The following is a 51,367-nucleotide window of genomic DNA, read 5'->3' on the forward strand; positions in this document are numbered from 1 at the left end:
TCTGTCAATGCTGTGCATGCTTTTCCAACTCCATGCTTACAACTTCTTGAGGAAAATAACCTAAGCAAACCAGAGGAATTGTGTCCCATGAACAGCACTAAAATTGCATAACAATTCTAAACATAAAACATGACTGGATGATATGGCACAACCATGCTTAAATTTACAAAAAGGTACAAAACCTCTTCCTTCACTGCCATCCTAGATCTGTAAATTACAAAGATCAAGTGGATGAAGATTTCAGTACTGACTGACATATGCATGTGAAAGCGTCTTCAAAAACACGTCTGCCAGCTGCCAAAATAATCCTGACTGCACCTCAGAGCACTGTTCACTATATCATTGCATTAATATGCATCATGCATTTGCAAACTTACCTACATCACAGTCATCTATATTAAGCCATTCAGCCCTTCAGAGGAGACCCAGTAGTAAAATTGAGTACTAGAGAGCAGGTGCTGCAACTGACATTACATGAAAAAACATCAACAGATTGTGCTAGTGACCTAAAAAAAAGGAAAGGAAAAAGCAGGACAGCAGTGACAAAGAAATGTTGATTCACTGGCAGAAATTAGGAAAATAAATACTACCAAAGCAAAGCTTTTTTCAGCAACTTCATTTTACTTTCAATAATGTTTTAAGAGTCACTTAACACCTGTAGAATTCCATTCAGTCATGACAGAGCATGTTTAATTTTAACCCTTGTGAGTTTACAGCACAAGAAGGTAAGCTGCAAGTATTTTAAGAATTTTCTTCGTAACAGTTGAGTAGACTAATTCTCTTTAACAAGATTTATTGAAAGAGGACATTTTGCTTCACCATTTCAGCAGAAATATAGCATCTATATACATAATTATAAAAAGCAAGTCAGACTTTTACATAGATCATCGTCCCTGCACATTACCCTGACTGTTAGAAGAAAAATCCCCATTATTGGTCAAAACTATACAGAGCGAACACCTAAGAAAAAAGTCTTTTTTTATTCTATGACACTGTGTTAATACAATAAATATACAAAACTTTTGAACTACCCAGACATGCAACAGAGGGACAGAAGAAGTGCATTTGTACAGAACCATGACATTCACCAGGATGGCAGAACATTGTTAATAATTTACAAAATATACAAACATCTTCAGATAAATAAAAACAACTCCTAACTTACAAATCAAAGACTACTGACATTCCAGTGTTTAAACTTCATACCTTGTACTCTGTTTGTCACAATACTACAAAAAGACAACTCAAGTGGGCGCCATACTCTGATTAATAAGAGAGCATAAAATCTAATTTTTGTTAGGTACAAAATATTTTTGACAAATTTCAGCCTTCTGTTGTCAAAGCTAAACAAACTTTTCCCTCCCTTTTGGGCCGCAAAGTGTCACAGATTTCTGATTTAAGGAATTCACATGTGACACAACCCTGAATTTCACTCAGAAGGCTTAAATCTGTACATTCAACCCATGATACTACAAATCAACAATTCTTAAACACAGAACACTACAATATGTTTTCTCAAAGAACCTTCAAACACTTGAGAAAAAAAATCTACCTGTCAAATTCAGGTTTTATTTCTAATGTGTTTGGTGTTTTTTTCCAGTAATCTATGCTATTATCTTCAACAATATAATCTTCAACTTCAGTTAAATTGAAAGGATGATGTCCCTAGGATTCCAATCCAAGAGATACCAAAAGAATTCCCTAAATTTAGATTTAAAAGTAATCCACAGCAGAGTTCCTAGATACAACCCTCAAGTTAAGTTTAAAATATGAAAAGAACAATCTTGATATATAGCTTCTAGAATGATGGTCCCCCTATCTCAGCAGAAAACAGTTACTTTCATCTGGAAAGCTTTAAAAACATTCCATGGAAATTTAAGTTCAATGTTAGCATGTCCACTATTATGACATTTTAACAGCCTTGTTAGATAGAACATTTAAGCAAGTATATTCATTAATGTGAACTTCAGCATAGGTGAAACTATGACGTTTTTTCAAATTCAAGTGTGGTTTAAAGAAATTAGTAAATTAAAGGAGACTAATAGGAGAAATCATGCTAACAGTATATTACTGGTTCAAGGATTAAGCTAGGGAAGTATGTTTTTAAATGAGCTTCTGTTATTATGAATACAGTGTATTGAAACAGAATACAGTGTATTGAAATTCAGTCCACTTTCAGAATGTAGAGGGACCTCAGAACTTTATGCTTTGTTATGATTCACCTTAAGAGCTGAATTAATTTCAGACATGGTGTGTACTTACACAGGCTGTGGGATGTCACCTTGCCATTTTCTGGAAGATTTTGAAAAACTGTGTAAGTATTGTATGTAAGTCTCATGAGGCAATCCAAAAATGTAAGGTCTTCAAAGCAGAGAAACTCATACTATACCAAGTTCTGATGATATTATATTCTAGAATATTGTGATGGTATGTACCATTTTGGATTGTTAGTTTCACAGCATGAATCTAATCTCTTAGGCCTCCAATTCAATGAGTTAAAATTTAACTTTATTAAAGATAAACATCTCACCCTTTGTCGAATCAAAATAGTTTAGAAGCTTTTTTCCTATATCTTAAATCACATCACAGAGATGGCTGAGTTAATATTAAAATTCATTCAAATATCCATTAAATGCCATTGCTTCAAGAGCCTGGTTTTAGACAATATTCCTGTTAAAAAATTAAATATTGTATATATAGTGTTTTGGACAGGCAGTAAACAGAGTGACTGTCCAGGCAAGAGATTTAGTACCACTGGTAAATATAAATCTATACTTGAAAAAAACCCAACAAAACTAACTAAAAAAATCCAAAATAAAACAAAAATACCACTGCACATAGAAGAGGGACAGGGGATATGTGAATACTGAAGTTAAAATTAGCAAATATATAATCATTTAGCTCTGTGATTTAAATCACCAGTTAACTTCCTTAAACTGAATTATTCTATTACAGAGAATGTTTATGCCCCATAGTAATTTCTCACAGGTAGAGAATACTCCATGGAAATACATACAAATAAATGCTATAAAGTGGCGCAGGTAATTCATGGACCAAAACACTACTTAAACAAGATCAGTAACTCAACAGTATTCATGCAAACTTACAGGTTTATATCAAAAGACTTACCTAATAAAAAGAAAACAAAACCAAACAAGAAAATAATTTATACTCTCTGCCTTACTTCTATTTGACCCCCAGCAGCTGCTGAAAGTGCAAAAACAGTAGTCAAACCTAACTATATCTCTCAGTCACTTCTTACTGACCACTTATTACCCCTTCTTATGGTAGAAATAGGGAAATCAGTTTTTGCAAAGAAAAATAATTCATTCTAACTGCTTTCCTGTACTTAAAAAAAAAATACTGGAGTGAATTGCTAAAAAACCTTCCAGATTCTTACTACATTGATTTGATCATTATATACCAGAGTTCATTCTCAGGCCAATTCTTGAAATTATTTTTCCTCCATAAAATATGTAAAGCTTTACATGGCAGAATTCAACATGTTAAAGAAGGGGAAAAAATTGTTTTCTTCTTAAAATAAATAAATTTATAATAAAATAAACCAACCATTTCCCATTTGACCCATGCAGAGCTGCAGAAGAAACAAACATGCTGCGTGAATTTGGATCTAGGCATTTAGGGAATACAGTAAGTGACTGGAAAATAAAGAACAGTTGAAGAGAACTGAGGTGACTTTGTTTCTCTACATCCGGTTACCCTTGAAGGCGTTCTGAGCTGCACTGGTGGCTGCTGTTGAGGCAGCGTTGGCCGCAGCAGTTTGTACAGTTTTGTTGGACATCACTCCGGTGGCAAACTCCTGCTGCGCCTTCTCAAAGCTCGCGCCAGTTGTGCGGTACAGCCCGTGCACCTACGGAGGGGAAAAGCACTGAGAAAACGGTGCCCCGCTTCCAATTTCTTAGTAGACCAACAGCAAAGTCTCAATGCAAAGTGGAGCTGTGAGGTGGGGAAATGTGATTTGTTCATGTGTTTGAGTGAATCCAGAGATGAGAACATGGAATTTTTTCCCACAAATCTTTCCTTTTGCACACACAATTTGACTGTGGGGGATACCTCTAATTATCTGCACGTTCAGAGGGGTCTCATCATGTTCACTAAAATGTGTGATGTATATTTGGTGAGTTTTTCTCTACAATAATATTTAGAAACATTTCAGTTACTCTGACTGGTTACAAAAGTAAGCTACACTCTGACTGAATATTAAAAGTTTCAAAATATCCTAATGACACAGACATTTGCAGAAATAGTGTGATCACCAATAGCTCTGCATAATAACCAGAGGAATGAACAATATGACTTTCAAACACTCTTAACAATATGGTGTATGACAAAATAAAAACCAACAAAAACAGACCAAATATCCTGATTAACTTTTAATTATCTGAGTATTAAATTTCAAATGCTGTTTGTGACTCAGTTAAGTCACAAAAAGTTTGAAAAGTTGTCAAATAATATTATGAAGACATTTTCAGTCCAGTGTAGCAGGAAAATTAACATTAACTTGTTTCTCTGTTATAAAAGTGACTATTTCTCATCCATAAAGATAAACCAAGTCATATATGAATATGCAGATTTTTGCAAAGAATCTGGATGCATACAGTAAGAAAAGTGTAAAACTTATTCCATCATATTTTTTTCTTGCTTGTTTCTTCTCATCTATAGAGTATTTCTACAGAAGACAAGAAAGGACATCTCCAGGCACACACACTTATAATTTCTAGTTTGACTGTGAACAGGTCAAAAGAATTTGTGTATGTGTAAAATCTTTAAACCTAACTGTAACTGAGTTGGAATTACTGGAATCCAGCCAGCACATTAGCATCAGAATTCAAAGTTACATTTATCTCAAAGACTTAATAGAGCATCAGTATCTATACTTAGATCTTCTGGGTGGAAATTCACCAGAAGTAACCATAGAGAAAGAGTTTATTTCCTTGAGTTTTCATTCTCCTACATCATTAGCTGGCAATAAAATATTAAAAAAAAAGAGATCCTTTTCTGAGATGCTGAGCATCTCTCTCTTCTATTGATTTCAATGGTAAGATTTGGTAAGAGCTGTAACATAGCAATCATTTCAGTCACACTTCTCTGCGCCTGATGGACAACCTGGCATCTACAGCTACATTCACAGTGTCTAGTGCTTTCACCTACTCCTTTGTGGTGGGGTTACCTCTCAGGTTCTCTAATTCAGAGCTATCCTTCCCCATCTGCAGAAAATACCTGCATCATACAAACAGCATTTTGTAACTCCACAACAGTATGAACAGAACTGTAAAATGTTAATAGGCAAGGCTCACCTTGAAGAATGTAATTTAATCCCCACTACTTTGTGAAAGAGTACCTCTCTCAGGACAGAAAGCAAAAACCAAATCAAACACAGGAAACAAGAGGGGAATAATATGTAACTTACCTTTTTAAACATAACTAGTGAGATAACAGCAGATGCTGTGAAAAGTGCAGCTATGATTATCATCATAATGCCAACAGGAATACTCTTATTAAGTCCAGTAAGAGATGAAATCCACCCACTGAAGGAAGGAAAAATAACAAATTTTACTAGTACAGCATATGAACCATTTAATCAAAGATACCCTCGCCAAAGAAAACTTCATAACCTCCTGGTTCTGAACCATTTTGACTATTTTTGAATAAAATTCATGGGAATCTTACATAAGCATATTCTGGTTCTATGATAAGCTTTTAAAATTTAATTTCCATTTTTTTCACAGAAAATGAAGTGAAACTGTATGAAAAATTGTTGTAAATATTATTCTCCTTGAGCAAAATCACAGCAAAATTAGAGTGCTGCCTCCCAACTTCTTGAGGTTGTTTTGTTATACGGTCATTTCAGATTGATTCAAGACTACATGAATTCATAGGTGAGAAAATATCCCCAAAAAGATAGTTTCTAACTTCTATAAAATACAGAATAGGAGACTACCACACATGCAGAGCTTCTATGTGAAGATTAATTTAATTGTATCCACACAGTGATGCTTTCTCAACTAGGTTAATTTAATTTTTTTAAGTAGAGAACATCAGATGAACCAGTGGGAAAAAAAACTGCTATGTAAGTATCTACTTCAAGCATTTCCCCATTGTTCAAAATTGAAATCCCAACAGATACTGTGGTAGTCAGTGTTTTCACATTTTATGTGTTCATGTTTTATGTGGTTTTACAATTGCTTAGTTACTTATCTAGTGTTAATTGGTTCAGTTGGTTCGTTCCATGTACCCCTATTCTTGTCCCTCACAGTTGGTTTCTCCCAAGTTGTTTACCCCAAAGTTTACCGCCTTTTGCCTGTCCCTCCACCTGCCAATCCCCCTGCTCCTCCCCAGTTGTCCATATATAGCTATGTCAATCCAAGTTGTACAACCCACCTCCCCAGTCAGTCTTTATCCCCCCACCCAGTTTTTCGGGAATGTTCCCTGTCAGTTACCCTATACCCCACAGAGGATTTGTCCCTGAGATCTTGTCCCTCCCTTGTTTATTTCCCATTGGTTGCTGTAAACCCTCCACTCCTCCCTAAGTTTTCCTCTATTGGTTGTTCCCAAACCACTCCTATACAGGCCTACACCCTTTATAAATTGCTACTGAATATTGTTTGGGTGGCACTTGTCCCTGACTCCCATCAGGAATAAAGTTTCCTTGGCTTGTCACACAAGTGTCCTCTCCCTCATTTCTTTGTTTGGGATCCTAGTCTCTCAGTCAGGCAGTTTTACCCACGCAGCTGCCTACACCACTACCAGCTGCTCTCATCTCAGACTCTGGAGTGGCCACTCTCGTGGCTCTCCCTGGCCACCAAAAGAGACCTGCTAGCCAGCGCCATCCCATCTCAGTGGCCGCAGCCTGAGAGCGACAGATACCAACAGTTTCAGACCTGAAAACTAAAAACGCAGGTTGCCTTATGAACAGCATTAAGATGAATAAGATTTTTCACATTATAAAAAAAAAAAAAAAAAAAAAAAAAAAAAAAATTATGTTAATCCAAACCTTAAAACTTTCCCCTACCTGCTTCACACTACTTTGATATCTGCTGCGTCCCACTGTAATATACCACTAAACCCCAAAATCTGAACTGTAATTAGGATTTTCTGATGATCTGGCTACTTTCAGTACTCCTTCCCCAAGTATGATTAAAAGCACACTTCCAGGTCTTGGATGAATACGCAATAGAGGATTCCAAAGAAAAAATAATAAAGCAGGATCTTTCCTCACAACAATTCTAAAGCAATACTGTTTTGTCTGCCTTGCATATATTGCGAGGTTTGCAGCAAAAAGCACTGATAGAGGGAAGTGTCATTACCCAGCTACAGCACTGCCACTCATGTCTCTTCATGTTACCAACTGGCTACTACAACCTTGCTTTTAATTAATTCCTTTAGTTCAAGGACAGTGACCGATTCCCCATAGTTTCTCCTTGTAAAATCTAAATATTAGTCCTCAAAGACTCAAATAAAAGGTAATATACATATAAGCTTCATGTAAAAGCTTATATATTTGCAAACATTTAATAGAAAGATCAGCTTATTACAGAATATGGATGTGACTCAAACAAATGCACTTTTCAAATATTATCCAAGATATACCACTGTATTCACCCAAATGTCTTGTTAAGTCGTTCTACAAATTTTAGCCATAAATTTCTCAATAAGTAGGAAGTATAGCAATATAATTAGAAATACCTAACAATACAAAAAATATGCAAACAATATATTATTGATATCTAAATTTTTCTTTCCTTTACCTTAAATACAGAACAAGTAATAACTCCTTATACCACCAAAATAGAGGAGGTAGTGTATGAAAGAGTAAGTTCAAAGTGGTTTAAATTGAAGGATAAAATTTTGACCAGCCTAGTAATAGAAGTATTCTGTTGGATACATTCATGTACATTCTGTTGTATTCTTTGGATACATTTCACTCACTTCTCCTAGTCAAGAGGACTCCAAAAAAGCTTTGAGAGTTAAATGTAACATGGCAGTGAACACAAAATTATTCCTTTGAAAACACAAGACCATATTGCAGTTGTTACTTCAAGTAAGAGTGTTTGTCTTACAGACAGTACAACACTATGGCAAACAGAGTACTCACCAGTTTCCCCATCTTTGAAACCCTGCAGCTTGAAGTACATGTACAGCAAACTGACAGATATATACAAAGAAGAACACAAAGAACCTGAATGAACTGTCACTCCTGAAAGAGGTGGGGGAAAAAAGATTAAAACAGCCAAAAAATTCATTATTTTTATTCATATTCTGTAGTACCAATCTAACTTTTTACTGTATTAACTACATGGTAAGTACTTTCACTTATGAAGTGACCTGAAGTACCAGCAATTCTGTGGTTTTTTAGAGTGTTTATTTACAAGAGCTGCTCTTTCTTCTTTAAGATAGTGATTTTGCCACCTGCATCTCTAAGAAAGGTGAGAATAGTTCTGTTCAGCCCAGAGCAGAGCCCTTCAACTAACCATTTAAGTTTGTATTCTGCTCCACTTTCAGAGTGAAGTTCAGAGTGATGGCAAGATGGGAAGAGAATATTTAACTTGTGAAAGGAACTAAGATCTCATATGGACATACTGAAACACATGGCACACCATAATACTGAAGCAGCTGTTACTTTAAAGTAAAATGTACAAAATGCATTTCCTGGTTAAATTACTAAAATGCCAGCCTTACAAAAACTTAAAATAAAACAAAAAACCAGCCAAATATAAATGTACAGGCAAATTTACAACGAAGATCCGACTTACTACTGTTAAAACTACTGACCATATGATATGCTTCCTACTACAGTTCTTAAGAAAGTAGAAATCATTTAGTTAAGTTACAAAACCAGATTTTGTCCTTAACAGCTCTTCCTACAGAAGGGAGTTCATAATTTCTATACAACCAGTTCAGTTCAATAACTATTTCACTTTCAGCTGAGCAACTGACTGAAAGTTGAATATGTAAGTAGAGTTCTCCTTTCTCAACCAACCAATTTTCTCTAAGAAAAGCTATGGATTTACTAGACAAGAAATGCAAGTTAAACTATATGATTCCTCAAAGATTTGTGGGTATTGCAATACCTCCTTAGTTAGCAAAAAGAAACACTTCCTGCAGTCTAAGTGTTACAGTTTCACAGTTAATTGCAACTTCTGGCCATCAGTCTTTTAATGCAAGAATAAGGGTATATTAACTGAGAACATCCTGAATGACTTCACTGTAAAAAAAAAAAACCAACCCAAAGTTTCAGGAGTTGAAATCTCTACATGCTGATCTTCAATAAGAAAAGGTTTAGTTTTGCATGCAAACACACCATTCTATTCTTAATCACACACCTTATGTTTCTGAGGTTTGCAAAGATTGCTAAGACTAAGAAAAATACTAGTCTGCTCTACTAATACTACCTGCTCTACTAATTCTTAATAATCTCATGCTATTTCAATTACAGATACTTTAGGTGTCTATCACTTAAAATACAAGATTTTAAGAATAGCTATTTATGAAGTTCATTCAGGAAGCAAAAAAATTAAGACACTATTGGCTACCAATCTGCTCAAATTCTTGGTGTGTAGAAACAGAGATTTAATGAGAGAGAACGTTCTTTGCAACTGTTACCAGCTCTTATTAACTTCAACAAAGTTAAGGATTTCTGACAAATATTTTGTCTATGGTAAAAACAGTAAATATTTTAAAGGCTATTCCATGATATCATTAACTACTGGCATCTGTATTTCAAATTCAAAAACTGAATTAATGGCTAACATACTCTTTATTTCTAATGAAAGCACTTTAAAGGATTATCATCATGATAATCAAGCAAATTCTGGAATGTTAATGCATTTTGACAAGTTTTTAAATATTTTAAATCAAGCTGAAGTTGTTACCTGAAAGCTCCATAAAGTGGTCTGTACCAGCAGACAAAAGAACAAGGAGTAAAAAGCAAGAACCAGAGAATACTCAATCCAAAATCAACCCCTCGTGTAGCATCAACGTAAAACCAGGCCAAACATCCAAAGATATTAAGAAACAGTGTCACTGTATGGACTGTAGAAGCAAAAGCAAAATAGTCTTAATTAAGTTATGTTTAAACAATAAATTATTACAACTGCTAAAGTTAAAGTTTTAAAAATTTTAAACATTTAAAGAAAACAGCATTTTAAACAAAACACCAGCATGCTGACAATACCAATACCCTCTCAAGGCCTTCTAGAATAAATATGCTAGGTAAGGCAAAAGAAGATGACTAATAGGGATAAATGCATTTTCCATAGCAACAGTAGATAGAACTCAAAAGATCAAACACGGGAGGGGAGAATTAAATTAATATACCAAGAAACATCTCCTAATTCTAAAAGACAGCAATGCATTATAACAGGCTTGGAGGGAGTTTGTGAAGTGTCTATGATTGGAGGTTCTCAGGGACAGGCAGAAAAAGCATCTACACAGACTGATTTTTATATATATATATATATATATGTGGATAGATAGATATAGATATAGATATAGATATATACACACACACCATCTATCATATCCTCAGACAGAGGATGAGATGAAACTCTCCTGAACAGAAAAAGAAAAAAAGTTGGCACTTCAGGGTATTATTCTTCCACCAGAATCTCTTCTGTTTGTAACTTCAAATAAGAAATATTCTTTGAAAATCAAAGTGGTGTTTATTTGGCACATGCTATCAGCTTGTGGGGAAAGTAGCTTGAAAACATGCTTTTGAGCCTGTTTTTGACTGTTAACACAAGTCAAGAGACATTGTACTTGACACTGGACACAGTAATAGCACAAAAAGATCTAAACATCACTGCTCAGTGCTAATGAGCTAGGAAAACTCTCATTTTCATGTGCAAGCCCTTAAAGCGCCAATGGCCAAAATGCCAAGATAGAATAGAAAGGCTCCAATGGCAACTGTGAAAAGTCATTGCTAATTGATTGTTATAGTTCACAAAAACATGTGAGCACTGAGACTGTTAAAAAAGTCTCTCCCCCGGGGAAAAAATGTGCAAAGATAAAACACATCAAAGAATTAGAAAACTCCGACTTCTGATATAAAAAGAAAAGAGGGATGAGTCAATGAAATAGGGATACAAACAGAGTTGTCTTCTCATGAAAGGAAGAGCATATGGATCTTACACAGGTAAAGAAGTTTCCTCAGAGATATAAAAACCAAGAATGATGATATCAAATTAATGCTAACTGTGGAAAAACAGAAAACTAAACTAGTAAGTTTGTTCCCAGGGGTACTATAAAGCAAAAGGACCTACTTTATAAAATGCTGAGAATGCAGTACTAGATTTATCCAAATGTGATTATGTTCACAGAACCCCTAGAACTTACAAGATATAGGAAGTTCTGGAAGAGGAAAAAAAAGAGGCAAGTAGATGCAGGTCTACTATGGGAATAAGTACCTTCTCAGAGGATAAACAGTCAATGAGAAATTAGTCAAAGCACATAGATGCTAAAAGAGCTAATTCAACAGCCCACCCTAAGGGATGGGGTTCTATACCCAATCTTTTTTATCTTTCTTTTTTTAACCATGAAATAGATTTTGTCTTTCTTTTCCTTTACTATGCCCTGTTCCTGCCTTCCTGAGTAATACATATAAGTCAGAGAGCACTACAGCTAAAGAACAAGAAGTGCAAGAAGACTTGGTTGAAACCTCAGTCTACCTATAAGACAAGCAGTCATGTCAGTATAAAAGCACAGCTCCTATATATTTTGAAATAATATAATATTGCTTCTTCCTTTACTTGTTGCCATAAAAAGGAAAATTAAGAAGAGTATTAATATTCCAATTCTAACTGCCCAATTTCACCTCATATTTGAAGCATATGCACTTTCAGAACTCAGTCCTGGGAATGGCTAGAATTGGTAACCATCCTAAAATTCTGAGTATTTCACCTTAGATTTCATATACATCTCAATTATCTGTCAATTTTATGAGAGTGACCAGTCATACGCTCTGTAGTTGCTTATCTGAAGATTAACAATCTAGCAACGAACAGAGAAAGCTGTAAATTATGATGAAGTGAAATTGATTTGATTCAATGCTGTCTGCTCATTTGAGGTGTTTCAATTACGTTGTTCAATCACAGCAATAACATTACCAGAGTAACGTGTAAAATGATGGAGATTTCCTAACTACATCTTAAGCTATGAAAAAAAGTTCAGAAAACATCTGAAATCCATATTTTCTTAGGAAGGCTGAAAATATATTAAAGGCATCAAAGCATCTAAATCTTGAAATTTCATCAGAGTATTTATTAGGCTTGATCAATGAAAGTGTACAAGGCAGAAGAAACAAGAATGGCATCTGCACACTTCTTTAATCCAGCATTTCTCCAGTAAAAACACAGCCCCCCAGTGAGGGCAAAATGAATCCTACAAAGATGGGGTAGAGTATTCTTTGCCTACATAGGATAGTTTTAACATGGACTGATTCTTCAGCTAATTGACACTATTTCTTAAAATAGGGTAAAATGATATTAAGCCTTTGCTATAGATTAAAGCTATATTAAACTATATAAAATTATGTATATTAAAGCAAATGCATATTATACATCTTGAACTCAAAAGTCTATTAACATTAGTTGTGAGATTTATTCCTTAACATATTAGCTGATTTTTTAAACCAGTAAAATTATTTCTAAGTTAATAAATGGTCAAAGTTCATTTTACAACTGGAGAAACTTAAACCAGACAATTGCAATAAATTAGAACCAAATTGCCCTCGGATAATCCTCCTTTTCTTCTGTGGAAGCTTTTATGATGTAATTCAATACGTTTAAAAAAGAAGTTAACATAAAATTTTTCTTCAGTATTTGGCTTCTGGATTTAAAATAATTCTTCATTATAGATGCTCCAAAAGCCAAAGTAGCAGGTATATATTACCAAGTTTGAATAGGCATTTTATTTTTCTTAAAAAATAAAATACTTACACATCCACAAATAGTACATAATCTTTACTGTCTTCTGGAATTCTACAGGAATGTCTACTGAAAAATCCTGGTAAAAACAAGGACCTACAGGAAAATTCTCAGGGAGAGGTGGCCAGTTATTTTTTCTACCTGCAAAATAGAACATAAAGAATGTAGTTTCAGTCTCTGTATACTTGAAAGAGATACTTGTTTGAACTGTTTCATGCATGAGTTTCTCAAGTGGATGGATAACTTGGGCTACCAAAACCCAAGAGTTTTAAGAGCAATCCTCAACATAAACTTCAGAAATTAAATACAATTAAGTGTAACCAGGTCAAGGAAAGTACAATAGTTTATCTATATAAAAGACATCTGACATCTGACAGAGTAGGTATGTGAAATTTCCTAAAAAGTAAGAGAATTTTTCACAAAACAGATATGGACATAAAAACAATTTCTAAAAATTCCTTGACTTTTAAATTAGTATTTCCCTGAAGTCCCACCACATTCACATCGTCTGTTGAACACAAAGATAGGGGACTAAAAAGCATTCTTCATTTTCAGAATCTTGGTATTTTTAGTGTCAAATTATCTCTAGTTTCCCATATGGTTTCCTGTCAAAATGTACCTAAAAGGCAGGAAGTCTCAAGAAAGACAGTTACTAAAATGGCCTGTAAATACCTTTTTCTAACAAGAATATGCCCTACAGCATCACTGTATTTTGATACATGTGTGTGACAGAGTGAGGACACTGCAAAAGACACAGGATCAGACACTTGGATTTCCTGAATGCTTATCTGATCAGAGGCTAGAGTTTACACTCTGCTGAACACAAGTCATACCAAGCACAGACTCAGAGATTCAGTTGAGACAATCACTGCAATAAACCTTTGCCATAGCATTTCAAACTCTGAATGCAAGAGATATTAATCACCATGTGACCAAATGAAGTAAATTAAGTAGGAAGCAGCACACTTTTATTAGGTCTAATGCAATGCTGCTCAGAACCTGAGCAGAGAAGGCCAAAGGCATCAAGCTGAAGTGAGGTACCAGCTCAAAGATCTTTCACTGTAGTAAATTAAGACAACACATGACAACAGTGTCCTAGATGCACAGCCAGCATCTTAAGGCAAATGAAAGCAAATAGCTAGAGAATTCCAAAGACCCTGTTCTCCAATCAATACCATTCTACAGTGTTTTCAAAGGAGTCCAAATTAGTGTGCAAGTCCCTGGGATCCAGAAATGCAATTCACAGAATAGCTGAAAATTGTGCCTGAGAAGGTTCACAGTGGACATCAGGAAGCATTTCCTTACCAAGAAAATGGTCAAACACTAGAATGGGTTTCCTAGAGGAGTGGTCAATGTCCTCTGACTGTCAGTGTTTCAGGGCATATGAACAATGCCCTTAATAACATGCTTTAACTTATTGGTACTGAAGTGGACAGGCAGTTGGACTATATGGCCATTGTCAATCAGGAGGGAAGCAGCAGCAACCGAATTAAGTTTTGGGGGTGAGTTTCAGGGGTGAGACCAAGCTGTCCAGAGGTTTCTTGAACTTGGGGATTCCTGAACAGCAGCCCAAAGCCCTTTCAGGACCCAGTAGCTCTCACTAACCAGTCAGAAGTGGAGTGAGCATTACGAGGAGCAGTGTGGGAGATTTAATCAGCTTTAGGGAGCACGAGTGACCAGAACATGGAGCATCAAAAAGATGTAGTGTGGCCATTTGTGCAGCAGGGTGAGCAGGGAGGGTGCTGCAATCTACAAGTAGGTCCATGCCTCAGGTAAGTGCTAAGTGCTCTAGGTCTCTACCATAATGGTGGGCACTTGTCTCAGAATCAAAACAAGTGTGGCTACTGAGACAGCCCCACAGAAGTCCGACTGATACATCCACTGAGGGAATGAGTAAGGAAAGAGACATGAGTACAGGTGGTAGCTTGCAATGGATGCATGGATACTTCTACTGGAGAAAAGGCTTGTACCTGCACAAAATGTGCATAGTTTGATCAACTACTGCAGAAGGTGGACAAATTGCAACAGGCTGTGCAGTGTTAAAAGGATTGAAATGGAGATAGAGAAATGGCTTCAAAACCATACACCTACAATGGACCATACACCTACAATGGCTTCAAAACCATACACCTACAAAATGTGCATAGTTTGATCAACTACTGCAGAAGGTGGACAAATTGCAACAGGCTGTGCAGTGTTAAAAGGATTGAAATGGAGATAGAGAAATGGCTTCAAAACCATACACCTACAATGGACATCACTGAGTGTAAGACACCTTAGATCCCGGTGACCCACAAGTACAGAACTCAAGTCCAACCTCTATCCTCCAACATCCACACCAAAACAGATATGATGCTTTAAAGGCTTTAGATGTCCATTAGCAAGTCCAACAAGGAACATCTGGACCAGCAGCACATAGTCACTACTGTAAGAAGAAACACTGAGTAATTGTGGCAGGTGACTCTCTTAGGGTTCTTAAGATACCATCTACCAGCCCAATTGAGAGTTACAAGAGGCAATGTTACCTACCAGGGACTAAGATCCATAATGCTGCCAAGAAGGTAGCCCAATTTGTCAAGAGCATGGACCATGGCCCACTATTCCTTTCTCACATGGGTACAAATGATACCACAAGCCAAAAAATAGGCAGGATCAAAGAAGACTATAATGCACTGGCAAGACAAGTGACAAACACTGGTGCTCAAATCATCTTCTCATGTATCTTCCTGGTCACAGAAACAGAGACAGCCAGAAGCAGCCACAATGTGCAGGTCAACATCTGGCTTCCTGGCCACCATCAAGGTTTTGGCTTTTATAACAATGGGTTTTGCTTAAATGATTGTGGCCTGTTAGGGAGGAATGAGACCCACCTGTTTAAAAAAGGGCGAGAGAATCTTTGGCAGCATGCGGGCCAGTTTGGTGAGATGGACTTTAGAATACAGGACTCAGGGGGTAGGGTCCGAAGTGGCTATGATCATTCTATTGCTTCCTTCTAGGGATGAGGTCATGTCAACCACTGCATCAACAGATGTTCCTTGACTGCTTCACAAGATGAGAATCACAGGGCTAATGATATCAAGGGTGTTCATGGTTACAATGAATCCTGTTACACTCTATCTAGGGAATCTGGATGCTTGATTACCTCTCTGAAGTTGCCTGTACACACACAGCAGCATGGGGAATAAACAAGAACTGGAAATCTATGTGTAGCTGCAAGGCCATCACCTCATTGCAATCACAGAGATATGGTAGGATAGCTCACATGACTGGAATGATGTCATGCATGGCTGTGAATTTTTTAGAAAGTATAGGTCAGAGAGGCAAGCTGGTAGAGTTGTTCTTCATGGAAGAAAGCAACTGAATTGTATCAAGCTCTATTCAAGGGCAGACAAATGAGCTGACAGCTTATGGGTAAGAATTAGGCTAATATGGTTAATATGTTGTCTTAATTTACTACAGTGAAAGATCTTTGAGCTGCTACGTCACCTCAGCTTGATGCCTTTGGCCTTCTCTGCTCAGGTTCTGAGCAGCATTGCATTAGACCTAATAAAAGTATGCTGCTTCCTATTTCAATTCCTTCATTTGGTCACATGGTGATTAATATATCTCTTGCATTCAAGTTTGAAATGCTATGGCAAAGATTTATTGCAGTGATTGTCTCAACTGAAGCTCTATTCAGGGGCAGACAAATGAGTTGACAGTTTATGGGTAAGAATTAGGCTAATATGGGTGATACTGTTGTGGGTGCTTACTTGTAGACCACCTGATGAGCAGGAAGAAGTTGATGAGGCTTTCTATGGACAGCTGGCAATAGCCTCACTGTCATAAGCCCTGGTTTTCCTGGGGACTTCAACAATCATGGTATTTGCAGGACAACGTGGCCCAGCACATATGGTCCAGGAAATTCCTAAAGATCACTGAAGACAATTTTTGATGCATGCAGTGTAAGAGCCAATGAAGATATGTTGCTGGACTATTATCTTGGGGGTGATTTTAGAATGATACTCTACTCTCTCATCATCTGCCTCATTCCCAGAAATAGCTGCTGTAGCTTTAAGGCAACTGTGGTGTGGGCCAGGACATCACATTCTTGATTTCACTAGATTAGTTTTTGCTAGCTTAAGCACGATTTTTTTTCTTCCTTTCCCCTGGCCTGAAGGCTGCAGCAAGAATCCTTTTAGCCATGTTTTGGTTTTTTCTTGAACAGTTTCTGCTGCATTTTTGGTTGGAGATCCAAATTGCTGAGACGGTGGACCAGCAGGGGGCTACTCTGAGCCTAAGACCTCGGGGAAAAAAGGCTGAGCCAACAAGAGAAAGGACACCAAAATCCACTAGCTTCATCTGCTGCAAGGAAGACACCAACGCCAGAAGTTCAGCAGGTTCCCATTTGCTTTGCCTGAGTTGTGGTGTGAACTCCTTTTTCTCCTTCCCTGAGACAAAGGGGCCAGCCACCATTTTTTTCCTTCTAAGCCACATCTCCAGATGGGGGTTGGGAGGTAAGGCTCTAAAATTTCTAAATCTAGCATTTATTCAATCTTTTCTTTTTTCTGTGCCTTGTGGGCACCATTCTTTGTTTATAAGCAGGTTTTTTTCACTTTCATGCACTGGTATTCATTTCTCATTGGCAAAAACAGATTACTGAAGCCCTTCTCTTTAGAGGAAATACTCATTCCAGTGCATTTTTCTCCTAAAATTTGTCTCTAAACCAAGACAACGATCAAATCAGGAGGGATTGGTTGAGGACGTGAAGGCTGAGGCCAGCCTTGCCTATAGCAACCGTGAGATCATGGAACTCAAGATCCTGTGTAGGGGAGGTAAAGCAGCAATCAGGACTAGAACCTTAATCTTCCAGAGAGCTAACTTCAGCCTCTTCAAAGACTTGCCTAACAGAATGTCATGGATTAGGGCTCTAGAGAAGGGATCCAAGAAAGCTGGTCAATATTCAAGCATCACTTCCTCAAGTCCAGCACATTCCCATCACCAAGACATCAGGAAGCAGGGGCAAGTCACCTGCATGTATAAGCACAGAGCTTCTGGTAAATGTCAAACGCAAGAAAGAAATTTATGGGAGGTGGGAAAAGCAGCAGGTCACATGGGAGGACTATACGGACATCATCTGAGTATGCAAGGATGTGACAATAAAGGCCCAAGCCCACCTGCTATTAAGTCTGTTAAATGATATCAAGAACAACAAGCAGGGCTTCTACAAATACATTAACAGCAAAAAGAAAACTAGGGAGAATGTGGGGTCACTGTTGAATCATATATTTGTCCCAGTGAAGGAAGACAAAGAGAAGGCAGAATTATTGAATGTAGTCTTTCCTTCAGTGTTAACCATTGAGGCCAGCCCTCTGGAATCCCAGACCTTGGGGCAAGGAGAGATAGGATGGAGAAAAGAAGACTTTCCCCAGTCATAAAGGATTTGGTTAGAGATCAACTGTGCAGATTTCCAACACACATAAACCCACAGGCCCTGATAAGATGCACCCACATTTACTGAGGGAGCTGGCAGATGATGTAGCTAAGCCACTCTCCACCATCTTTGAAAAATCATAGGAAACAGCAACAGGGCCTGATGACTGAAGGAAAGCCAATGTTACTCCCATCTTCAAAACTGGCAAAAAGGAGGGGGATCCAGGAAACTACCAGCCAGTCAGCCTCACCTCCATCCCTGGAAAGGCAATGGAACAGAACATTCTGGAGGTCATCACCAAGCATGCAGAAGAAAAGAAGGTCATCAGGAGCAGTCAGCAGGGATTCCCCAAGGGGAAATCATGCTTGACCGATCTGACAGCCTTCTGTGATGGCAGGGCAGGATGGGTAGATGAGGGGAGAGCAGTGAATGTTGTCTGCCTCCACTTCAGCAAGGCTTTGGACACCGTCTCCCACAACATTCTCACAGGAAAGCACAGGAAATGTGGTTTCAATGAATGGACAGTGGAGTGGACCAAGGACCGGCTGAATGGCAGAGCTCAGAGGACCATGATCAGGGCAGCAGAATCCAGTTGGAGGCCTGTAGTCAGTTGCGGCTTCGTGTTACTTTTCTCGGCCCCAGTCAGCTCTCGAGCACCCGGCTTGGGCGTCTCAGCTTTTCGTTGGGGCTGGGGCTCGCCGCAGTTCCCAGGCGCTTTTGTTGCCGCGCTCCGGGGTGGGCTGTTGGCCGCGCTTCGCCATCAGCACGAGGGAAGAAACAAAGAGGCAGGGAATTCATCCAAATCCGTCCGCATGGCGGCTGGATGCTTTACTGGCTGCGAGAGCTGCGGTGGAAAAGCTGCGGCCCGTTCCCAACCTCACATGGACGCAAATGGCCTCGAGCATGCCGAGGAGTGGGATGAAATAGGGGAGGGACAGGGCAGACGGGGAGTCCTCCCACCCAATGGGTACAGACATCGTGGTGATGACGTGTACTACAGTGACCAATGGGAACACGGCAGGGGCGGACACGAGACTTTGGGGTGAGTGGGACCGCGAGAACGGGGAGACGGGCACGGAAACTGCAGGAGTAGGGGAAAACCCAGGAGATGCACGAGGGTACAGAGAAATGGAAAATTAACAATGAAAAAACCCATAATGTGAACCCAAACCCAGGATGCAACAGTCAGTGGTGTTCCACAGGGATCAATAATGGGTCCAGTCTCACTCAACTTGTTTATCACTGGCCTGGATGAAGGGATCCAAGGTACCCTCAGCAGGCTTGCTGAAGATCCAAACTGGGGAGTGGCTGATACAGCCGAAGGCTCTGCTGCCTTTGGGCTGGACCTTGGTGGGCTGGAGAGTTGGACAGAGAGAACCCAAATGAGGTTCTACAAGGGCAAGTGCAGGGTCCTGCACCTGGGGAGGAATAACCCCAGGTACCAGCACAGGCTGGGGCTGCCCCACTAAAGAGCAGCTCTGCGGAGAAGGACCTGGGAGTCTTGGTGGATCACAAGGTGACAATGAGCCAGCAGTGTGGCCTTGTGGCCAGGAGGCCCAGTGGGATCTTGGGCTGCACTGGGAAGAGTGTGGCCAGCAGGTCAAGGGAGCTGATCCTCTCCCTCTACTGGGCCCTGGTGAGGGCACATCTGGAGTGCTGTGTCCAGTTCTGGGCTCCTCAGTACCAGAGAGACAAGAGACTGAGAGAGCTGGGCCTGTTTAGTCTAGAGAAGACTGAGAGGGGATCTCATCAATGTATATAAATATCTGAAAGGGGGGTGCCAAGAGGATGGTGTCAGACTTTTCAGAGATGCCCAGATAACTGGACAAGAAGCAATGGCAATAAAGTAAAACACAGGAAGTTTCACTTAACATGAGGAAGAACTTCTTTACATTGAGAGCACTTGAACAGGCTTTGTGGAGTGTCCCTCTCTGGAGACCTTCAAAACCCACCTGGATACATTCCTGTTCTTGTATCACCTGCTACTGGTGACCCTGCCTTGGATGAGATGACCTCCAGAGTCCCCTTCCAACACTATTCCAATCACTATTCTGTGATTCATTGTATGTTCCTTCCAACTGAAAATATTTTATTCTATTCTACAAAATCCCCTGACAACTCGAATTACTAAGGAATTATGCAATTTGTAATTGTAACACTGCATATTAAAAAAAAAAACCCAGCATGTGTGACAGAACTGTAGATAAAAGTGAAATGACCAGATAAAGTCAACTTTATACACAGTGGTTTGCTTTGTTGGGTTTTGGGGTTCTTTTGAACTTTAATCTGAAGTTCTTTCTTTTGAAAAGGAATATTCCCACAGATGTACTTGTAGCAAAGCATCTTCAGTTAAGAGGATGTAAATCTTCTCACACGTGTGAAATTGCTGTAAAAAACGGTTGATTTTGCACAGCACAGAGTTTGTGGCATACAAAAAAATCCAATAAAAGATTAATAATAGAAGAGATCTTTCTGCTTATTTGCGTAGAATATTTTGTTTGTAACACAGCAAAAGAAATTAAATGTTTCAAACCAGAAAAGTTCTCATACAGCTGTAAATACAGACAAATGAGAAATCAAAGAGATGTTACTTTAACAAGTTAGTTTCACTTCATCTCAAAATGTTCCATTTTTATTCAGTAGTGTAACTCAGATACTAATCTCAAATAAAAATAGAGGAGAATAATAGAAGAGAATAACATGCTACAGAAGCCACATTTAAAGTTTTTTCACTGAAAATCTGAAAGGACAGCACAGTTTATTCACTGTATTCATCTTCTCAAGGGAGACACACTTCCTTTTCCGGAAGAAATTACTAAAACCCCTCGTCAGTCTGCTTCAAAATGTCACTGCAAAATTAGAAGTTTCTAAGGAAAGTGACATTTCTGAAATTTAAAATGTATTTTTCATGCATACCCCCTTGCTGATTGAGACTCTGCATTTCCCTTTCTCTGCGATCTAGTTCAGCTGCTTTTCTTTCCAGTTCTTCCTGACGCTTTAGCAGTTCTGCCTGGGCCAAGGCATGCTCCTGAACAAAACAAATATCACCAGATATTGACAAAAAGTATGAACATGGCATTAATATTCCAAGTCTTTTCACTATAATTGAGCACCTCCATTTATTAAGACTGACCCAATATAGCACAAATTCACATATTACCAATTACTTAAAGGCAGTATTAATTTTAATTTGGAAAGCAATACTTACTTACAAAATATATTATTCCAGAAGCATATTTAAATAATTGTTATTAAAAGGAAAATCATGCCTAAAAGTTGCAGACAAACCTTTGCTATTTGCGTGTAGGAAGATGGTTCTTCTGTTGGTTTCATTATTGCTGGCTGGGTACTGGGTACATTAGGCATTTTCACATTTCCTGGAGGAGGCTAAGAAAACAAAAGACAATTATAGAGAAATATTTTCCTATTCTAATAAATTTGTGTTCATTGTATCTGTAAGAACCAATTTAGATGATTTAAAGGAAGGATTTACTGATATAAATTGAAAACTTGATATGCTGCTTGCAATATTTACAATCTTTAGAAAAAAGACATCAAATGAGTTCTGTGGTGCAGGTCACCTTGCACTACTTTCAATTAACACTCAAAGAATTTTAGGAATTCAGTAAATGTAAATGGAATTTTAATTTTGTTCAGACATGAATAGTAATACAGCCAGTAACTGTTTCAGAGGATTGCAGCATTTAAGAGTCATCATTCATACTCTGAAACACAATGTAATTTATTAATAATGTCTTCCAGAGCCTTCTACTTAACAAAGGCTTATAATCACTCAGCTAACTAGAGAAGTAATGAAACATTCAAATTCAAGATCCATTAGTTGACTATTTCACCAATTTCTTCTAGGTTGATACATGTGTTAAGAATATAATGCTAGCAAAAGTTGCATTTCAGCAAAAATTGCATTTCAGTCATTGTATTCAGAAGACACACTGTTGATGAAATAGTATTTCTTTCATTAAGTACAGAAAAAGGTGCATGTTTTTGATACTACTATGTTTTCATACTTAGCTTCATAATGTGTGCACAGGGAAACAAAGTTGTAGTGATCAAAACAATCTTAAATGCTAGAAGTTCAGTATGGCTTTAATGTGTTTTCCCAGAGTACTAGTCAAAGATCACAGCAATGCACAATAGGCATAGTTATTATAAATTATCTATGACAGATGAAGAACCTAGTGAAGAAAGTATCATGATCATAGAGCATTTCAAGCTGAAAGGGACCTATAAGGATCATGGAGTCCAACTCCCAGCTTAAGTTGGTTAAGCAGGAATTTCCCCTCATGGACCAATTCTGGCTCTGACTAATGACTGTATTGTCTCTCTAGTGTTTTTCCCTTGCTCACAGAATAACCCCCATAATTTTACCAGGCACTGAAGTGAAACTTACTGGCCTGTAATTACCAAAGTCTTCCCTCTTAGTCTTACTGAAAACTGGGACAACATTTGCCAGCTTCCAGTCAACTGGTACATTTTCAGATTTCTATGACCACTGAAAAATAACATGGAGAGGACCCATGACAATGATCAACCAGCTCTTTCAGTACACTGGGATGAATTCCGTCAGGCCCCATTGACTTATGTGCATTCAGTTGGAGCAGTACATCTTGAACAACTTCAGAGTTTACAAAGCCTTCAAGTCACAGGACTACAAGGGCCCCTTGGCCCATCAGTGTTAGAGGTAAAAAAAGGCATAAAACATCTCGGCTCTGTCCACACCCCTAATTGTGAGGTGACTGACTGTGGATGCCAGCCTGGTCAGGGAGAGAGAAACGGCAATCGTTTCTCACAGTGGCTTGTGACAATTTTTGGGGAGTTGTAGGAATGTGATAACTTGTTAGTCTAAACAATCTGCAGGTGGTGTTATTCCACCTTGCTTTTCTGTTCCTCTCAAGGACTGTGTGTGAGAAAGATGTTTTTATTAAGTAACCAGTCAAATAGAATGTATTGTATTGGTCTATTTAAGCCAAAGTTTCCTTTCCATAAAGGCTTTCTTTTCTTCCTTTTTATGCAGTGTCTTTGTCTATTCTTGTGTCATTCTTGGCGCAAGGGTGACAACTGACCTCATCAAGTAATGGACCAATATTATCTCTGAACATCCTTTTGCTGCTGACCTTTTTAAAAGGCCATTTTGTCGTCCACAGTGCTGTCCTGCTTGGATGCTCATCAAGTTTTAAAACACACAAATCTCCTGCCTGCAGCGGCAAACAGCAACTCTGCAAACCCTCCTGTGTCATCTGTCCTTGTTTTCAATGTCCAAACACCTCTCATTTTTATTTAAGTTCTAGAAAAATATCCCTGCTCAGCCAAGTTGGCCTTCTGACTTACTTCCTTGAATTACAATACTTTGAAATTGCTTGCTCTTGAGCTCTTAAAAGATGGCCCTTTAAATAATTATCATCATGCTTTTTATACTCAGTTTGCTCTAAGTCTTCCTGCCAAACTAAAGTACTTATTTTTATAACCCTAATCAAAGCTGAGAAGCAAAAAGAATACCACAGCTACTTACAATGAAACAAACAGAAGTATTCAAATGCCTTGGAAAATCATTTAGCTCCCAAAATAATGTTCAACAAAAAGCCCTGCAAAACATAGCTGCACAGTCTGGGATTTTCCTAGAAGTGAAGATTACTGAAGTTGTATCAGTGTACTCTCAAGCTCTAGCATTGTGCTCACAACCTGGGCTGCATCCAAAGAAGCTTAACCAGAAGTGGCCTGTGTCAGGGGAAGCAATTCTGCCCCTCCTCTTTCCTCTTGTGACAGCCCAACTGGATTACTACATCCAGCTCTGGGACCCCCAGACTAAGAAGACCATGGACATAGTGCGTTCAGAGGAAGGATACCAAGATGGTCAGAGGAATGGGGCACCTCTCCTGTGAGGACAGGTTGAGAGTTGGGTTTTTTCAGCCTGGAGAAGAAAAGGCTCTGGGAAGACTTTATAGAACCTTCCAGTACCTGAATGAGAGCTTGAGCTGGGTGTATCTTGAGAGAAACCTAGAACAAAGAAAGTCCCTGGGCTTCTAAACATTCACAACCTATGAATTCATTCTCCATGGGCTTTTATACCTTCAGAACCCATGGACGCATTCTACACATGTTCTTTATGCACCCTGCATATGCCTTTTGGTCCCATATGATTTTTGATGTGGGGCCTACTAGTTCTTTTTGGAATTCTTTATGTATAGCTGTTTTTATCTGCACAGATTGCAGCTTCACTTGACAGTTGCAGCTTATTAATCATCCAGCTTGCACTTGTCTTAGAGGCTTCCTTCACAAAATTAAGTAACAACTAAAGAACTAGCTCACCTTCCCGAAGTGAAAGTTTGTAGTTTGCTGCCTAAGGTTTCAGCAATAGTCAGTTTAAAAACAATTAGAATACAGTTTAAAAAATTTATCTAACTAAACTTGTTTTCAACAGCTGACTGGAGATAGGTGTTCAAAAGAAGTTCTCTCTTGAATTGATTCCCTTAAACAGGTGAAGTTTATTTATTTGGGACAGGTTATTGTTCATTGCTGATCTTCAGAAACATGACAAAAGAGACAATGTAATCTCCATTTTTACTATTTGAGCTGGAGACAAAACCACTGAAGATCAGCCAAGGATATTTAATATGACTTTTACACTGTTCCCGTATTTTTGTTGTTTTTTTGTTTAACAATCAAAAATAAGACAGATTTTGAAATCTGATAAGCATAAATGGAAAAAACCCTAACAAAACAGATTTCTCATGTTAGATACTTAGGTGGTGACATCTGCAACCTAAAATCTCCCATGCCTATTTGCTCTTCTCCATATGTCTTACATGTTACCTTCCTACCACTGAAGGTGAAGGACAAAAAAAAGTCAAGGCACAAAAATACCAGAAGACAGTAAACAAAATTAGGAATACTGAGAAAAAGTAGAATTTACTTTTTTTTTTCATAACATAATTCCTGATATTGTGACCTAGAAGAAAAGAATTTTGGAGACTTACTTAACATTGTTGCTAGCTGTAAATATTCTTCCTTAAACAGCTGATCCAAGGCATATCCAAAACCAAGCTTCCTCCACATAGAATTTTAAAACTGTGTGAAACCTTACAGTTCCATTGCTATGAGAGTCTGCTCTCCATGCTCCCATTATTTCCCACAATCTTGCTCAAGTTATAAACATTGACAGTTGCAATGGTCTGAAAACTACATCTGGTCATGAAAACCACATCCAGCTCTTAAGTAGGTTTTTGGGGAGACAGACAATAGTACCCAAGGGCTGATCTGAGCAATGCACCTACCTAACCATAGTGCTAATAAAGACTTGACTCAAGCCAAGTATGGAAGAAACTAACTTCTGTAATTGGTATGCAAATATGACCACAAATCAATCATCTTACTTCATAAATAGTGCACAGCCCAGGGACCCTTGAGCTCTCTCACACAGCTATGGGCTGCACAGCAGGACCCCCCCCTTGCATAGCGGCACATCTCAGCATTACTCCTCAAAGTGGAGAAATTCTTGCCACAACAGATTTTCAGTAATTGACACTATACACTGAAATCTTAGCTAAGTGACAGAAAGGACTGCTTGTGCACATGTAGTCCTTTAGATGTATATCAGTGACAAAATCTGGGACTAAGTCTGGATCCACACATACCAAACCTCCCCCACCTGAGGAAGGAGTCCAGAATTCAATGGGGCCCTTTCTGAACCTCGTGACTATACAGGAAGGCCTTCTTGACAGCTTTTTCTGACCATGTCCTCTAGGCAGCAATCAAATGTACCTCACCATCGAATCTTGTTAAACCACTTTACCACCCCATTTGCATTTGCTATGCAATTTTGTTAAAATGCTGGTTTAGATCAATTAACATAACCTCCTTCTCTCTCACGAGTGAATTTCTGTTGTTCCATCCATGGCATTGCAAATAGTCTAATATGAACACTCCCTAACAGCACTACCAGATTTTTCATAAAAAATACGACTGCATTTTAAAAATGCAGTATTTAAATATTTATAAATTATATTGACAGACAATAACCAACCACAAATTTGATAATCTTGCACAAGATCTTCATTATCATAAGCAGCCACTGAAAATGCAGTTACAGTATGAATTTACTACCCTATTTCTTGTATTCCTTCCCACAATGGAAAAAGAAAAGCACAAGGTATATTGAAACTATATAAATTAGAGGTGTAAAACAACTGTTTCTCTAACATAATTTTTTCCTTTCACTACTGTGCCACTATACAAAGCCTGTGGACCGTTACTCAAACATAATGTTTTCCTATTCTGAACAGCATTTTCATTAAGTGAAACAGAAATCAAAACCAAAAACCTGGGTAAGTGTGCCACACTCATAAGCTCCAAAGCTAGTGAAATGCAGAAAACGCCAAGGACAGACTATCAGAAGGCTATGAAAACAGGAAAAATAATTCAGTAAAAACTATCAGAAGTTAGTAGAAACAGGAAAAAAGCTCAGTTCTGTTTTGGTCCCCTTTCAGAGGGCCTGTCTTCCTTAACAAAGCTCAAAAGCTCTCTGAAATCAACCTTGCCTATGCATCCTCCAAATACTTAATGGAACTATCTATTCTTACACATCTTCCACTACTTCTAGCCAGCCCATTATACATTCGAGAACATCAGTTCCAATTCTGAAAATAAAACTTCACAAATGAAAGATTAACAGCATGATTAAGAAATAAATGTGCTTACTGTTCTTGAATCAGAGAACGGATTGTACTCATCAAGCCCTGGAGGAACATTTCTTGTCACTTGTGTAACAGAAGGATCCTAGAAGAGGAAACAGTTGTGTAAATCTATGCACGTGCATATAATCAAAAAGGCAACACTCATATCATTATATCATATAAAAGTCAGATTTTCTTTCAAAGTAAAAAAGGTTTGTTTTCACGAAGGAAGTTTGTAAACATCTACCTCTTCGTCTCCAAACTAACATAATTTCATTCTGAGTTTCTTATAAACCTAGATTAACACAGTATAACAGAAACCCCATCTGTCATATATTTCATTTCTAAGGAAAAAAAAGCTCTCATGAAAGAAGAGAAAAACCTCTATTCTGCTGTGTTGACCAGGTGTGGACTCCACGCCTATACACTTGAAAAGCACAAGAGAAGAAAAGAGCTTTTGTAACACTTGGACTTCCCTATCCAGAAGTACATTCAACCCCATCAAGAACAGAGAAAGCATTTAATAAAAATGAAGCTGAAAAAACAGGGTCCCATAATGCCAAAAGCATTTTGGATTCAGCTTCTACTTGAACAAGCAAAATTAAGGAAAGAAGTTTAATTTTTTCTACCTCAATTTTGCTGTATAATTATACAGCAAAAAAGACTGCTCAAAATTTAGCTTGAGAAAATGATTTCAGGAATTAAACATTGCTCTGTGCTACTGACAGGGAGACTTTGTTCTGCAGAAGAGCAGAAGTGCCCACCACAATGGACCACACTAACTCAGTTTGACAAAACTTGTATTTATTCCATATGATGCCTGGTTGTATCACATTTTTTCTGTGCCCTAAAATTTTTGTATTTTCAGAATATAGCAATGGATAAAAGGTAGGCTTTCTTGAAAATTAGTATATCCACTTATTCAATACTGTTAGTTACATATTTACATAAATGTACAATAGTCTATATTTACACCAAAAAGAGCTATATATGTACTATTTACTTATTTTATAACTATGATGTTTAGATATAGATATTTTCTCATTTCCAACAGCCTAGTTCAACATTAGAAAACAATCTGGAGTTGATAAAGACTGAGACAAAAATATAGTTATATATATTTACATTCATATTCCCTTTGAAGAGATACATTTAAAACCTTTACATGTGATGCAAAGAATAACAATAAAGGCTTCTACAGGTATGTTAAGCAGAAAAGGAAGGTCAAAGAAGTTCATCCCCAGTAACGCAGCTGGTAACAATGGAAAACTGGTAACAATGAAGGAAGAGAAGGTTGAGGTACTCAACATTTTTCCTCAGTCTTCACATGCAGCCTCTCTTCCCACACCTCTGAAGTGGATGGATGACAGGAAGAGAACTGGGAGAACAAAGTACTACCCACTGTAAGAGAAGATCAGGTTCATTACCACCTGAGGGACCAGAATTTACCTAAGTCTGTTGGACCTGACAAGATGCATCCCAGAGTCCTGAGGGAATTGGCTGATGTAGGTACCAAGCCACTCTCCATGACATTTGAAAAGTCATGGCACTCAGGGCAAGTCCCAGGTGACTGGAAAAGGGGAAACATGGTAGCCATTTTTAAGAAGGGCAGAAAGGAGGACCCCAGGAACTACTGACTTGTCAGCCTCACCTCTGTGCCAGGGAAGACGATGGAACAGATCCTCCCAACAGCTGTGCTAAGGCACATGGAGGACAGGCAGGTGATGGAGGACATCAGTGACAAGTGCCCCTCAAGGATCTGTATTGGGACTAGCGTTATTTAATATCTTCATTAATGACATAGATTGAGTGCACTCTGAGCTAATCTGCAAATGACCCCAAGCTGAGTGGTGCAGTTGTCACAGCTGAAGGATGGCATGCCATCCAAAAGGACCTGGACAAGCTCTAGGAGAGGACCCATGGGAATCTCATGAGGTTTAACAAGGTCATGTGCAAGGTGCTACACCTGGGTCAGAGCAACCCTGGTACCAGCACAGGCTGGGGATGGACAGATCACAGCAGCCCTGCCCAGAAGGACTTGGGGGTGCTGGGGGATGAGAGGCTGGACCTGACCCAGCCATGGGCACTCACTGCCCTGAGAGCCACACGTGTCCTGGGCTGCATCCAGAGCAGTGTGGGCAGCAGGGCCAGGGAGGGGATTCTTACCCTCTGCTCTGCTCTGCTGAGACCCCACCTGCAGTGCTGCATCAGCTCTGGGGTCCCAGCACAGGGAGGACATGGACCTGCTGGAGGGAGTCCAGAGGAGGCCAAAAAGATGATCAGAGGGACAGAACACCTCTCCTATGAAGAGAAGTTGAGAGAACTGGGGTTTTTCAGCCTGGAAAATAGAAGGTTTAAGGGTAACCTAATTGTGGCCTTCCAGTACCTGAAGGGAACCTACAAGAAAGATGGAGAGAGACGTTTCACAACAGCATGTAGTGACAGGAATAGGGACATGGATTCAAACTGAAAGAGAGTAGGTTTATATTAGATATTGTGAAGGAATTCTTTACTGTGAGGGTGGTGAGACACTGGAACAGATTGCCCAAGGAAGTTGTGGATGCCCCATCCCCAGAAGTGATCAAGGCCAGGCTGGATGGAGCTCTGGGTAACCTGGTCTAGTGGAAGGTGTCCCTGCCTGTGGCTGGAGGGATGGAACTATATGATCTTTAAGGTCCCTTCCAACCCAAGCTGTTCTATGATTCTATTACATAAATACTTTTTTTTTTAAACAAAAGTGACTTAAGTGATTTACTTTTTTAAAAAGTGACTTAATCTACACTTAATTAAATACACACATTATTAACCCAAATAAAATAAAAATCAAATTTAAATGCAGACTCTGCTTTCTTAGAATAGTCATCTATCATGGCCTTAGCTCAGTCTTGCTAAGGAAGGAACTTTATCTGCAGATTCAGGAAGACTTTCTTAATGGCTGCAGTCAACTCATTTACATCTAGTAAAAAAAAAAAAAAACCAGGGCAGAACACCAATCAGTTCTAAAATTCTAAGGAACAGAGCAAATGAGAACAAGTCTGCTTATTCCAACAGCTATACTCACAAAATTGTTCATATAAGGCAATTTTAAAAGTTTGCTACAAAAAAGCTTAAGAAAAATCATTGCCTCAAAAATGAAAAAAATTACATATCGTCTATTTAAAACAAATTCATGTACATAAGCATACTTAAAACATCCTCTGGTCACAAACTACTTTTCATTAAAGCATACATTTAGCTCCAAAACAGTATTCCAATGGTCACTGAACAAGAATCACCCTTTCTAAAGATGCATACAAAACAATATTAAATGCAATTCAGTATCAGCTTTCTTATAGTTGACTCATCATTAATTAGTTGTTTCAAAATAGCCATACTGGTGAGTCTCCCTCACAAGCCTGCCACAGTTACCAAGCTAGAATCAAATACATTGTTACAACTGAAATATCATCAGGTCTTCCAGACTGGTAAACTAATTAATTGTTACTATGTTATTTGCTAAAATGGCTATCGCAAAACACTGAGCAGATGAACAACAAAAAAGAGGGAAAACACTGCGTGGAGAGTATGTTCCTTGGCCAAATTCAACCAGAAATTACTTGAAATGTTGAATAGAAAAGCAGATAAAAAATATGGGAATAATTAAGTATAACACTGAATTACACATTGGTTTACTAGCCTCATCAGTACAAGATCAAAAAGATGAAGTTAAAACAAAATTTATATAAATAAGACAATTTCAAAATTCAATATACAGAACAGTAGAAAACTGAAAAGCATGTATACAGCTGAAAATTTTTATCTTATTATGGTATGTCTACTGTAGCCAGCAGCAAAGCCCTGAAACTAGTTGTTCACTGACCTGCTCTCTGCAGTGGGATACTGGAGGGAACCAAAAAGGAAAAAGCAAATAAAACTTGTGGTTGTTAAGAAAAGAGACAGTTTAAAGGTGGGAGGGGAGACGGGAAGGTAGAAGCAAAAAAAAACCGCAACAAAACCCCACAAGTCATGGAAAGGCAATCGCTCACCACCTCCCACCAACAGACACATGTCCATTCAGATTCTGAGCAATGGCTGCTTGGAACAGCTCCCCCCACTTACTACCACCACAGCCAGCGCTGCTGCCAAGCACGATGTAATGCAGCATGCAAGATCCCTCTGCTCAGCGGTCCTGCCTGTGCCCCCTCCCAGCCTCTTGCCCAAGTCTATTCCCTGAGGGGAAGCAAGAGTGTGAAACAAAGGTGGTCTTGATGCTGTGCAAGCACTGCACAGCAACGTGCAAGCACATCAGTGCCTTCCCAGCACTGTTTTGGTCAAAAATCTCAAAAACAGCACAACAGGAACTACTATGAAAAAAATTAACTCCATCCTAGTCAGGCCTAGTGCAGTTATGCCAGTCTTTACAAGTTAATGTCAATTAGCAGAGCATAAAACACTTTGTTCACGCTTTCAGTGTGATACCCCTTTCAAAAATGCTTTCATACAATTAATTCCCTCTTCCACAGAAAAATGTTCAAGTACAGACTGTAGTAGTGTGTGGCAGCAGTGCCAACTGTGATCCAGGGAGCCACCACCAGCAGCAGGGAAAACAGACAAGACAAATCTCTGTTGTTTAGCAGGGGAGTCAATTTTATACCCCCCCCCCACCAGCCCTCGCCTTGTACCAGGGGCAGAGGCCCAAGAGCCTGAGAAAAGCCCAGAGAGCCCAGAGCCGAAAGGGTACAGACCTAGGGCCTAGGTTTTATCAGGTGTCCCATGGGAGGAGTCTTAAGATCAGATTATAGCCTCCTCAGAACGGGATGGATGGCTCAGCAATAGACACATGTGCAACTTGTGATCACTAACTATCAGCCACACAGTGAAACGGCAGGTCTGATTACTATGACTTGAATAGCACTTAGGATTTGAGATTGAATTAACTGCTTAAAAAGCATATTTCAACATTTCAAACATGTGTTTGAAGAGTGCACTACTAACCAAATAACTGAGCCCAACTGTGCCTGCAGACCATAAATTCAATTATTTTAATAACTACAGTATCAGACTCATTAGACACCCACTGAACAGCAGCCATTTCCAAAAAGCATGGAACAGTGGTCAAGTCAAATTCAGAAGAACAACCTATATTCAGAAATACAATATACAAACAAAAATAAATATCTGATTAAAGAAAGACTTTTTTTTACTTCAAGTGTTTTCAAAAAGACCAGGGTCAAAAACTCCTCAGATCTCCGTGTACATGTACTGCGACATTCCAACACTAACAAATGAAAGAGAACATATCCTGAAACAACAATGTGTACTAGAGCAACAGTCTTAGAACTGAAAAAAAAGTTCAACACTTAAATACACACAGTGATTAGAGCAAGAAGCTCTTTATCAAAAGTCCACTGCCATTCTGAATTAACAATTGCTACACCTCTGCCAAATATCATTTGCTAAAGTAGCAGCAGCTCTAAAAAAAGCTGAATGACCCAGAGGACATTCAATAATAGCTCTATTTCTTACTTTACCCAGTAAAGGAAGAAAATTACAATTGTATTGAAATACAAAAATTTAACTCCATCACTGCAAGTAGCATTGAAATTCTGCATTCAGAAAACTTGAATTACACAGTCTAGACTTCAATAGAAGTTTGTGACATAGAAAGACTCAAGTAAACCATCACAGGAAAAGAGGACTGCCACAGCTGAAGGAGGCAAGTACCAGCCTGGAAATTCATATCTCTCCTATAACTCATTCACTGCTAGAACTATCCTCAGCTCTTCACAGTCAGGGCGCCCAGATGTATGTGCTATTCTAATTGTTCTGAACACCTACAGTGCATCAAATGACTGATACCAACAGGAGCTAGACTTCATATTTCAAAACACTACTTACAATATTTCTGAAGAGATTAGACACTACATCCCACAAAACACAAAGAATTGTTTTGAACCATTTACCGTACACTCATTGCATCTCATTTTAAAAATGGAGCAAATGCCAACTCATCTAAACACAGTGATGAAATTTGTGAAGCACTCATATAAACTGCTGCAGAATAAAAAAACTCCATTGAATTTAGAAATTGTTCAGGGTTTGAATAATGAATACAACCAATAAATGTTGTGTAGGATAATATAAGAAGTGGCCTTTAAATGAATACTATCAAATTTCTATTTTGTATATCATGCATATTCTACTGGTTAAAAACAGTAAAAACTAATATTCCAAGGAATAAGTGAATCTATGGCGTAATAATTTATTTTCTGTATCTCATATTCCACCCAGCCTTATGTCACCAAAACTCCTGCCAGTTCAAACCTGGAGCTTCTGATCTTTTTATTTAACTATTAGACATACAATCACAGAACAGAATTAAAAACAGACAATTTTTCATATCTAGCTATTGTAGCCATTGATGCATTTAAGTCACACAGTAATTTCAGATGACATTTTCAAGATCTGAATTAGTTTAGGAGACTGAAGTTTTAAGAAAGTAGCACAACTTAATTTAGCCATTTTCCATCCAAATCTTTTCTTTTACCTGCTCCTTGCAGTCTCTCTCCTGTACCACCAATCTCAAAAGGAAATATTAACAACTTTTTAAAATCCAAATAAGACAGGTACGAGCAGTAACCTAATTTTTATGCTAAGAATGGAAAAGTCATAAAAAACACCCCAACAAACAGTAACACAAATTGACAAAACAGAAAAAGCAACACATTTATATTTCATACTAGCAAGAGCATCAATACAACTATTAAAAGCATCTTCTGTGCCAAGGTAGCAAATTATGCTCACATCACTCAGAGATAGATAAAATTAATTGAATACCCAGAGGGCGTACAAACAATTAACTACAAACAAGAATGTTTAAAACAGAGCAGAATAATCCATTCTATGTGAGCTTTTACAGCTTTTCAAAAAACAGAATTGAAGGGACTAGACCGCTGTTGTCTAGGAGACCAAAACTAGTCATCAGCTACCAATTTCACTAACACAGAAGACACTACCAAATTAAAGACTGAAGAAGTAGATACATCTGTAACAATGGCTGGAATTACTCTTCACTGGATACGGGTCTAGAATTGTTCCACCACCAGTAAACAACTCCTATAAAATACATCATATAGTAATAATCTGAAACACACCATCAGCTAAGCTTATATTGTTAGTTGTGATTTTAAGTGAAGGGAATAGAGTGAACTAGGAATCAGCCCATCCAAACTGTCATTCATATTGCTGAAAAAACTTTTCACTTTGAGGGATACCTACTCTTCTACCAAAAGACAAAAGCATTCATTTTTTCAGTTCAGTCCCAAGGACTAGCAGGGAAATAAAAGCAGTATTTTATTGCAGAAGTCAGGAAATGGAATTTATTAACACTAAACACTGACTTGGATAGAGATTATAATGCTTTTACAACACATCAACAATTGAAAACAATTTCAAATAAAAATCACTGAAGCTACACAGAACCAATAAAACAGTTGGAAAGTAATATTTAAGTAAGAATTCATCCTGAAGTTTTATGGATTTTGATTCTGGGGGTGGGAAGAGGTTATAGTAACAGTAACAGTTGTACTTGCTCTCTGTCAAGTACTCCTTAAGACAATACCACTGGGTCAGAAAATTAAGTGCTAATTTCTGTTGTAAAAATGCAAACAAAATGCCTAAAACTGTTGGTCTGACTTCTTTGATTTCTTGACCAAAGAGAAAATTATCCATCACACTTTTCACAAACAGGTTCTGGAGTGTTTCTTCATCCCATGAGACTGCCAGATTAAGCCTCTGAAATTGCAATTCACACATGTTCAATAAACATTTGGTAAAAAATTCTGGACTTATAATAATAAAAATATCCAAATAGCCACATAACAGTTCTTTCATAATTCCAAGTTTAACACATCTAATGCTGCCTGTTATATGTCACATTCATCACATGAAAGCAGAGCTGTGAAGGGTTCTGAGCAACTGAGCAAGGCAAGATCCCCACCTCTAAAACCCAGAAGACCTTCAAAGGCTGACAAGGCCAAATTTGTCCTTAAGTTTGCACCAGCCTCATCTTCCAATGGAGCACTGGATGCTTAACAAAGTATCACCCCCATCTCACAGCTTTCTCAAATAGTTCTCCTTTCCCAGCTCCGATATGTGCATGTTCCTCTTTGTAATGCTGAATCTCAGTATACAGTGCAATAATAACACTAGACAATACATGCTAAGACTTCAGTGAAAATCTAGAGGGAAAAATGCAGCTATAAGGTACTGAATAACTATTAAAATGCTTCACATCTTTAACAGATTACAGTGCATTTACTGTAGCACCAGTGAAGTGTACTCTTAGAAGCCAACTTCCATGTAGAACAGCTAAAGGACAATCCACTACCACAATGTTCAGCATCAAATTATGCAAGATTTAGGGGTATTCATAAGTTTTGAAGACATGAATCCAAAGAAGGTAGTAGAAGTCAGAAAAAATACCTATATTTTATGAACTATACTAACTTTAAGACAGACAACTTAAATCAGTATATTTTATAGTCAGATACAGGAATTAAAACTCAGGCATGTGACAAAACTGCTTCATCTAAAGCTGCACAAACATTTTATGTAATAAGGGTCCCAATTCTTAAAAAAAAAAAAAAAAAAAAAAAAACAGAATTTCTCTTTCTTCCTCTAAGTTTCTATCACTTTAGCTTCACAGTATAAACTGTATAGATTCTGCTGCCACAGAAAGTAACAGTCATTTGCACAACTGCTCTCAGTATCGAACATCTGGGTTGTATTTCCCACCAAATCAGACAGGAGATTAATGTGTGCTCATATGACTCAAGATTAAGTGTAATATCCAACTTATAACTAGAATTACTTCTGTAGTTAGCTCTAGTGACTCAAGTAATCAGTGCCATTTCTGGGTATGGCAGAGTACCTCAGCCATAGAAATAAGAATGTCAGTCATGACAGAGCTATGTAAGATCTGTGTCTTTTTGGAGTAACAACTCAAAGGTATCAACTCACAGTCTGAATCCCTAATCCCACTCAAAAAAACTACTCAAATACTTAACAATACATATATTTGAGGTCTGCTCTGATTGTGCCCTCCCACACTAATCTGATGAAGAAACAAGAAAAATCTTCCTATCGCACAGTGATTTGGCATTTCCCTGAAGGTCACCATTCACATTTGAACAGAAATGTATCTTAGTTTTCAGGCCTAACACCATATCTATAGTGTCAAATACACGCATCTGCTCAGAGCTAAACACACCAGATGAACTGATCCAACAGAATTTATCACACAACTCAGTCTTTATAGTTCTCGTTCTACAGCCACCAAAAAACAACTGTTTCATATGTTTGGACAATTAACAGTCAGTTTTCAAACCTTTTGCTGTCTGTCAGCCAAGATCCAAGGGCCTATGAAATTCATAGCTCTACTTAAAAAGACTTCTCTGACTGTTCACTTATAAAAGAAAAAAAAATCAAAACAAGAACACAGAACCAACAATTTTTATTGCAGAGGAACTGCTGATTGTTTCAGAGTAAATGATACTTACACTGAATTTTGAGACTGCTATTTCAGAACCTTTGTAACTGTATCACCTCCCAAGACAGACGACTACAACTATCACCTATCCTATGACATTAAAAAAAAAACAAAAACACAAGGAGACAGCTACATTAGAAACGTGCCTTTGTGTTGTCATACAAAATTTATTTCATGCTGCTTTACCCTATTTAAGACAGACTGTCAGGACCTCGAGGATTCCTAAACTCCTCTTAAGTGGTCAGACCCCCACTCCTTACTAACACCTTACCCAGTCATCAGAGGACTGTTGGCTGATCCTGTTTACTTTCATTGCAAGTGATCCTGACCCTGGCTTGGCTTTCTAACTTGGGCTCAGATCTGTCTCCTCTCTACAGATATGCCTAGCACTGAATGCTGTTACCATCACCACATCTGCTCTGCTCACCCTGTTTAGGTGCTGTGGGACTGCAGCATTTGTAAGTGAGAACTTTACAGAGTGTGAATTCACACTCACAAGCTATGATTTGTGCTTCTTAGTAAAGAAAATTAATAGATTTCATTATTAACCCACTTCCAATCATGATACCTGAGGTTATACCAACTGTGTACTTCTTCATACTGCTGATACATCATATTATAAAAGGATTCTCAAATCTTTATTTGTATGGTACATGGATGCATTTTCTTCTGCACAACTTTAATGCTATCAAAAGCTTGTAAATGTTAGCATGTCACTTATGTGTTTGTTTCATTACCCTCTGTCTTTCAAAAAAAACCCCATCATTTGGATTTGTTGGTATAGCATTCAGAATGCTATTCCCATTTATTTAGAGAGGAAAACTATGACTTCATAAGCAATCTGACTCTGGATTCAATTCCAGTTTGTTTCTTTTTTTAAAGCAACAAAGAATTTAAAAAATGCAAATGTAATGTAGCCACTTGTCTCAAAATCCACAGCACTTCATGATCAAGCCAGGTAAGCTAATTTCAGTTTTTCCAGTAAATAATTTACTTTTAGACTTCCGAAAGAATTAACTACCCAAAATACTGAGCACTAGGTGTTTATGTTTTACCTTTATCTTTCCAGAGAACACTTTTATTTGATTCAACATGAAGCAAGAAGCTCTGCTCTAATCTTTTTATTAAAAGGCATAGGAACTGTCACAGGCAACCTCCCATGTAGATCACAGATGCTAATAAAACCAAAATGTTAAAAAAAAAAAAAAGGATCTATATTTAGACCTTGGCAACAACTCTTCCACCTGATGCTTTCCCACTCCTTCTCTGCCACACTACTTTGTGATTTTACATTAGCACAGGAAGCAGCTTCAAAAGCAATGAAAACAACTAATCACATCATACATAAAATTATCAAGTAAAGACAAAAATATGAGTACATTAGGATACAGTGTTCAGACAATATGACTTAGGCTGTAAGGGTCCATCTGGAAATACTCGTTCTATGCGTAAAGTATTTTAAAACACATAAACTCAAATACATACATGCAGTAGTACCCACTAATTTCAAAGCTGATCTGCCAACAAGGTAGCCATCAAGCTTTAGCTTGTATATGAGACCTTTTACTCCTTCAAGTTAAATGCACAGGTAAAAAAAGGCATGCAAGATAACTTTTCTGGGCAGAAGAATGTAATGGAAGTTAGCAAAGACTGAAGGAAGGGAAAAAAGCCTCTGAAAAAGGAAAATACACAGCTTTCCTGAACCATCTTCTGCAAATAAAGAAATCCAAACAGAGAGCTTCAAGTTACAGGGAAGCTGTTATAGAGTCCTTTTATGACTATGCACTGCAGAGGAGAAGCTGAGCATGGATTCTGCCAAGACTTACAAGAAGTCTTTCCCTACAGAGAAACTGGAATAAGCTTTTGCACTTTAAAAAGTATCTTCAAAGTGGAAGTATTATTGAGGTGTGTGCCTAGTTTAGGTCTCACAGCACTACAGAGGACCAGTTACACGGCCTGATGAGCACTGCACAGACATCTATTTTGCATCTAATAACCCTTACTGCCCTGGATTTTGCTAGATGTTATTTGATTAACTATTACAAGAAGGATGGAAGTAGAAGGAAAAGCATCATGCATTTCTGTTGCTGAAGACTTATTCTAGAACAACACCTTTTCAGTGTATGGCACCGAAAAGAACAGTGCTCATGACGTTGGTACCAGCCCAGACTATTGCTGGCAGCAGACTCAACACCAGGACTTGTGTTCCCCTGGAATATCATTGCTGTGCAAACAACATGTGAAAACAGATCTTAGCCTAAGGAATTCTAGCCTAAGGAATGCTATTGCCTATGTTTTACGACCATAAAAACTAATCTAATGATTCAGACCAACTCTAATATAGAAATGTTAGGAACATTATGCTTCCAGCGTCTATGTGGACAGAAGTGTGTTTGGCTTGAAATGTGACAGCTCAATTTTTAAAAACCTTAATTGTTCCAGCTAACATTCTAAACTCGCTGCCATATACTATCTGTGTGCTTTAAAGTGCTTGCAAAAAGTTCAGTAATATTATCAAAGTAGGTAGCTTCAGAAGTTGAACTGGATTCAAACAACAAAGAAAAAAACAGGAGGGGAAACATCCAGAGAGGTCAGTTCGTTATGACAACTGAAGCCAGTGAGTGAAGAAAGAATTCACAGCTGTATGACAAGTCAACAGTGCAAAATCTAAAAGCTTTGTATTACGTTTGTATTACAAAGCAGCTTGAGATGCAGCATAGAATTCATGCCCAGCCACTGGTACCCTGATTACTTCAGACATAAGGTAAGGGAACAGGTAAGCTTAAAGGTGGTGGGAGGAGGCTTGAGAAGAAGAGGGTAAATGCTCTAATTCATCAAATTTAACTATTTGGCCCAATCAGACGAAAGAAAAAAAAAAGACAGTTGTAGCATTCCCCCTAGCGCAGAGCTAGGGTCAAAATAAAAAAACCCTAACATTTTTCTTTTTTTCCATCTAAATAACGCGTCTGAAATAAAACTTGTATTATTTTAGCTACAGAAGGAAACACGGAGCCCTGAAGTTGTGAAACGCTGCCTATCCCCTGCGCCCTGCCCCCACCCCCACTCCGAGCCTCCGTAGCCCACTCAGGGCAGAGACCTCGGCCCGCAGCTGCCACGGGGCCCGGCCCTTCCCTTCTTCCTTCCTTCCTCTCGCGGGACCCAGAGGCTCGGCGCAGACCGACACCAAGGAAGCCTCACGGCCCCCTCACCTTGAAGGGGTTGTTGAGGTCCGGGTCGGCGAAGGGGTTGCTGTCGAAATCCGACATGGCGGGGGCAGGCGGGCGCTGCGGTCCCCCGGCCGGCGGCTCTGCCCGTGCGGCGGCGCCCCAACAGTGCCCGGCGCAGGTGTCCCCCCGCGGCTGTCACAGCCCCTGTCACAGCCCCACGGCCCGGGTCGAGCCCGCCCCGCCGCACCGACCAGCCACGGACCGCCCAAAATGGCAGCCCCGGAAGTGAAGTTATGGGTGGGATGGCTCTGGGAGGGAGAAAGGGATGAAGGCGGAGCGGCTGCTCCCGGGGCAGGCGGGAGCAGAGCTCATGCCTCAGCCGGACGTGGGCGGGGCTGGGCGAGGCGAGGCGAGCGCGGGAAGGGCCCGTTCCTACGCTGGCTGATGGTTGGGCGTTAGCTGTTGGTGGGGGCGCCTGCGGTTAGGGGCCAGCCTCGTGTTCGCCGCTGCTCCTCGGGGGGAATGCGGGGTGTATCCCGCGCCTTCGGTAGTTAGTGCTGGCTGGGAGCCGGAGGGGAAGGAGGCCCGGGGCTTTCCGGAGGGCAGCCGGACCGGGGGGCGGGCAGGGGCGGCCTGGCCCGGTGTGTGCGCGGGTGTCCCGGCCGCGGCCGAGCCCGTGCGGCCTCCCCGACCCTCTGCTCCCGCACCCCTCAGGCCGAGTTGGGATAGCCAGTCTGGTTTGGGGAGTGAAGTGGACGTGCGAAGGTAGTCAGAAAGCCTTACTTGGTAAAACGAATTTACTCTCTCGTTCCCACCTACTGTTGGCGTGGTAAATTGTTTACCCAGCTTGTGACTGCAGGTGACTTGTACAAAGGTTCTACAAGGACAATAGGGAAGGTTCAGCTTTGAACCACGGTCACAAAATCCCACTTCCGTGGGAGAAAGCATTAAAAAGGCCTCTTAGAAGAACTCAAGCATTTCCAACAGTCCAAAAGTCTTTTTAAATACTTCCTCAGAAATGCTGACTGTGCAGTTTGAAAAACCTGGTCCAAAAGATGCAAATAAATGCAAAGGAGCACCTTTGGTTCAGAGCTATGTGAAATTCAGTGCTACCAAAACAGTCTACATTGATGCAGCACTTTCAAAACCAGCAAATCCTGAATTCCCTTTGTTATAAATGCCAATCACTTGGTTTTTAAAATTTATAAAGGTTTAATAAAAATAAATTGGAAAAAAAAATTAATACAAGTAAAGTAATAAAGATTAAACAATTAGAGTTAGGACAATTAAAGAGACAATAACAGCAAAAAGTTACAGCCCGGGCTGGGTACCTCTCTCTGGACAAAAGTGAGCCAGGAGAAGGACCCCGATAAAAGAGAATTCCCTCCTTAAGAGGGGTAACCTGTTGCATACACAAATCACTTCATGAATATGCATATATTTATTTAAAACAAGAAGTTCGTCCGGTACTTGTTGAGGAATTCCTGTTAATTCCAGGTGCCTTGAAGTCTAAGTCGAGTTTGGAGAAGTTCGGTTTTTTGTTGATAAAGAAAGCCATAAATTCCTTTCCTCTGGAAGATTTAGGGGTTTTTGTAATTGTTATCTCTGTGTGAAGATTATCTTCTCCTTCTCTTGAGCAAAAAGAATACCACACACACATATTTTCTATTTTAACTACTAAAGCTTAATTTCAATTACAAAACTACATTTACTATATTATTAAAATGTTACTACAGCATAACTTTCCAACCTAGCATAATACATATAGTAAATATCTGCGTAGAGCCATATAATCTGCATTTTTCACACCTTGCATGCTTTCGAAGTTTCATTTAAATCCAAAAAAATAAAAAAGAGGTTTGAGGCACGTCAGACAAAATGAAATGGTTATGGCAGTAAACCTGTTCTTTCTTGCTATTCAAACGTGTATTTTTTCCCCCACATAATAATGTAGACTGTGGGGCGCACTAGCATTAGCACTTCTATGTTTTTAATAGCTCTACATGTATCATTACTCTGATCTTTGCACTGACAGCCATTACTATGGGGCCATTCTGTCAACAGGCCAGGAAGAGTACTATATGTAAATGAGAATTGATTTTGCATGGATCAGTAGAGAAAGCAGTACTTGCTTCAGGGTCTGCTCTGATTTATGCAGACGTTTCTGAGTTTTTGTGAAGTACTGTGAAGTATACTGTCAGACATAAAATGGTATGGAAATGGGACAAATCATAAAAGCATAGCTTCTAAGCAAAACTTTCAACTTCTTAGTTTCTATGAAATGTAAAATACTCTTAAAAAATTTACAAGCCAGTTGTTGCACAATCAATAAAACTACGTTACAGTATTATTCACAATCATAAATATAACTCAGTTATGGTGACAGTACATGAAGTCATGTAGTTTTCCAATATTCACCCTTGGCTATATTTATCATAGCTCAATATATGTTGATAGTCCAAATGCCGTGTGCACTGACAACTGTGTATTTGCCTCTCTTTGAGCTAAATATGAATGAATGAAAGCAAGTTTGGATGAAAAGAATGTATTTTCCTATATGGTTGCTGGTGCTTCAAATCACACATTTGACATTGTGACATTTCTCTGGTAATAAGTTGTGTACAGTTACAGAGGAATAATCTCTCCTTTTGTATGCCTTTCAAGGCTATTATGAAATTGCAATGGGATGTTTTCTTTGGAAAGAATAGTATGTATTTTACAAAAACATCAGGCTGGCATCCAGTCAGCTAGTGGTGTTCTGCAGGGCTCTATCCTCTTCAACATACTCATTCACCTGGACACAGGATTTGAAGGAATACTAAGTTTGCTGGCAACATTAAACTGGGAGGAGCTGTTGACTCCTTTGAGGGCAGAGAGGCCCTGCAGAGAGATCAAAATAAATTAGAGAGATGGACAATCAGCAGCCATGTAAAGTTTAACAAGGGCAAGTAACAGATTCTGCACGGGCATGGGGCAACCCTGGATGCACAGAAAGACTGGGGAATGAGAGGCTGGAGAGCAGCACTGTGAAAATAGAGCTGGAGGTTCTGGTCCATGGCAAGTTGAACATGGTGAGCAGTGCCCTGGCAGCCAGGAGGGCCAGCCATGTCCTGGGGGCATCAGGGACAGCATGGCCAGCTGGGCAAGGGAGGGGATTGTCCTGCTCTGCTCTGCCGCAGCCTCACCTCGAGTGCTGGGGGCAGTTCTAGGTGCTACAGTGTAAGAGAGCTATGAAGCTATTGGAGAGTGTCCAAAGGAGGGCTATGAACATGGTTAATGGTCTGGAGGGAAAGCTGTATGAGCAGAGGCTGAGGTCACTCTGTTCAGCCCGGAGAAGAGACTGCAGGGAGACCTCATTAGAGTCTGCGACTTCCTCATGAGGGGAAGAGGAGGGGCAGACACTGATTTCTTCTTTATTGTGACCAGTGACAGGACTCAAGGTGACAGCATGAAGCTGAGTCAGGGTCTGTTAAGGTTGGATATCAGGAAAAGGTTCTTCACACAGGGAGTGGTTGGGCACTGGGCACCTGAGGGAAGTGGTCACAGCCTGACAGAGTTCAAGAAGCATTTGGACAATGCTCTCAGGCAGATGGTGTGACTCTTGCAACGTCCTGCATAGGGCCAAAAGTCAGACTTGGATGATACTTGTGGATCCCTTCCAAATGAGAGTATTCTATGATTAAAAGGTAGAACTTCGGTAACATGTAGATGTTACCAAATTCTATTCTAACTGCTACCATTGTACTATAGGTGTTAACTTTGGGATATACAAACTGTCTAATTGAGAGTGAAAATTAATTTATCTATCCAGCTAATTGAGTACTTTGTACTATACATGAACCACATGGGCAAATAACTGATCATCATTTGATGCTGAGGGTTGACATTGTCATTTTCTTCATTTTCCACAAGTAAAAAATGTTGAGAACAAAAGATATAGGGAATGATGCTTTCTTGGTTTTGATTCAACTATAAATAGGTTGCAGAGTTTGAGTTAGAAAAAGACATGATTAGCCAAGGATGCCCACCCTCAAAAAAAACCTTCTTGACACTGTGCTTTCCAAATGGTAGAATTTAAATTTATTTTTATTTTTTTAGAATAATGTACTTGCAGTTAATTGTTTCTAAATCTGTTACAAGAAAGAGCTCATAAATCCTTCATTCTGATTTACGAAATGGCAGTGAGTTTATTGAAAAATAACTCTTAGTAGAGAATGGGTGAATTGCTTTAGATAAAAATGTCTTCCTTAACTGAAGATTCTCAAGCCTTCTGGAACTGGTTTAATTCAGTGCTTTTCAATAACTGAACCAGAGGCTTTCTTAGCAAACAAAGCTTTTTTTCCTCAGAAAGAGGAGTTCAAGCTGCTTCTGTGAGAGCTATACTTGGATACTTGTGTTTATGAAGTCTTGTGTAAGGAACTGACTTCATATTATTCTTTCAAATCCTGGTTCTCTCAATTTTCTGCGACTTGTGGGACTTACAATGTTTATGCTAAACTCAGGTGATGGAGAGGAGTGCTCAGATCAGCTGACAAGAAAATTCATCAGGTTTTTTTCAGTCTAAAATGTTCAAGTGCTAAATAGACCATCAAGTGGTCTGTCTTGATCAGTCATCTGCTCCAATGAAATTGATCACAGTTTTACAGAGAATGGACCTTCAAATAATAAAACCAAGCTGTGACAAAGACCATTTTAACTCTTTAACCTTAACTCTTATGAAGTGTGTTTCCTCTCATAAAGTGGAGCAATCTTTCTAGCGTCAAATGCTAGTATGATGGTTAGAAGAAAGCAGGGAATGTCTGTGTGCCACATGAGCACATAGCTAAGACTGCAGAAGTTGGGCAGAATTACTGGCATGGAAGACTGGACAACTGCTAGAAACTCACATAGTAGAAATGAGGAATAGAACTTTGTGGTAGTACAAGTAGAAGTTACAACTTCAGATTAGATCATGTGCAGATACCAATTGTAAAGTCTTGCAAAAGTTTAGAGAGAAGACACCTAGTCTGTTAGGTAAAACTTTAACTGAAGAGTTATTCAGTAGTAACTCCTGGAACAATTTGAAATAGCAAGATCATTTTTCTAGGCTTTACAGCAAAGACAAAGACATTTACTTGCAAAATTTTGGAAAGATTTTAACTTTAGGAGAGGGAACAGAAGTGTGTAAAACAGGCATTTCATTGTAATACTTGAAGATCACAAGCTGCATTTCCCGAAATCTTTTACATCAATTTTAAAAAATGCATGAAAAAAATAGGAGAAAGGTCAGAAATCATAATATCATGCAGAACTATATGTGCAGACTTTCATTTCACCTCTCATTCTTATCAAGGAAGCCCTGATTCCACAAGATAATAATTTCAGTTTCACTGTGCCGATGACTGAATCAAAATCTCTTTGTTTCCAGAATACAGAATGCTGACCTAATATAAGCTTGTTTTAATAGTCTGAAGTTGTAGCATTATTCTTTTTCTGGGAGTGGAGCAGCTTTTCCGGTTCTACTGTTGGAAGTTACAGTAGCACTCTTTTCTGAGTAGAACCAGCTTAGCCAACTTACAGGAGGCAGTGCATAACCAAGTCAAGCCCCTGGAGTCACCTAACAAGGACAACAGTGAATGCTCACAAGCTGGTGAGCACCTTGCCCTTCTTCTCTGAACCCTGACTACTTTCTGAAGCTCTACACTTAGATTTTCTCACTAGTTCCAGAGCTGCAGCAAGATAATTGGAATTCTGTAAAAAGCTCACCTCTTTGGGAGGAGAAAAAGGATTTCCTGGGCAATAACTGATTTGCAGAAGGGAACAGGTAAGTGGTGCACAGCCAGACTGCAGTCATTTTGCCAAAAGCCAGCCTAGTGCCCTGAATGTTCATGTTCTACACCACTCTTGCTGTGGCTGTTGCTGCCCTGTACACCACCACAGACCCACACTGAGGTAAGAGTATATGAATGCAGACAGTGTTCCTCATGCCCCTCAGGAGGATCAGAACTAAACTTTTGTTTACAGCAAAGAACTACTTTCTTGTATTTGCTTCTCGAAGTAACTGATTTCACTGATGTTCAGGTGCTGTAATGGCATGCTGTGTATTAACAAACTCATGCCAGTCTTGGCTTCAATAATCACTTTTACTGACTTAGAATAACATTTCTCAATGTCATGTTTTGAAACAAAGGTATTTGAAAATAAAATCTGTCCTCAGCGAAGCCATTAGATGCTGCTCCTCTTCTTATTCCCTTTAGTTCTATTGTGGTCCATCTGTTCTGGGAGAAAAAGTAAATCATCAGCAAACCATCCTTCCCTCTATTTTTTCCCTGTGGACCACTTGCTTGTCTTAAAGTAAGGAGTGGAGCCCTTCTCCCATGACAGGGATTGCCTGTATTTTAGCAATGTGCAGGTACATCATAACTGTCGCTAACAAGGTGTCCTAATTCTTCCCCCTGACTGTCTGCCTGTTGTCTGCCTGTTTCCCGTCCCATAGACAGTAAAGGTAAGTCACTGGCACTAGCTAAAACATCAGGATGTAATCATGTAACAAAAGTTACTCCTGCTGGAAGAACACCTAGTTATTTGTCTGGAACAGTAGCAATTTCCCCCTCCTTTCTAAAGAGTCATGACAGGTGTGGGTGCAGCCACACACTGCCACAAATGCTACCTTTATGAGGATGGCTAATCTATCATGAAAGCCAGTGTGTGGGAGCAGTGAATAGTAAGCTGCAGTCATGAGGGAAGATGTGATGAAGAAAACGCATGCTGTTTGGGAGTGAGGAGTGCATTCCAAGCAGCTTTGGAGTGAAGCCAAGCAGCACTGGCAGTATGTCCTGCTTGCACATGTTCCCTTTACCAACTTGAGAGTGGGAGGAAGAGCAGAAGCTAAGCAAAGTGATAAAAGAGCTGCTTCAGCCACTGAGATCTCAGTCTCTCCTACCACTATATTTTCTCTTTCTGTATCATACTGTAGATGCTTGTCTCCTGTGGCCCTTTTCTTATACCTCCCCAGCCTCTCCTCACATCTGCACCACTCAATAAGAAGTACACAGGTAGTCATCAGTGGGAATTGCCTAGACACAACTTGCACTATGATCCCTTCCAGCCAAATGATCCTGGGAAATAACTTTTTAGAGTGTCTCTCATCCTTTCAATTTTAAAACTATGCTTTTGTAGTTGAACATAAATAGCTGTGTGCTTTTTGGTTATTTTATGTTTGGCATTGTTTTTAATCACTTGTATTTTCTTCATAATTGCTTTTAATTTCAATTTAAATGAAAAATTATTCAGAACTGTAGTCTTCAAATGTCAGGAGCTCTGAACAAATGAAAAAAGGATAAAAGATGAAAAGCAAAAGTTATTTTGATATCAATTCAACAATATACAGTTTTGTAGAACAAATCTAGGATTTTGCTTAAAATAGCTCAGAGTGCATTCTTCACAATTGGATTCTCCTGACTGTTGCACAGGTGCAAGCAGTTTCTTCACACAAAGCACAGAAATTGCAAGTTTTTAACTTGAGTTAGCCTGGTGTCATTCCCTCTCCACAGATGCATGTTCTTCCTGAATGTGACCATTAGTGGACAACAAGTCTCACATGTGACACAGACAGTCTCAATACAGCTGTGTCAGGACATGTACAGCTGTCATCAGGCAGGAATCTGTGCCTCTGCTGCTGCAATCACTACCCCATCAAAAGCAAAAGTAGCATTTGTGGTGCTGAATGGTGTCCTGGCTGTAGGCAGTGATGTAAGGACAGGTTTCTTTCTGGCCTGTAACGTAGGAGAACTCTGGTATGATACACAGAAGGCCAGCTCTTCCAATGAGTGCAGTCCACAAGGAGTCCCATAGAGAAAGATGATGAACAATTGCATGGCTCCACATAAAACAGTAGAGTACCAGGCTTCTTACCATCCAGAAACATCCATTAATAGCTCTTGCTAACTGAGCAACAGTGTTGGAAATGTGCCTTCACATTGGAACTGACTCAGACCTGTATTCCAAGGCAACGTGACAGTGCAGAACTGCATGCGTGCCACAACAGCTTTAGACAAAAAGTGAAATTTAAGACAGTCATATATAGTTTGAAGCTAAGTCATGGATTTAAAAAAATTAAATTATTAAATCTAAGGATCTACTGGTGAAATTCATCTTACAGATTATCACACTGCTGGAAAGATAAAATGTGGTGTAGTTATTCTGAAGGCTGTAATAGCAGACATGAAGTGACGCTGACAGAAAGATACATAAATAAACAATGTAAACATGAAATAGAAAATATATAGTGTTGAGGGAAAATTAGGCAGATTTTGGTTCAGTGAAAGGAGTGATTTCCAGAAATTTTAACAAGTGGAAGGAGAATATATGACAGTAAACCATAAGTTAGGTAGCCAGACATCCCAGTTTGGGTAGAACTATATTTTTTAACAGCATAGAGTATTTTTCATATTTTTCTTTGCTCAAACTTTATTCCTTGGATTTTTTTATAGGACCATGACAGAACCAGAAACAGTGTCCTATCACATGTAATAAGCACATGACCTAAAGCAGAAGGTATCTGCTCTATTACATGGCAAGTCTATTTTATAAGCCATATGAGCTACAACTTTCAAAAATCTCCACAAATTTCTACAGTCTTCTTTTTGTGAACAAAATCAGCTGATGGCATATATATATATATATATAATATGGACATTGTGTTCTCCTTTTCAGTAATTGGTGCTCTCATGGGAGCTTTCTGTAAGGTTTAGTAAAGCACATTGTGTTGATTTTGCATAAATTGATTTTTGGTGCGGAGGGAAGGAGCTGGCCACCGAAGTGATTTTTTCTGTGAGGAGCTGCTAAAAGCTTCCTCCATGACTGGCAAAACCAATCGCTGGCTGGCTCTGAGAATAGACATGCTGCTAAGCCAATTAGAAAAACTGGTAACACCTCTATGATAATGTACTTAAGAAACACAAAACCATGGGAAGCTCTCTTTCTCCCTCGCCTGTGGGGAGGGGTGAAGGGATTGGCAGGGTGCCTTCTCAGAGGAGCCTACTGGTCCCTTTTCCAGCGGCCATGCTGCCAGGGGCCATCCCAGCACCATGAACAACCGTGCGGCCTGTGACAGGAGCAGCCCTGAGACTGAAACTGAGAGTGGCTGGGGCCAGAAGTGGACACATGGCTGCCACCATCTTGGCAAGGCCAGCAATAGACTTTGCCTGCCTAGCCACTTCTAACCTGCCGCACCACGAAAAAGAACAGAAACAGTGGCAGCTTTTTCTTTTTTTCAGTGCCCTGCATGAGGAGGGACGCTGACTGGACCCAGTGGCTGTCACATCTTGTGTAGTGTTGGCAAAGACCACGTGTCCAACAGTGGAAGCGCAACGAGCGATTCCCTGATGTGGAGCCTGATCAAGATCAACCTTTCAGCATTGCAAAACTCTTTAGAAACTGTTCCACTTGATAGACTTGAGAACAAATGAACCAACAAACACTGATTCTCTCCTGAGTCAGAGAAAAGGAAAAGGTGAAAACGTGAGGAGAACAACATGGTGACACTAAGGGCGGTACAAAGGAGGGAGCGGAGGAGGAGGTGCTCTGAGCGTCGGAGCTGAGATTCTTCTGGAAGTCATGGTCAGGATTATAATACAACTGTTTCCCTATAATTCATGAAGCAAATGGGGGGATGCAGAATTCACCCACAGCCCATGCAGTAAAGGTGCTCACGCTGGAACGTGTGGATGCTGAAAAACTGTGATTTGGTGAGAGGCTTGAACAGAGAGAGAGAAAACTCTTGCTTCCAGAGATAGAAAAAAGAAGACCCTTGCTTTTATACTAGAACAGTTCATCCTTAAAAACAAAACCCCATTAACTAAATGACCCATGAAAAAAGGCAGTTTTGCGAAGACTGTTTTTGCCTGTGGGAGGGACTCGCATTTCAGCCAATTTTCAGGCAGGACTGCTATTCATGAAAATTTGAACCATGTTGGAAATTTTCACAGAGAATTGTCTCCTGCGGGAAAGACCCCATGGCATAGCAAAGGAAACTCCTCTCCCTAAGTGAACTGAAGAAAGATCTTTAAAAGTAACAAACTGACTAAAAATCCCATGTTTTGTCTCCCTGCTCTGTCAGTAGGAAAGAAAGATGGGCTGGGGGTGGGGGGCTGGGGGGGGTAAAGGCACTCTAAAGGTTTATTTTAGTTCTCATTATCTGCTTTCAATTCTATTGGTAAATTTTTCTTTATATCTTTTAAGTTTTGAGCCTTTTTTGCCCTTAAAGTGGTTCTTCCCAATCCTTACCTCAACTCATGTATCCCATTAAAGTGTTTTCTTTCCCCCTCCTCTGCTTAACTATAGCAGAGGAGAATGAGTGATTTTTGTGGGGGCACTGGCATTTGGCCAGCGTCCAACCCCCGACACATATTCATTTAAGAGTTGACTTTTGAAAAATCAGTTGTATCTTACTTGCATACTCTAAATATGTGCAGGCACTGAGCAAGCAGTGGGAATGGACACAGAAAATAGCTTTGGAATTCCAGTTTCTGATAGCTCTTCACGCACACAGCTGTAAACTCAGCATAGTTTGAAATGGAAGAGATTTATTGCACAAGGGTTCATATAAAACACTTACTATTTTTAATAAGTAACTTGTCCTTCTGATTTTCCCTTTGACTTACATAACAGCTAGTAAATCAGATCCTTAAAAGAAAAATAATTTTGGTAGAACAAAAAAACCTACCCACTCACTAATTTCAGAGGCTGTTTTCAGAAAGGGCAAATTATGGGTATGAAAAATGACAAATTTGAGCATGCAGATTAGACTGTCTCTGAAGAAGAAATATAAATTGTTTGTTAAACTTATGCTTGCTCAGATTTAAAGTCAATTAGAAAAGGAGTCTAATGTTAAAAATGCAGTAATTGTTCTCTCAGTAACAGTAGCTCAGTGCACACTTTCAAGACAAAAAGTATTGTTTCTTTAAAGCATCACAGATCTCTAGAGGAAAGGATTTCAACATTGAATCAATTTTGTAGTGGCTCTTTATTAGGACAGATTTGTTTTTTAAAAATGGCTGTGGGAGATAGCAAAGTACATAGATACATCACTAAATTTAGTTGCTGGAAAGAAACAGAACACAGGAACCAGACTAGTTGCTTTATTGTGAACCTGATTGGTTATTTACAACAGTAAAAAACAGTAATTATTTTTATTAAAATCTTTAAAATGTTAAGTTACCAAAGGTTAGTTTGTTCATTGTTGATACAAGCATCACTGGAAACATATCAGAAGTGAGGAAAAACTCTCCATACTTTTTCTGCCTTTGGAAAAAAGCCTGTCTCTCTGAAGTATTGCATAGAGGGAAAGCAAAACTGCATTATTAGCTCAAAAGTTAAAAGTTATTCAGGAGATTACATGCCAAAACCCCTGCAATTCATGAGGAAGGATTTTCTTATTAGGGTCACATCCTTTTGTCCCCCATTTAAAATAAAGAAAGAAATGCCTTTTCTCTAGTTTTGAAAGATGCTGTTTACATTAAATTGCAGAATTAGCTAAGGATGTCCATTAATCTCCATTCCAACCCATTGTCTTTATTGACTATGCAGCCTTTTATGTGTATGATAATTAAAAAAGACACCAAAAATGTTTTTATATACTGATA

At 39.1% G+C, this 51,367-nt stretch overlaps 1 protein-coding gene and 1 long non-coding RNA gene across 4 annotated transcripts; one reads left to right on the forward strand and one right to left on the reverse strand.

The window, feature by feature from the left end:
- Nucleotides 1-601: 601 nt before the first annotated feature.
- Nucleotides 602-40,138, reverse strand: SCAMP1 (secretory carrier membrane protein 1). Of its 3 annotated transcripts, XM_068176764.1 has the most exons (10): nt 39,786-40,136; nt 27,073-27,150; nt 21,646-21,744; nt 21,274-21,385; nt 12,957-13,085; nt 9,894-10,053; nt 8,117-8,218; nt 5,432-5,549; nt 3,721-3,871; nt 602-841 (listed from the first exon to the last, which is right to left on the reverse strand). In XM_068176764.1, exons 1-10 carry the CDS (start codon nt 39,840-39,842, stop codon nt 816-818), a joined length of 1,032 nt encoding a protein of 343 aa, XP_068032865.1. In that variant the 5' UTR covers nt 39,843-40,136; the 3' UTR covers nt 602-815. The 3 variants fall into 3 exon arrangements, with proteins under 3 accessions (XP_068032865.1, XP_068032867.1, XP_068032866.1); XM_068176766.1 differs by lacking the exon at nt 8,117-8,218 and having other exon boundaries at nt 39,786-40,138; XM_068176765.1 differs by lacking the exon at nt 602-841 and having other exon boundaries at nt 3,543-3,871; nt 39,786-40,135.
- On the forward strand, nt 39,961-47,855 carry LOC137465061 (uncharacterized). The gene is made up of 3 exons (XR_010994549.1): nt 39,961-40,040; nt 46,699-46,777; nt 47,195-47,855. It is a non-coding gene; the product is annotated as an uncharacterized lncRNA (long non-coding RNA).
- The last annotated feature ends 3,512 nt before the right edge of the window (nt 47,856-51,367 follow it).

Source organism: Anomalospiza imberbis, chromosome Z, assembly GCF_031753505.1.
Source record: "Anomalospiza imberbis isolate Cuckoo-Finch-1a 21T00152 chromosome Z, ASM3175350v1, whole genome shotgun sequence".
NCBI lineage: Eukaryota > Metazoa > Chordata > Aves > Passeriformes > Viduidae > Anomalospiza > Anomalospiza imberbis.

What these genes read in the sequence shown, in the direction of transcription:
- SCAMP1 (XM_068176764.1), bottom strand. Translation starts at nt 39,842, where the DNA reads ATGTCGGATTTCGACAGCAACCCCTTCGCCGACCCGGACCTCAACAAC. An exon ending in TTTCAAAGATGGGGAAACTG is followed by an intron (nt 5,550 to 8,116) that starts GTGAGTACTCTG and finishes TCCTTCCTTCAG; the next exon opens with TGGGTGGATTTCATCTCTTA. An exon ending in CACTAGTTATGTTTAAAAAG is followed by an intron (nt 3,872 to 5,431) that starts GTAAGTTACATA and finishes TCCCCTCCGTAG; the next exon opens with GTGCACGGGCTGTACCGCAC.